Below are 72,089 nucleotides of genomic sequence, written 5' to 3' on the forward strand. Positions count from 1 at the left end.
CACGCCTTCACTGGATGATTGGGCTCTAATACTGAGGGAATACTGAGCTATGACTCTTCATTTACACTGTGTAGGACAGTCTGCATTCAGACTAATGTCCCCTCTGCAGCAGCTTATTGCAGTTTACTGACTTGGGTGACTGACGCCACACGTGTTGTCTCATTATTTGACCTCGGGATTGTCTTCTGCAGTTTGACTTCTATTCCTGGATGCCCAATGGACCAACATCTATGAAGAGCCCCCCGCCCTCAGCCAAAGGGGTTACCACACTGCAGACGATCCTGGACTCCCTGCCTGATATCAATACAACGGCTATTGGAATAGTTGCAGTGTGGCAGCTCAGTAAGGAGCCCCAAGACCGGGTGAGTAGGAGGCAACCTCCATGACAGTACCACAGGAGGGTGATGTCACCCTAATTAGGTTAATGACTCCTCTAACAGTTATTCCTGTCATCTATTGGGGGGGAGGGGGGTTACTTAGATGAAGTTGTGGCCACTGAGTATTATGATGACTTCCAGCAGAGGGTGGTGTGCTATGGTGGCTTGGTCAGAGGCTAGGCTCTATAAAGATCTCACTAACTTGTAGAGAAGAAAAGCTGACAGGAGAATCTGGAAAGTCCTCAGAGCTGCAACAGACATGATTAAACATGTATTCAGATAACACAACCACCATGCCCATCTGACACCTGAGGGGCACAAAACAGAAAAATGTTACGGTGAGCCCTGGGCAGAGACCATTGAGCTGAAAACTAAAGGGTGCTTTACACGCTGCGATATCTGTAACGATATATCGTCGGTCACGTCGTTAGTGACGCACATCCAGCGCCGTTACCGATATTGCTGCGTGTAACACAAATGAGCGACGATCAACGAGCGCAAAAACGTGAAATCGTTGCTTGTTGACACGTCGCTCATTTCCTTAATATCGCTGCTGCGACGGGTACGATGTTCGTCGTTCCTGCGGCACCACACATCGCTGTGTGATGCCAAAGGAGCTACAAACATCTCCTTACCTGCCTCCATCAATGCGGAAGGAAGGAGGTGGGCGGGAGGCTACGTCACGCTCATCTCCGCTTCTATTGGCCGGCCGCTCAGTGACGCCGAACGCACCTCCCCTTGAGGGAGGGATTGTTCAGCGGTCACAACGACGTCACTGACAAGGTATGTGCGTATGACTCTGCCGTAGAGATAATGTTTCGCTACAGCAGTGATCACCACATATCGTGCCACCGACGGGGGCGGGTGCTATCGGTCACGACATCGCTAGCGATGTCGCAATGTGTAAAGCACCCTAAGTCTTTCTGGAGACACCTCTGCCCCACCACTCACATGGTATCTGGGCCAGGCCTTCTCCAAATATTTGCAAATAATTCTCAACCATAGCTGAGGTGGTGCAATATGGCACGTCGCCTGTGGTGTTATGAAACTTTTTTTTTTTTTTTTTGTACTGCATGCCCCAGTAAATGGTAAACAATATACATGCAGACTTTACATGTCTATCCATGCAGTAAGTAAACTTGGGTATTGGAGACAGTCTGGTAATTTGGAAATTTGATGGGGACAAAGCAGTAAAATGGCTTCTCTCAATCTCTTGTGGGTGTGGCATCAACCTTCTAAAGAGGGTTTCCTAGAAAGCGCACAACTTACTGAGAATCTGTACTTTCCACCATTCTATAACTTTTATTTGGTCTTAATTCTCTTGTGTTTTAGAGAAATCTTGGCAGTTACCCCGACGAGCATTTTATTGAGGAGACTCCACTAAAATTCATTCAAGAATTCCAGGAGAAACTTGCAAAGATATCAAAGATCATTAATGAGCAGGACCTGACCCGGCGCGTGTCCTATCTGTACCTTGACCCCAAGAACATTGAGAACAGTGTCTCCATCTAAACATGGAGGCTTCATCCTTCTCCAGCCTGGACTCTGGCCTTGTCCTTGTTTCTTAAATTAGAAACGTGCAGTCAGAAAATAAAACAAATTGGATTCAACTAAATGTTTGTTTTGTTTTAAAATTGCACATTTCCACCACCTTTCCTTCCCTCGCCTTATAAAACAGAATCCATCTTGTCTTATAAGTGATGTCTTAGGGTTCAGCTAACACTAAAGGGAGGGGCTGGGGTTGAATTTCACATTTGTATACACACCCCCTGAAGCTCTTATTGGGGCCTAGTTTGGAAGAGTTACTACTGTGTTTGGGATACTGCATAAACTGGTCACATGCTGTAATAAAGCAGAATCGTCCAGTGCACCATGGATGGTGTGTTGTATTGATATCTCCAAGCGCTTGTAAAACAAATCTTTAGAGTTTCAGAGGCATAGTGTATTTCACTCACAAAATTTGGTGCCGAAACCCAGGACAGACGGACTGCATTATACATCTGATTGCAGGTGACTAACTTTAAAAACAGTAATGCTAAAAGCTGCAGCATCAGTTAAGCTTAATTCTTACACTTGCCTTAATCTTTCTAAATTATTTATTCCCATCCTGGTGAGCTATTTTGCATTAGTCTGGTCCAAGAACTGGAGAAAGTTAGCTATTAGTGTTGAGCGAGTATGCTTGTCACTACTCGGTACTCGCACGAGTATCACTGTACTCGGGCTACTTGGCGGGGACCGAGTAATTTCGCGATACTCGTGCTGTACTTGTGGTCTTCATCTTTGCATGTCGGCGCTCTTTTTAGAGCCAGCCCTTATGCAGGGATTGGCTGGCAGACCACTGCAATGCCACAGCCCGGTTATTTGTGGAATTGCAGTGATTGGCCGGCCCTCACAGCATGACCGTGCCTTTCGCCCGACACTTCCCCGCTCGGCTACGGCCCCTCCCGCACATATATATAATATATAATATATATATATATATATATATATATATATATATATTATATATATATATATATATATATATATATATATATAATTATATATAAACGTTTTTTTTATTTACATTGTTAGGGTTTCTACATGCTGCCGGGGGTCATTTCAGAATAATACTCGGGTCTCCCATAGGATAACATTGGGCTCGGTGCTCGGGCCGAATACACGAGTATCTTGGGATGCTCGGCCCGAGCCTCAAACTCCCGAGCTTTTTGGCACTCGCTCATCACTATTAGCTATGCCTTTTGAACTGTGTATGGGGAAATTGGTGTGCAACATAGTGGTACTCATAATTGGAGGGTTTCTAGAATTGCTTTGACTGTGGAGTCTGATCAACCAAACAGAGGGATCTTGTAGCCCATTTGCCAGTTGCACTGTAGGATTGTCTGACTGTGTACACTAAAATCCTATGTTTTGTATTTGATTGCCAGTAAATTGGGGGAAAATGTGTGCTAGCACTGATGCAAGCTGAGGAAGCTTGTGGGAGCCATTATTTAGATTGCAATAGTAAGGGGTGCTTCACACACAGCGAGCTTGCTGCCGAGATCGCTGCTGAGTCACGCTTTTTGTGACGCAGCAGTGACCTCATTAGCGATCTCGCTGTGTGTGACACTGAGCAGCGATCTGGCCCCTGCTGCGAGATCGCTGCTCGTTACACACAGCCCTGGTTCGTTTTCTTCAAAGGCGCTCTCCCACTGTGACACACAGATCGCTGTGTGTGTGACAGCGAGAGAGCGACAAATGAAGGGAGCAGGAGCCGGCATCTGGCAGCTGCGGTAAGCTGTAACCAAGATAAACATCGGGTAACCAAGGTGGAAACAAACAAGACAGTTCAGATAACGTGAAGGAATTGATTACAAAAATGTTAATGCTGAGATTCCCCTAGATGGGGGGTGGGGGGGAAGAGAGAATCTGCCTTGTATTCAGTAAATGGTGAACAGAGAATTTGAGAAAGCGAGGGAGGTGTGATGTAACATACAACATGTTGTATGAATGTTTGGTACACCTGGATATGTCAGTCTAGCCAGTCCATTGTCCATTCATTCTACCTATAATGGACCAGGACCGTGGACATGTATCGTATCCGAAGTACAGACTATTGACAGGAAATATTGCTTAACTTGCAATTTGACCAGATCTAAGGTTAGTCCCCCCCCCCCCCCCCCCCCCCACATGGTCCTACCATGCTCTAAAAGAACCACATGGTAACTAGAGGAGCCATCTCTTAATGTCTGTAGACCTGTGGGGAAGCTGAGAAACTGCCACAACTAAGACATGCACTATTAAGCCTCTAGTACTAAAAGTCCTGAATATTAAATGCTTAATTCTACTGACACGCTTTAGTAAAGATAAGAAGCAAGTTCTTATTCAGACAAATCAAATATGCCGGTCTGAGAGATGCAGGATGAAAACTGAGGAATTTGTATGTGAATGGTGACTGCACATATTAATAAGGCGAATACTGGGAGTCGGGATAGTCAAAGGATATATCTAAATGGTAGCCTGAGTATGTTCAGATGTGAGACTCGGATCAGTATCTTAAAGTCTTGCAGCATTGGATCTGACAATAGAAGGAGCAATCCTTAAATGACATACCTCAGAGAAAGATGTGGTGCAAATTATATATATTTTGCGATTTGTGGATTAATTAAATAGATCTGAAGATGTTTTTGAGGTGCCTTTGTGAAAGAGGGGGGGGAGGGACACTTATAGGGAGGCTTGGTAACTTGTCTGGAAGAGCGAAAATTTAGAGCTCTCTCTCGCTTTTATTTTAATGATCCTGCCCCAATAACTTTGGACAAGTTTACATTGCTTAATCGATACTGTAGTGGGAATTCTGTGTATTCAAATAGTTTTCTATGGGAAATCCTCACAGCATTTTATGGTGATTTACTTGAAAAATTTCATTTATTTCATTACTCTGCTCCTAGAGCTGTGTGTGTTCTCTATTGAAGGAGAACTCACAACCTCTCGTGGCCGCCTGTTCCACTCGATCACCCTCACTGTCAATTTTTTTTCTCTCTAATATCTAATCTGTCTCCTCCCCATCACTTTCATCCCATTGCTTCTAGTCTTTCCTTGTGAAAATGAGAATAAAACTGATTCCTCTACAGTGACGGCCTTTCCGATATTTGTAGACAGCTATTAAGTCTCCTCTCAGTCTTCTCTTTTGCAAGCTAAACAATCCTAAATCCTGTAACTGTTCCTCATTGGTGACTGGTCTGCAAACCATGTCCTTTCTGGTCACTCTTCTCTGAACTTGCTCCAGTTTGTTTGTTTATTTTTTTATAAAATGTGGTGCCAAGAACTGGACAAAATATTCCAGATGAGGTCTGACCAAAGAAGAGTAAGGGGGATAATGGCGTCACGTGACCTAGACTGTATGCTTCTGTTAATACATCCTAGAATGGTGTTTGCTGCTGCGTCACACTGTTGACTCATGTGCAGTCTGATCTATTAGTATAGCCTAGTCTTTTTCACACATGCTGTTTAATAGCGCTTTTCCTCCCATGCTGTATATGCTCTTTTCATTATTCTTGCCAAGATGTATGACTTTGGTTTTCAACATTGTTCCAGCTTGTTTAGATCTTATTGAATCCTCTTCTCTAGTATTAGCTATTCCTGAGCTTTGTGTCATTAGCAAATGTAATCAGTTTACTGTTAATTCCTTCATCTAAATCATTGATAAAAATGTTGACGAACACTGGGTCCAGGACAGAGCCCTGTGGTACCCCACTTGCGACAGTCTTCCAACTGGATGTGCAGTCATTTATGACCACTCTTTGACTCTGATCACTAAGCCAGTTACGAATCCATCTAACATGGTTTACAGCAGAGACCTGTGGTTTAATAGCCAGGTAGTCTGCACCGGTCACCAGGGCTGCATGTCTTGTATCAGCCATTTCTCTGGTTCAAGCCAAGATTGCGAAGGCAACAGAAATGGTTCTCCATTACAAAGTTATAGATAACATGAGATTTATGGTGTTCTCCGTTCACTCTAGACACAATGTGACAGTTTTGAATCGAGCTATGCTTTGGATATTGCATTGAAAAAGGGAAATATGTGGATAGGCACCTGTTTTTGAGATTTAATTGTTCATATGTTTTTGTTTGTCTACTGTATCCACAATTAGATTTACATCTCATGATTGCTCTGATGTAACAAGGAACGGCAGGGTTTAAACACGTCTCTGGTTGAATCTACACTGGATATGCTGAGGTTACACAACATGAGGTAAAAGTCTAACCACTGCCTCCTGACCTATCGGTAGAGTTGCACATGGTCTCAACCCAGGAGACTGATGCTAAAAAGACAAGTGAGGAAGTCATGATCCAAGATTAGATGGGCCAATCCAGCTTCTCCTAACCATAGAAACATCCATAGAGCTCGGGGGGAAAACCCATCTGGATAAACAGCCGCTATAAAGAGTCACATTACCAGCAGAATGAGGGTCACAACACACACAGTGCTGGACTATCTCACATAGGACCTTATGGGAAATCTCCAGATTGGGTCAGGTATAGCGGGAATAGCTAAAATACATGAGTGGTTACAGGAAAACGCGACCTAAAGTCAGATTCATGGTGGGAAAAACATTCTTTGACCTGAATCAGCCAATTAGTTCCAATTAGTTCAAAAGTTTGTGACTTTCAAGAATAACACACACCTGTATGTAACTGATAGTTTTATTTGTTGGTATTTGTAGCTGTAAGAGTGCTACTCTGTGTTACTGAAGGTAAGCAGATCCATGTGTAAGGGAAATCCTGTCAATAAAATCGCCTGGTGTTAGATTACAGGCTCGAGACAAGAAGAGATCCATTAGTGTTGTGATACAATTATGTGTATTCAGAAACTGCGGTGAAGCAGGTATGAAAGTCCCGAGGACGCGACTACTTCTATCCTATATACCGCCTGATCATTTTATTCTTATTGAAACCATCTTGTCTTATAGCTAATGATGTCATAGGATTCAACAAACACTAATGGGAGGGGAAGTTTCACATTTCCACACACCCCTGCTGCTGTTATTGGTCCATAGTTCTGAGGAGTTACTTCTTTGAGATACTATAGAAACTGATATAATGAAGAAACTTTTGTAACACCATACTAAACGTGTGCTGTATTGATTTCCCGAGCACTTGTAAAACAAATCTTAGCAATTTGCCGTTCCAAAGGCAGAGGAGTGTATTTTACGGTTTTTCATAGCAAATTAGTATTCAAGTGTCCTTAACCATATCGGGCTACAGGTAAATGGTGGTAAATAACAACCTTTGTCAACAAATGTAAGTCTCAGACTTCTTAGGCTGCTTAGCGTTAAAATGCTCCATGGGTTTTCCCTTAAGCTCCATCAAAGTTGCTGTGGTAAGGAGAAGCTGGATTGGCTCATGGCTTTCTCGCTTGTCTTTTTAGGATCACCCAGTCTCCTGCCTTAAGACAATGTCCTCCTGGACATAAGGAATACACCTGTTTATCTCACTATGTAGTCAGTTATCTAAGGATGTACATCCCTGGTCAGGTGAACATGCTGGATCTGTGAGACATATAATCATGTTTTAGGAGTAAAGTTAAAAAAAAGGAACAAGAAAAAGGAACAAAAGCAAACATTTGGTCCATGACTCGCCAGTATCCACCTTTACTTTCTGGATTTTTACCTTGAATGTCCCATTCAGCCTTTCCACCATGTCACAGCTCTGTGGAGGATGAGAAGTGTGGAAAGCTGCTAATTCCAGATACTGTAAAATCTCCCTTATAGCCTCTCCTTTATGATATGTACTTTTTTTTTTTTTTTTAACCTCTTCAGGAACCCTATTTTTACATCCACCTCCATGTGTTTTACAGAAGTATTATTATTATTATTTATTATTATAGCGCCATTTATTCCATGGCGCTTTACAAGTGAAAGAGGGTATACGTACAACAATCATTAACCGTACAAGACAGACTGGTATAGGAGGAGAGAGGACCCTGCCCGTGAGGGCTCACAGTCTACAGGGGATGGGTGAGGGTACAATAGGTGAGGACAGAGCTGGTTGCGCAGTGGTCTACTGGACTGAGGGCTATTGTAGGTTGTAGGCTTGTTGGAAGAGGTGGGTCTTGAGGTTCCTCTTGAAGCTTTCCACGGTAGTGGAGAGTCTGATGTGCTGAGGTAGAGCGTTCCAGAGTATGGGGGATGCACGGGAGAAATCTTGTACGCGATTGTGGGAAGAGGAGATAAGAGAGGAGCAGAGAAGGAGATCTTGTGAGGATCTGAGGTTGCGTGCAGGTAGGTACCGGGAGACTAGGTCACAGATGTAGGGAGGAGGCAGGTTGTGCATGGCTTTGTATGTCATGGTTAATGTTTTGAACTGGAGGCGATGGGAAGCCAGTGAAGGGATTGGCAGAGTGGCGAGGCTGGGGAGTAGCGAGGGGAGAGGTGGGTTAAGCAGGCCGCAGAGTTTAGGATAGATTGGAGAGGTGCAAGAGTGTTGGAAGGGAGGCGAGAGAGCAGGAGGTTGCAGTAGTCGAGGCGGGAGATGAGGGCATGCACTAATGTTTTTGCAGATTCTTGGTTAAGGAAAGCACGGATCCGGGAGATATTTTTGAGTTGTAATTGGCATGAGTTGAAGAGGGCTTGGATGTGTGGCTTGAAGGATAGAGCAGAGTCGAGGGTTACTCCAAGGCAACGAGCTTGTGAGACTGGGGTGAGTGAGCAACCATCAAGTTTGATGGAAAGGCTTGTTGGAGGAGATGAGTGAGGAGGAGGGAAGACAATAAACTCTGTTTTGTCCATGTTAAGTTTTAGGAATCGTGCAGAGAAGAAGGATGAAATAGCAGACAGACATTGTGGGATTCTGGTTAGTAGAGAGGTAATGTCAGGTCCAGAGAGGTAGATCTGTGTGTCATCGGCATAGAGATGATATTGGAAGCCGTGGGACTCTATGAGCTGTCCCAGGCCGAAGGTGTAGATGGAGAACAGCAGGGGTCCAAGAACTGAGCCTTCGTTTTCTGCACAAGATTTACATCAGAGCAATGCTGTAAAAAAATAAATATACACAACAAGCACAAACCCATAGAAACCTACTTGTGGTACATGTATAAAGTCAATCTGCAATCTCTGGAGCAATAGCGTGGATGAGCGGTATGCTTCTATAGGGTGGGGGTTTTTTTCCCTCTTCTACACTGTATTAGGCACACGTCTTACAAGAATGGGTGGGTTTGAGTACTGAACCCTGTTGCCACCCATAGCTTATCCACCAGAACACACACTTTATAACTGTCTCTGTCAGATGCTTGTGGCAGAGAAAGCTTACCGCCCTCTATCCACAGACCTTTCGCAGTCAGCTGGCTCCTTGCATTTTGCACTCCTTTTCCTGGGATTCTGCTTTTTCCTGTAGGAGTTTAATTAAGAACATCAGGTGTGACAGGTGCTGCTGAAGTGCTGGTCTGCACTGGTAAGACTCTCAACTCTAGGCTTGTTTGCGGCATCTGTGAGAGCATTCCTGATGAAGAAGTGGGGTGACACTTCGAAATGCGTTGAGTAAAACCACCTTCATTCAACTTTCCTGGATTTATGTCATATCTTCAGCAGCACAGTAACAGCTCAACATCTACTTTGTTCCTGATCTGCTTTGGCTTTTTTAGCCCTTGGACTCTGCTGCAGCTGACTACATGCTTTAATTCTGGTTATGTGACACACAATCCCATAAGGTGAGCACATTTCCTTATTACTCTATGTCCATTGGGTAAGACCCTATTGCACTTTTTCCCTTCAGCTTTTATCTAGCTTTTCCTCTGGCAGCATCAGTGTCACTTCAGGTGTGAGATTTATCTTCACTATGCCAGGCTCATTTGGTAACAGGGGAGCCTCCATCTGGGCTTGTATGCACTCTGCGGTTTTTATAGATTTCTCATGTTACATTAGGAAAGATCTGCCTGTATACACATTTTGGACATTTTACTCTTTACCACACAACACGCTCCAGTGAGTGCCTTCATCTCTGCCTCCTGTACGATAGAGGGATTGGTTTGACTTTTATTACCTCATGTTGTGTAACTGAAGCATATCCAGTATAAAATCAACCAACCAATATCTTTTTCCTTCTATAAAAAAAAGACTAAAAATCTTTTAGATAAATCTGACTTTAGCTCTAATACAGTAAGTGGTTGACTGTACTTTAACATGATTGAATTAACTAAACATTTAGGACAAGATTTTCCTATTTATCACTTTCTCATTCAGCGGACATGTTTCTTATTGATCCTGGAAATGACTTGCAGGGGAAGGGCTAGTTTCAAGGTCTCTAGTATGTAATGTCTGCCTGCCGGGCCGTCCACTGATAGGAGAATATAATGGGTGACACTTTTGCACCCCCCCCCCTTTTTTTTTATCAATCATTTCTGTGGCCTTTTCAACCATTACTTGAAGCACGGAAGTGGCTATGATACAAGAGATGTGCTGCTGGCAACAGTCTACTTGAATAGCAACAAAATTAAATAGTATAAAGCCTAAAATATTCAAATTTTATTTATATAATTTTAAATAATGAATAAATATGGTGATACAGCTATGGACACCCAACCGGAAAGTGCTGTTACAATATTTCTTATGTCGTAACCCAGAAGTAGAAGTCTCTTTCTTACATAGAAAATATGTGCATTATAAAAGTGCCATACACATGCAATTCATATAGCTATATTACATAAGGGACGACACAATTATATATCAATAATTGTGGACATAATTATCATATCTATAATTCACATACGCTCATTATATGCTGTTTATTTCTATTTAATCACCAATATATTAATATTAAATGTAGGTTAATTGATTTACAGTGATAGTTATACACATACATCCATCAGGACACCACCAGCAGCGCTGAAGACGTATTCTCAGAGAACGCTGGAGGCCGGGCATGACAAAACCTCCAAATCGTGACTGGCGAGCTCAGGCCACTCTTCCATTTTTGAAGCCCAAAATGCAAAAGGGTCCAATCTCCCCCTTTATGGCATCAATATTAAGCTCTAGATACTCGAGCACCATCCTCTCCAATCATTCACTATGTGTCAGACTTCAACTCTGGTGCATGCGATGGTCTAAATAATGTGTGCCAAACCTCACAGAAATTGCTTCTGGCTCTTAAACTGCTGCTGCTGTTTCTGCAATAATGACACAATGTTCCCGTGGTTGGAACTCTAGAACTGCGATGCACACTGTGTGCCTCACTGCTGTCTTGGGAAAACCACTCTTAATATGGTTGGGGGGAGGAGAATCTGGCAAAATTGACTCTTGTACCGTGGATCTAATAGAGTGGCAACCCAGTAGTCAGCACTATTTCTAATCCTAACAATACGGACATCATGTTGCAGATAGTGCAGCAAGATGGCGCTCATGCGTTGGACTCTTCCGTGAGGTCCAAGTCGATAGGGTATTGGTGGCAGGGTAACACTCAAGCTTCCTCTATTACCTCCCACCAACCAAGGACAACAGAGATGGGATCAATATCTTCTTCGTCTCCAGAGTTTTCTGCGTCCATCACCTCTTCCACCTCCATTTGTTCCTTAGCTCCTGCACTTTCACTAACAGTTTGTCTGGTACCATAAGCCCGCCTCAATTGATAGACTCCACCTTCCCATACCCTCTGCCTGTACGACGACTGTCTGGACCTTCCAGGAAATTATATCCCTTCCTCATCCTCCTCTGCTTCCTCCTCTTCCTCTGTGACCCCCACCTCCTCCTGCAGACTATTCAATGTGCATTCCAGCATGTAGATTAGCGGAATAGGGATGCTGATGACGACATTATCAGTGCTAACCATCTTTGTAGTCATTTAAAAACTGTGCAGGAGGGTGCAGAGGTCCTTCATCTGTGCGCACTCCTCAATCATGACTTGCCCCACGACCGGACTGTGTTGGCTCAGGGTATGAGACATGGCATAAAGCACCAGGGCTTGCTGTTGCTGCTGCCACAATTGCTGCAACCTGTGCGGAGGGAAATTCCACCATGTTGGCACATCGCAAATCAATGGGTTAACCGGTAGGCCAAAAGAACTTTGTAGTGATGCAAGTCTATGAGCCGTGGCGAGTGAACTGCAAAAGTGAGCACACAGCGACCGTACCTTCTGCATCAGCGCATCCAGCCTGGGACAGTGGGCTAGAAATTGCTGTACAACCAGGTTGAGGACATGAGACATGCAAGGCACGTGTGTGAGGTTGCCCTGGCGTAGAGCTGCCACCAAGTTTGCAACGTGAAGGAATTAGCAGAGTGGCGAGGCCAGGGAACAGCAATGGAAGAGGTGGATTAATCAGGTGGCAAAGTTTAGGATACACTGGAGGAGTGTAAGAGTGTTAAAAGGGAGGCCAGAGAGCAAGATGTTGCAGTAGTCGAGGTGGGAGATGATGAGAGCATGCACTAGGGTTTTTGCTGATTCTTGGTTAAGGAATGTGTGGCACCCCAGTGTCTGGCAGCCACAGTAGTGTTGCTCTCCTCACAGGGTGTGATGCTATTCCTGGAAGCAAGAGAGGGGGTTTCCCATGCGAGGTACACCAACACCCAACACTTTCCTAACTCCAGGCCAGAAGGGGGAGCTCAAGAACTGGTTTAAGGAGAGCTTCCCTGTGCATTCTGGCCGGGGGGAGGCGTTCGAACACAAAAGCTCACACAAAAAGTGAAACCAAACAGTTGGAGTTTGTAGAGCAGTGAAAACTGTCGCTGAGGAGGGCTGTATGAGATAGCCCTCTAATTATCTTCTGGACCAGACTCCCGGGCCTGTAATAACATCTGCCAATTAAAGGTAAAGGAAGCTACAGCCCCTGTGTTGTCCAGTTATTCTCAGTCTTGCACCCCAATGTTAAATCACCAAGACTACCACTCCTGTCATCCCTGGGGCTGGAGCTGTCCCTGTGGAGAGCTGCGCTACCATCTGCCCCAGAGGACACCTCATGCAGCGGCGGCTCCTATATTAGCCGCAGACCACAGGTGGCGTCACCAATACAAACTCTACTCCACTGTAAATATTCCCTTCATCCATCTTTATTGACACCGCCGGGGTCACGGAACCGGGTCTTGCCGCTGTGACATCCCCATCTCTACACCGGCCCGGTGACGAGTAACCCCCAGACCCCATGGGCCCGTCAAATGTACAAATCCGGTCTATATAAATATATTTTTAACCTTTCCAAAATTGGAGCCATAAAATCACAATTTATGAAAATATCAAAAACATCTTATTAAACATTTATGCAAAACAAACAAAATACAATTGGAGTGCGGGTGCAGGAAATCGGACTAATATGGAATATTCAATTACAGAAATTTCAATGGGAGGAGAAACATATCTCCGATGGGCAGAGTGTTAATTGTCTCAAAACCAGCCAAAAATTCAGTACATATGTATATATACTAAAGATAGAAGTTAATCAAAAAATAACACAAATTTCAGACATGAATTGCACTAAGTGGTACCATTAACTATCCATCGAAAGACATAAAACATATAGCATACACCCAGGCAAAAAAATCCAAGTGCACTGATGGGCAACACGTGTATATAAGGGTTTAGGAGCTTTCAATTCCAGACGGGGTGCATCATGGGTAAGTGCTATTCCTGGTAAGCTGGTTCCCTTACTGCAGTTATTCTACATGATTTACTTGGAGTTACTATAGTGGTGTTGCTAATTGCATATGTCGCGGGCGGAGGAGGGGACGCTGCGCTCTCCCACTACTCAGGTCCGGCTGCTGCTGTCGGTGGTGGCTTGAGCGGTGGGCCGGATCCCGGGGACTCGAGCGGCGTTCCTCGCCCGTGAGTGAAAAGGGGATTTGATTGTGGGGATTGGATATTGTCCGTGACGCCACCCACGGTTGTGGTGATATTGATGACACCACCGCTGCTCTGAACGGGGATCCCGGGAGCGATGACAGGGAGCAGCATGGATGTCAGTTCTCCCCTCCGTGGATAGGGGGTTGGTTGTCCCGGGGCCCGGTGATGGGGTAGGGATGGACGGCAGGCGGGTTACGGGGCCTGGCGAGGTGCAGGGTCGCGGGGGCAGCGCTGTGCCGCACGGCACGGTGGTACTCAGCCAATGATGAGGACACAGTTCTCGGTAAAACACACGGCTGGATGGACGGGTCCCACAGACGGCTGCGGTGTTGTTTCTCCCGGCAGGTTGATGGTGACTGCCTTTCCCTGCACCTGTGTACTGTAAACAGTCCCAATGGGTTCCCACCGGTAACCCGCTCCCCAGCTTGGATAGGAGCTGAAGGAGCCCCTTTTGCCCGCAGGCTCTGGCCCTGGGAACTTTAGCCTTGGCGGTGACTGTGTTTCCCTCTCTCGGTTGGACTGTTGCCTTCTGTCGGGACTTGGCTGCTGGGAAACCCAGGAGGTTCCCTTCACTAACGAATTTGGCAAATTTACGGCGACTCCTAGCCTTGCCGGGGTCCGAAAGCCCCTGCCAGATGGTGCTGACTTCTCTTTGCGTACCGGTCCGGTACCGCCGGGCCACCGCCCGTCCACGGTCCTTACGGTAGACTCCGATAGGCCACTCCTGCAGACGGTCACCACCGTCTGCCAACCTTGCTGATCCGTCCGGGCCACACACCCGGACCAACTTCAGACTTCTCCACTGCTACTTCCCTCCTTCCACTTTCACTTCCAAAACTCTATCTGCCTTACTTTTCCCGCCTCCAGGACTGTGAACTCCTCGGTGGGCGGGACCAACCGCCTGGCCCACCCCCTGGTGTGAACATCAGCCCCTGGAGGAAGGCAACAAGGGTTTTTGTCTGACTTCGGTGTGCCTGACCGGGAGTGTGGGGTGTGTAGGTGTTGTTCTCTGTGGCCCCTGGCTTGTCCAGGGCGCCACACATACATCCATCTACGCTGATCTAGGACTATAAGTATATAAAAAAATTTTTAGACCAGGTCCTTTATTTTTTCCAATACATATAAATGACATACATAATGGCATCCACCCATTTGTAATTCTATACTTAAGCGGGCTTTACACGCTACGATATATCAAATGATATATCGTCGGGGGTAACGTCGTAAGTGACGCACATCCGGCCTCGTTTGACACACCGTAGCGTGTGACAGCTACGAGCGAGTGTAAACGAGCAAACATACTCATCTTATCATTGCTCGTTGACACGTCGCTCATTTTCTATAAATCGAACGTCCGGTTGTTCATTGTTCCCGAGGCAGCACACATCGTTCCGTGTGACACCCCAGGAACGATGAACTGCCGCTTACCTGCGCCCGCCGGCAATGCGGAAGGCAGGAGGTGGGCGGGATATTCCGTCCCACTCATCTCCGCCCCTCCGTTTCTATTGGCTGGTCGCTGTGTGACGTCGAACGTCCCTGCCCCTTCAGGAAGAGGATGTTCGCCGCCCACAGCGAGGTCGCTCGGGAGGTAAGTACATGTGACGGGGGGGTTACCGACTTTGTGCGACACGGGCAACAAATTGCCCGTGCCGCACAAATGATGGGGGTGGGTGCGATCGCATGAGAAATTGCAGCGTGTAAAGCAGGCTTTAGGCACTGTCATCTAGCAGTCTGTACATAGTGGGCGGAATATACACATGTTGCCCATCAGTGCACTGGGACTTTTTTTGCCTGGGTGTATGTTATGTCTTTAGATGGATAGTTAATGGTACCACTTGGTGCAATTTATGTATGAAATTTGTGTTTTTTTTAATTAATTTCTATCTTTAGTATATACAGTATATATGTCCTGAAGTTTTGGCTGGTTTTGAGACATAATTAACACTCTGCCCATTGGAGATATGTTTCGCCTCCCACTGATAATTCTGTCATTGAATATTCCATATTAGTCTGATTTCCTGCACCCGCACTTTAATTGTATTTTGTTTTGCATTGGTGTTTAATAAAATGTTTTTTGATATTTTCCTAAATTATGAATCTATGGTTCCAATTTTGTATACAGTAGGTTAAAAATGTTCATGGGAGCTTTTCCAAAAAATTGTTTTGGGTCACAGTCTTAAGGGTGCTTTACACGCTGCGACATCACTAGCGATGTAACACGCCAGATCGCAGATAAGATTTGCCGAGATTGCACATAGGTCAATTTTTTTTATTTAATAGCGCCGGTCACATGTGCGATCTCGGCAAATCGTATGTGCGATCTGGCTTGTTACATCGCTAACGAGATTGCTAGCGATGTCGCAGCGTGTAAAGCACCCTTTAGTCCTTGGTTCACATTACAAAATTCAGGAATTGACTAGTGTCGATGTCGGATGTGTGTTCTATATAAATATATGTATGTACTAGTTGCAATACTCTGTTGTCCGGGATGGTAACGAAGTGTCGGTCTCTGACTTGTCTCTCCACCGACATCATATTACCTCACACAGAAACTTCTTATACTAACAATGTCCTTCGTTCCTATAGCAACCAATCACAGCTGCTATTAATGACCTGTAGCTCCCAGCTCCATTCACTTTAATGGAGACATTTTTATTTGGTGAAAAACTAAAGCGCGGGGTTTAATTTTCCCCCTCAAAACATTCTATGACGTTCCCTTGGTCACATGAGGCATCCGTGCAAAACTTTGATTGCATATGTGACAGTGCATATTCCTTTAGCAGACATGCGTCTTGAGGGGAATTTTAACCCCGCACTTTACAGTTATTCAACCAAAAAAAACGCTTCCTTACTGTTTGGCTGTTGTTACAGTTACCCTGATATTTATCAGAGGCCTATTGCAACCAAAATCACAGCTCTGCTTCTATTTTGCTACAGGTCAGTAATAGGAGCTGTGATTGGTTGCTATAGGCCACGAAGGCCATTGTTGTGTGAGGTAATATGATTTCAGGGGTGACACTTAGGAAATGTTGTAGAGGCTGATGTAAGTCACAGGACCTCATCTGTATACTAACTGTGTGGGGTTTTATATACTGTCATTTACAGACAATGTCCTGTACGAAAAGGAGTTTGATAATTGTTCATACAGCAAGAGACCAGCAGTGTTACGGCTCAATGACCACCCTGAAGTAATGGAAGCCAGGCTGAAAGGAGAACATGAGCCACCGACATCTCACCACAGAGAACGACTTCCCGACAAGAGCCACCGACATCTCACCACAAAGAACGACTTCCGGACAAGAGCCACCGACATCTCACCACAAAGAACGACTTCCAGACAAGAGCCACCGACATCTCACCACAGAGAATGACTTCCAGACAAGAGCCACCGACATCTCACCACAGAGAACAACTTCCAGACAAGAACCACCGACATCTCACCACAGAGAATGACTTACAGACAAGAGCCTCTTCCCCAAGAGCCACCGACATCTCACCACAGAGAACGACTTCCAGACAAGAGCCACCGACATCTCACCACAGAGAACGACTTCCAGACAAGAGCCACCGATATCTTGTAGGGGTGGGCAGACCCCTTACAAAGGAGCCCGGAATGTTGATGCTGTTTAATAAAAATGTTTTTATTGTATGTATGTATATTGGGTTAGGGTACCCCCTAGTGGCCGGGTGGGACAGCTGTCTCATAGATACAAGTAGTAGGAGGAGTCGGCAAGTTAAAGGGGAGGGAAGCAAAGTGTTGAAAAGAACAAGTGTGAGATCTAACAGGCAGTTGGTTGTGGGACAGGAGAGAAGAAGCAGAGCAGGGGCAGAGTGTGGGAGCTGGATAAAGGAGAAGCCGGAGAGTAAAGGAGCGGGCAGAATCTCAAGAGCGAAGCAGACCGGTGTGGGTCCGGTTTGTGGGTAGCCATAGTGGGAGCCGGGTGAAGCAGAGTAGCCGGGCACATCCCCACTGGAAAAGACGCCAAGGGCAGGTTTCCCCCAGCTAAAGAAGTGTACAGCCATCTATATCTGCATTTCTGCTGGTTGTGTGAAGAAGCGGTGAACAATAAAACATGCTTGCTGATTTCACTGAAACACGTCTGAAGGGTGTTTGTCCGTCGGACGACCGTTGCATCACCACACTCTGCCCCACCATGACATCTCCTGTCCCCAAAGTGACGGCGGAGCCAGGGGTAAGCCTGATAGCAAGGGCCACGACTACAACCCCAGAGGCACCCCCGGCACCCCGTTACATGTGGCGTAGTCGGCAGGATGCGAATTACATGCAAGGGGTCCCAACCCAAGAAGACGGAGACCAACTGGTGCTTAGGGCACAGGATCCAGATTATTGGAGAAGATTCCCGATCCCATGGTGGGAAGAAGAAGCAGTGCCTGCAGCGTTGGACCGGGCACAAGATGGCGGCAAGATGGCCGTCGTCTGCAAGGACGTAGAAAGCGCGCGAAAAGTTGGCGCCAAAAGAAGAGCCTGGGGCTGGCCGGTGCCGAAAAAGAAGTTCGGAGTGTGGAGACACGGGGCTCAGTGGGCGCTCTTGTCCACTAAAACCCGCCGCCTTTAGAAAGACAGCGTGGCTCAGGGCTCATCCCAACTGAACGCCGGCCTCCCTAACCGTGGGCGTAACACTACTCAGACAACACAGGGTGAGGGAACCACAATAATTAGACTTTATTGGATCCCCAAACAATTAAAAGCACATAACACATAACCAGCAAAACACACAAATGTAACAGGCAACAGAGTCTCACCCTTCCGCTGGCTCACCAGGGATTTAGAATGTCCATGCCTCACAGGTTCCAAGCTGTCTGAGGTCTGCAAAGTCTGTAACAGGTGACTGAACTGTCCCAACCTGCGTGTCCTCCTTAGGTAGTCCTGGTTTGATGTTACAATCCTGGCAGCCGGAGTCGAAATCCCTAGGCTGTGGATATGGTCTCCAACCGGATCCGGAGTCCCTAGATTGAAGCCATAAGATGTCCTGATCCTCCAGTCAGCACCAAAGAGCTTAGACTGAATCCATCAACCATCAACAACAACTGGTGGCTTAAAGAAGTCCTTTTTATAGCCACAACCTTCCCCTTGGATACACTGCGTCCTCATCGATTGGTTGGACAAGATTGCTTCTCCCATTGGAGGAATTTCAAGCTGCATGGACAATGTTCATTTAAATGATGTGCTTAGAAAGGCTGAGGGTGTACATGTAAACTGGGAGTCACCGACTAGACAATGGCTACTAAGGTAATTACATTATCAATACACAACTACAATACAATGGTTACTGGAAATGTCTGGAGAACTATACGTCTAGCTTTCAGTGGCCAACACAATTACATTGAGTCAACAAGAGTCTTGTAAAAACAATGAGGGACTTCTCCCCCATCTATAGACAATCTATCATGCTGTCTGGCTGGATTTTAAGAAACGTTAACCCATGAGAGTCCATGTCGTCACACGGAGTACTCCGCCCAAAGAGGGAAGGTGCCGGTCCCAGGGCACGAATGAAGATATGTGAAGTGGGCGGTGTTCCAGAGAAAAAGAAGAACCGCCGCGGAGGGGTCGACCTGATGTGTGAGACTGGGGGTGGAGTATACCCAAGAGCGGGAAAAATAGGCCCGCCTCCACTTCCTCCAGCATCTCCACTGACCCCGCCGCCATTATCAGAGTTGCCGACTGCTAACGAGATGGAGACCTCCAGACAGCAGCAAGATGTGGTGGCCGCGCTGGCAGCCACTAATCTGGGCCGAGGACGTCCTAAGCAGACTGCGGCTGCAGCTGCGGAAGCACTTCCTATCAACATACCGGCTGTACCAGGAGGACAAGAGCGCCCGACCAAAGTGACCTGGGTTACAACGTGGGACGCTGTGACCGGAGAGACCACGACTGAGGTCCGGGCGACGTACACCGCTCAGCTGCCGTCGGGGAATCGGCCCCTGGGAACCCCATACCCATACCTGGAGACACCCCCGCCAGTCGCGGTGGGACCGTCGACACCTGTTCCAGTTCAAGCTCCGGGGGGGAGGAACGACGACACAAGAGTATAAAGACATTACAGCCGGAGAAGGAGACCGTATATAGACAATTCAGCCATGACCACAGTTAATTCTTTATGTGAGGTAAAACATTTCCCTGTCTTTCTAATAATTTGTGATCCGGTGGTGTAACGTCTGTATACCATTTGTGTCCTCCCCGGCTAAGGAAATACCTAGTACTAAGGCCCAGCTGAGGCGCAGGTGTCACCAAGGAGGGGAGATACTCGGCCTCAGCACTGGCCTCAGCACTGGCGGAGCAGAGCTCAGTAAAACTTCAGACTTTTCCTCATTAAGTCATCCTACAAATTACCCAAAATGTCTTCATCCCTCAGAGTAAAGGGAGAACCAGAGACTACATAGGAGTCCAGAGGTCCCATCTGTAACATTATAGAGGACCTGGCCCTGGTTGATGAAGGGAGACTCCAAAAACAACATTTTATACAGTAAAGCACAAAAAGTAAAATATTTATTTTTTTCAGTTCATGACTGAACATTTTTACATGAGAGCCGGGCAGTCACAGTGGAAAAGGCATTGAGATTAGATGGAGACCCCATTCTCAATTTTCTTGGGGTCCAGGTACAGGTAGGACAAGCGCCTGGTCTTGTTCCGCTCATTAATTATCCTGGATACGTTGGCAAGTTTCTCCTGGAATTCCCGGATAAGTTTTTTTGGGATTTCTTCAATGAAATGCACATCACGGTAATTCCCAAGACGTTTCTGTAACATATGGAAAGCAAAATAACTAAAAAGACAAAAGTCCAAAACAGTAGTGGAAGACACTGGCAGATACCCACCCTGTCCAGGGGCTCGTTGCCGAGCTGCCACACAGTAACCAGTTCGGTAGCGGTGGTGTTCACATCAGGCAGTGAGTCCAGGATTGTCTGCAGTGTGGTGACCCCTTTGGCTGAGGGCGGGGGGCTCTTCATAGTTGGTGCTCCATTGGGCATCCAGGAATAGAAGTCAAACTGCAGAGGACACAAGAGAAATGATTGTGGCCTTTATCCCCTAAGACAACTCATGTCCCCCCCTACAAATAATGGGTGCAACAAGCTATTTTGGGTGTCTGTCCAATATGATGGAAGAGGCAGCAAGATCATCATCCCCACAAGGCCGAAGCCATACAAGATCATCCTGGTGCTCGATAACACTGAATGGGCAGATTTCAGGGGAGAGTTGCAGATGGTCTGTGCTTTGCTCCTATATTGTCTCCATACTCCTATATAGCCATCAGAAGGCATCTGGTAGGAGGAGACACTTGAGACGTCACAGGGGTAGAGGGGAACAAAGGGGGAGGCTCTTCAGGACACCAGGAACGAGACCTTCATAGTGGATTAGCATTGTGTGTGAATAATTCTCCATTGTCTGCCACTCACCTGACCACTATTGACCGCTGCATGCTGGACAGAACATCTGAACATCACCATGGTCAGGTATTTCACCAGCGAGGAAACAGTCTCCAGAGATGATGGGATTCCTGGTGGAGGAGCAGACAAGATAAGACAATGCTGAAGAACTGATCTGTAAGAGTGAGAAGAAAAGTCTGCAGGCATGCTCAGAGTCAGACTGGAGCACCGGGACACCGGAGAATCCTCTGGTGGGCCCCACACCCCGTCCAGCACTGCAGATCCAGCACATACATTAGTGCCTACCCTGCCCACTATTCTAATAGCATGCACCGAGGGGTGCACGCATTACTTTTTACCTGGAACCGGTGGGGATCCTGCAGCTCTACTGAAGAACAAGGTGATGTGAAGTCCATCACCTGCTGCTGCTTGCATTGATCTCATTGCATGCACCGCTGCTAAGATAGCGGTGTGCGCATGATCCCTTCAGCCAGCAGAGTCACCAGCGGGCTGGCAGCTGACAGTGAGGAGACATCAGCTGATCAGCCATGGTCACCTGCTCAGTCTCCTCTGCCATGAGTTTCAAATCTCTGGACAGCGGTGGCCTAACACCGATTGGTTGCAGTGCAGCCAGTGTTAAAATGTCTGTCCTCACAGCACCGCTGAAGCAAGATGTGTGGTGATTGGTCAGATGACTGCCAAAGAAGCAAACGTTTATGCAGAGGGACATTGCTGGCCTGGCTGCCGTGTGGGGTGAGGTAATAGACAATGCCTAGTTCTCCAGCCACTGCCATTAAGTGTCCTGAGGCAATTAGGGGAGAGGGCCCTCATGCAGTTTAAGGTGACACGGGTCCCACATTATATTCCTAATTTCCTGTGGGCTCTCTCCCAACAGTCATGTCACCTTCAACTTCCTGTGGGCCCCCTCCCCCACCATGCCGCCGCTAATTTCCTGTCAGCCCTCTTCCTCTGAGGTGGCCCAGAGGAAGTTAGAGGAGACAGTGGGTGAAGAGGCCTCAGATAATTAAGGATGACACTCCTATTCCAGTTTTAGGAGAGATATATTATATTATATTATATTATATATTTTTTTTTGGCATTATTGCATTCAAAAAAGCCAAATCATGTTTTAACCCCTTACCAACATCAGCTGTACATGTACGGCACAATACGGGCCCAGGCACTGGCAGCTGCGGATACTTGTGTCAAACTCTGGGAAGAGGGGTGATAAGAAGAAGTCAGGGGGAAGCAGCGTTCCGTTCCTTAACTATAGTGAGTGGCATCTGCAGCTGATCCGGTCCATAGCGCCGCACACTGCTCTGATGTTAACGCTGGGAGGGTAGTCGTGCTTCACTGTTGATAGGATCGTCAGCTACAGATGCTGCCCACTACCTGTAAGGAACAGAACGCTATTCCACCCAGATTCCTTCCCCCACGACTGACTGAGCCCCTCTCCCAGTATCACCCCAAACTGAGCACCTTATCCCCCTGTATCACTCCTGACGGACTGAGCCCTTCTCTCCATATCACCCCTGACTGAACGCCTTCTCCCCCTGCACCACCTGACTGAACGCCTTCTCCCCCTGCACCACCTGACTGAAAGCCTTCTCCCCCTGCACCACCTGACTGAACGCCTTCTCCCCCTGTACCACCTGACTGAACGCCTTCTCCCCCTGCACCACCTGACTGAAAGCCTTCTCCCCCTGCACCACCTGACTGAAAGCCTTCTCCCCCTGCACCACCTGACTGAACGCCTTCTCCCCCTGCACCACCTGACTGAACGCCTTCTCCCCCTGCACCACCTGACTGAAAGCCTTCTCCCCCTGCACCACCTGACTGAACGCCTTCTCCCCCTGTACCACCTGACTGAACCCCTTCTCCCCCTGCACCACCTGACTGAACCCCTTCTCCCCCTGCACCACCTGACTGAACCCCTTCTCCCCCTGCACCACCTGACTGAACCCCTTCTCCCCCTGCACCACCTGACTGAACGCCTTCTCCCCCTGCACCACCTGACTGACCGAGCCCCCTGTATCATCTTTAAACGACTGAGCACCTCTCCACTATCATTCCTGACTTACTGCATCCCATCATCTCCCCATATCACCCTGTGACTGTGTCCTATCCTCTTTTCACCTTTACTGAACCTTCTCCCTCAGTATCACCCATGACTGAGAGCCCCCTCCCCCTGTATCACCCCTGACTGAGCCCCTGTACCCATGGACTTTTCCTCAGGTTTACCGCAGCTAATCCCTGGAATCCGTAGCTATCCATTGCTGCAGGATTCGTGCATTTTTGTTGCGGTAAACCTGTGGGACAAAATGCGGAAACACCTGCGAAGTCCTGGCCTCTATCTACATAGTGTAAAGGCGGAACATCCGCAGATATTTCCGCATGAATAATTGACATGCAATTACGTGCGGCTGCAGGACATGCGCAGCATATTCCGCAGCCGCACATACCGCAGCATCGACACAGACACTCCCTATGTCCCATAGGATAACATGAGGAGTGTCCGTACCTGCTGAAACCTGCGGATTTATCTGGAAAATCCATATGATCCATTGGATTTCCACGGCAAAATCCACGGGTACATTGTCCTCCCGTGACCACTGCCTTAAGGCCGATTTACACGCTGCGACATCGCTCAAGCGATCTCAATGGGGTCATGGAATTTGTGACGCACATACAGTCGCTTTAGCGATGCCGTTGCGTGTGACACCTTTGAGCGATTTTGCATCGTTGCAAAAACGCTCATTGGTAACATGGGGGGGGGGGGTCCATTCTCGAATAACGTTGCTGCAGCAGTAACGATGTTCCTCGTTCCTGCGGCAGCACAAATCGGTACGTGCGACACCACAGGAACGAGGAACCTCTCCTTACCTGCCTCCCACCCATCTCCACCCCTTCGCTGCTATTGGGCGGCGGTTCAGTGACTCAGCTGTGACGCTGAACGAACCGCGCCCTTAGAAAGGAGGTGGTTCGCCGGTCACAGCGACGTCGCAGGGAAGGTAAGTAGTGTGACGGGTCTGGGCGATGTTGTGCGCCACAGGCAGCGATTTGCCCATGTCGCACAACCGATGGGGGCGGGTGCACACGCTAGCGAGATCGCTCACGATATCGCAGCGTGTAAAGCAGCCTTTAGGCTGCTCTGCCTTATTACTAGAGATGAGCGAGGTTCGAGGTTCGCCAATTTCCTGTTCGAGTGATTTGGGGAGGGGGGGGGGGGTGTTCGAGTCGTTCGACAAACTCGAACGATTTGCTAAAAGTTCGGCAGTTAGAGTTACGTTCGAGAATGGTTCGATCACCAAAAGCATGGCTTTTCACAGCTACGTGTGCAGGGAGCCATCGCTGGCAGCCTGCAGTAAGTTGGTAACCAGGGTAAATATTGGGTATCCAAGCAAAGCGCTTTGCTTAGTAACCCGATGTTTAGCCTGGCTACGTTTGCAAAAATCCCCGAAAGCCACACAGAAGCACTTCCGTGTGACTGCCGTTGGATGCCGCTGCAGTCTGTGTCCCGCTCCAGCCTCGCAGCTGCCCGCACTGCAGTGTCAGCGGCTGCCCGCACTGCAGTGTCAGCGGCCGCGGGGATGACAAGCACTGCCGTCGGGAGATTAGTAAAGTTTCTTACCTGCGGTGAAGTTCTTCCCTCCTGACGTCAGCGCTGTCACTGTCCTACATGGTCGCCGCTTGTCACATCTCCTCTCGCTGCTGATCCGAGACTGTCACAAGCGGTGACGTCACAGCTCGCGATACTTGGTTTGTGAAGGCGGCGGTCAATGAACTCAGTGACAGCGCTGCTGTCAGGAGTGCAGCGATCATCGCAGGTAATGTACCTCGCTAACCTCCTGACAGCAGCGCTTGTCATCCCCTGCATTGACCTGGGCTGACCTATTGATGTTAGCTCAGGTCACTGCACTGCTCTCCTAGCCAATATGGAACATTCTGTTCTTCATTGACTGGGACATTGACTATGGTATGGATCGTTGTGGGACCCCCTTGGATTACACCAGACCTGGATTTGTTTTTCTTTCTAATAAATTGGTGAAAGAGGGAATGTTTTGGGCAGTGTTTTTTCAAATAAAAATGTGTCTTTTTTTTTTTTTTAAATATATATTACTGACCGAGTTGGTGATGATGGGTATCTGATAGACGCCTGTCATCACGAACCCCAGGGCTTGATTCCAGGTGACATTACATATCTGGTATTTAGCCCATATATTACCCAGTTTGCCACCACACCAGGGCAACGAAATGAGCTGGAGCAAAGCACCAGGATTGGCACGTCTAATGGATGCGCCACTTCTGGGGCAGCTGCGGCCTGCTATTTTTAGGCTGGGGAGAGTCCAATAATCATGGACCTCCCTAGTCTGAGAATATCACACCCCAGATGTCAGCTTTACCTTGGCTGGTAATCCAATTTTGGGGGGGACCCCGACGTGTTTTTTTTTAATTATTTATTTAATTTGAAGTAACAGCGTGGGGTGCCCTCAGTTTTGGATTACCAGCTAAGGTGAAGCTGCCAGCTGTGGTCAGCAGGCTGCAGCCGTCTGCTTTACCCTAGCTGGCTATCAAAAATAGGGGGAACATTTTTTTAAATTTATTTTTTTGGTAAATACAAGGCTAAGCACCTCTTAGTGCCACATGAAAGGCACCAAAGGGTGCAAAATTACAAAATGCAGGAGAGTGGGACATTATGTGTCTTTCTGCCATTATGACAGAAAAGACTGATATGAAGTGCACAAGCACAGGAAAATCACCAGAGCGCTCTACGCTGTGACAAGCAGTAGAAAATGGCACTGGAGTGAACATGTGACCGCCTCATGTAGGATGAAGCTATGGATCCTGGGTAAATTTATGCATTTACCCTCCTTCAGTTTTTTTGCAGTACGCAAAAAAACCGGAAGGCACACGGATGACAAACAGATGACATACGGACCATATACGGAACGGAAACTGATGCCCCCGTGAAAAAAAAAAAAAAAAAAAAAAAAAAAGAGACTGTATTTTGTCGATCCGTTTTTGCGGTCTGTCGTGTTAATGTAGCCTTATTCTGATCTGCCGTTTATAAATAGCAGAAATAAGTGAATCGCGCCCCCCAGCGTCAGAAAAATCTCCGGGATTTCAGGGGGTAGCTGAGACCCTGGAGATGATTCAGGACGGTTTTTCCGGTCCCCGCTCACGTGATCACAGGTATACACCGTACACCGATGATCACGTTACAGTAAATAACAGCGCCAGTAAAAAAAAAAAAAAAAAATAAAAAAATTATTTATCTCCCATCTGGCATATGAACATGTCAGATGGGAGATAAATCACCTCCCCGGTCCCGCCAAAGTGCCCCCCACCCCCCCTTGACCTCCTCCCGGAAATCCAAGATGGCCGCACGCACAGCAGCGCCGGCCACATTCACCCTACTCCTCTGATTTTTGTTGCATGTGCCATGACACAAGCAACAGAAAACTCCTCCCCAGGCCCTGCCAGGTCACCCCCTATAACACCACCGGTGTTTCCCGATGTCCCACGGCACCTGTGCAGCGTTGATCCCTCGCGGCCCCCTCCTTCCCAATAGACGCTGCCGCATGCACAGAGCAGCTGGCAGCTCAGCTTCCTGTGTTCAGACACAGTGAGTGGTGGTTATGCATCTGTAAGCTACTGCAATGCCCTGCTCATGAGGTAAGGAACATAGTTGATCAGGAGAGCTATACTACTAGCTATACTACATTTACAAATGGAGGTATTTGATTTTATAGTTGCCCTGCTGAACGACTACCAAACATGAGAGTCCGTTATACGCCACAAGAAAACATGTCTAAATAGTGAGCTCTGTTGTGTAGTATTCATTCAGCTGGATAACTGGACTTAAAGGGGTATTCCATCTCCAAGATCCTATCCCCAATATATAGTAGGTGGAATAGCAATAATATCAGCAAATACCAATATTTGGAAATGTAGAATAGTTCTCCTGATTAGGCATGCCCTTACCTCATGAGCAGGGCATTGCAGCTTTGGTAGCAAAGTTACGACATGGACTCTGCTGCTGAGGACCCGGGGAGAGTGGGTGCAGATTCATTGCACCCACACTCCTCACATGGAGGGTCTGCACTCTTAAAAATAGTCTTGGTGAAATGGTGGAAGGGGATGAGGGTAAAGCCAACCTGCTGAATGACTTTTTCTACGGTTTTTATACAAGAGAATGCCATGGCAGATGACATGACCAGTGATGCCATAAATTCACCCTTGAATATTACCTGCTTAACCCAGCAGGAAGTACGCCGCCGCCTCGAAATCACTAAGGTTGACAAATCTCCGGGCCCGGATGGCTACACCCCAGAGTACTACAGGAATTGAGTTCTGTGATAGATAGACCATTATTTTTAATCTTCACAGATTCCTTAATAACAGGGTCGGTACCGCAGGACTGGCGCATAGCAAATGTGGTGCCAATATTCAAAAAGGGGACAAAAACTGAGCCGGGAAATTATAGGCCGGTAAGTGTAACCTCTACGGTTGGTAAAATCCTTGAGGGTTTCTTGAGAGATGCTATACTGGAGTATCTCAAGAAAAACAACCTTATGACAGAGTATCAGCATGGGTTTATGAGGGATCGATCCTGTCAAACTGATCAGCTTCTATGAAGAGGTAAGTTCAAGCCTGGAGCAGGGAAATGCAGTGGATGTTGTGTATATGGACTTTTCAAAAGCTTTTGATACGGTGTCACACAAAAGGTTGGTACATAAAATGAGAATAATGGGGATAGGGGAAAATATGTGTAACTGGGTTAAAAACTGGCTCAGTGATAGGAAACAAAGGGTGGTTATTAATGGTACGTACTCGGACTGGGTCTCAGTTCATAGTGGGGTACCACAGGGGTCAGTATTGGGCCCGCTTCTTTTCAACATATTTATAAATGACCTTGTTGGGGGCATGCGGAGTAGAATTTCAATATTTGCAGATGATACTAAACTCTGCAGGGTAATCAATACAGAGGAGGATAATTTTATATTACAGGGAGATTTATGTAAATTGGAGGATTGGGCTGAGAAGTGGCAATTGAAGTTTAATGTAGATAAATGTAAGGTCATGCACTTGGGTAGAGGAAATAACATTTATGATTATGTACTTAATTGTAGAACACTGGGTAAAACAGACACAGAAAAAGGACTTGGGTGTATGGGGGTGGATGGTAAACTTCACTTTAGTGGACAGTGTCAGGCAGCTGCTGCCAGGGCTAATAAAATAATGGGATGTATTAAAAGAGGTAGAAGTGTTCATGAAAAAAATATAGTTCTACCTCTGTACAAGTCACTAGTGCGACCGCACTTATATACTGTGTACAATTCTGGTCACCGATATATAAGAAGGACATAGCTGAACTGGAGAGGGTGCAGAGAAGAGCGACCAAGATTATTAGAGGAATGGGGGGGCTGCAATACCAAGACAGGAAAAACGAAGGCTTGGGGGGGGGGGATCTAATCACAATGTATAAATATATGAGGGGACAGTACAGAGACCTTTCCAAAGATCTTTTTACACCTAGGCCTGCGACTGGAACACGGGGGCATCCGCTACGTCTTGAGGAAAGAAGGTTTAATCATGATCACAGACGAGGATTCTTTACTGTACGAGCAGTGAGACTATGGAACTCTCTGCCGCATGATGTTGTAATGAGTGATTCACTACTAACATTTAAGCAGAGCCTGGACGCCTTTCTTGAAAAATGTAATATTACCAGTTATGTATATTAGATTTTATGACAGGGTATTGATGCAGGGAACTAGTCTGATTGCCGGATGTGGACGAAGGAAGGACATTTTTTCCCCATTGGAACTTGTTTGCCACATTGGGGGTTATTTTGCCTTCCTCTGGATCAACATGTTACAGGCTACGGGTTGAACTAGATGGACTTAGAGTCTCCCTTCAACCTTAAAAACTATGATACTATGATACTCCTAGAAAATGAGGGATACATTCCCTGAGCATGTACCCCCATTTTCTAGACTGTCCAGAGTCATCATGGGACCCCCTTATTTTTTTTTCCTTACAATAAATTGGTGAAAGAGGGAATGTTTTGGGGAGTGTCTTTTCAAATACATGTTTTTTTGTCTATTTTTTTTTTTGTTAGTACTGACAGTTTGTGATGTCGAGTATCTGATAGACGCCATGACATCAACTGCTGGGCTTGATGTTAGGTGACCTTACAGTTAGTATTAACCCCATTTATTACCACGTTTGCCACCGCACCAGGGCACGGGATGAGCTGGGGTGAAGCGCCAGGATTGGCGCATCTAGTGGATGCGCCACTTCTGGGGCGCCTGCGGCCTGCTATTTTTGGGCTGTGAAGGGCCAATAACTATGGACCTTCCCACCCTGAGAATACCAGACCACAGCTGTCCACTTTACCTTTGCTGGTGATCTAATTTGGGGTGGGGGGGGGTGGGGTGGAACCGTACTTTTTTTGTAATTATTATTTATAAAATAATTAAAAAAAAAAAAAAAGCCTGGGGTGACCTCCACATTGGATGACCAACCACGGAAAAGCTGACAGCTGTGGTTTTCAGGCTACAGCCGTCTGCTTTACCCTAGTTTGCTTTAAAAAAAAAAAAAAAAAAAAAAAAAATGAATGGGCTTCCCTGTATTTTGATTGGCAGCCAAGGTAACGCCAGGCAGATGGTGGTGGCAACCCGTAGCTGTCTGCTTTATCTGCGCTGAGAATAAAAAATACCGCGGAGCGCTACGTCATTTTTTTTAATGATTTATTTTTACAGTACTGTGATGACAGGCAATTAAAATACAGGGAAGCCAATTTTTTTTTTAGTCATTTAAATAAATTAAAAAAAAAATATATGGCCTCCCGCTGCATTTTTTTGTATTGCTAGCTAAGGGTAATCCAAGCAGCTACTGGCTGCTAACCCCCACTGCTTTGTGTTACCTTCACTGGCAATGGAAAATCTAGGGAAGCATTTTTTTTTATTTTGTTTGCCAAAAAAACAAAAAAAAAAACACAACACACACCCCCACAAAAACCGTGAGCATCACCATATTTTTGTATGCTGCCCCCAACCCCCAGCTGCCTATTTGTACCCGGCTGGTAACTAAAAATATAGGCAAGCTTTTTTTAATTATTTCATGAATTTCATGAAATTAAAAAAACGACTTGGCCTTCGCCCCATTTTTGTGTCCAGTCAGGTAAAAGTCAGGTCAGGTAAAAGTAGGCAGCTGGGGATTGGAATCCGCAGCACAGTTTGGCCCGAACTTTCTGGGCCCCTCTGCTGCGAATTGCAGTCCGCAGCTGCCCCAGAAAATGGCGCTTTCATAGAAGCGCCATCATCTGCCACTGTATCCAACTCTTCCTGCAGCTCTGAAGCCGGGTGGCTTGCTGGGTAATAATGAGTGAATACTATCTAGTAAAACAAAGCTAGTATTAAGCCAGAGATTCTTAATGTCAGGCAAGTTTGACCCGGCCATTAAGAATCTCCAATAAAGGGTTAGAGAAAAAAAAAAAAAATACTTTAATAGAAATGCACAACGGAGTCTTCAAACCTGCGGCCGATCAGTCGCTTGGCATCAAAAACTGTGTTGGTGGGGTTCATGGCGACTTGATTCTTGGCAGCATCACCGATCAGCCTCTCTGTGTCGGTGAAGGCCACGTAGCTGGGAGTGGTCCTATTGCCCTGGTCATTGGCAATGATTTCCACCTTGCCATGCTGGAAGACGCCCACGCAGGAGTAGGTGGTGCCAAGATCGATGCCGACTGCTGGTCCCTTAGACATGGTTTCTGCACTGCGGGCGGCACAGTGGCTCAGTGGTTAGCACTGCAGTCTTGCAGCGCTGGGGTCCTGGGTTCAAATCCCACCAAGGACACCATCTGCAAGGAGTTTGTATGTTCTCCCTGTGTTTGCGTGAGTTTCCTCCGGGTACTCCGGTTTCCTCCCACACTCCAAAGACATACAGATAGGGACTTTAGATTGTGCGCCCCAATGGGGACAGTGTTCCTGATGTATGTAAAGCGCTGCGGAATATGTTAGCGCTATATAAAAATAAAGATTTGATTTTTTTTGATAAATACACAGACACATTAGAGACTCCATGTTTATTATTCCCTCGCATCTCTCCACGATCCTGGTCTTCTGTCGTCTTTCTCCTTCAACACATGCAGCTCTGCTACATCAGACAGCACTGCATGGGAGGAAGACGCTTCTGCTCCCGTGCAGTCTAATCACTCAGTGAGTGAGCAGAGGCTGCGGGCTGTAAGTGGTGACATCACCGCTGACAGACGGGTTACTATAGCAATGGCAATCTCCGATCACGTGATTCCCGGTGCCGCCATTTACCCGCTGTGACAGCTAGTCCCTGCATGTGGGCTTACTCTAAAGAGCGCCCACATGAAGGAACAGGGAGTCGACCATGTGCCAGAGCATGTCGCCGGTAAAAGGACATGCTCAAATGAGCACTGTGTACCGGAGAGATGCACTGACAGGACCGCGCAATGACGTCTAACCATGTGACCAGTCTGTAGCCAATGAGATAATAGACACGTGACTGCTCACATGCTATTTTGACGTCACGATAGGTCCGATCATCAGTGCCGAGGGAGACCGAGTGCAGGACGCATCACAGGGATCTTTAAGTGTAATGGCAATGTTTATTAACTATGTGTACATGTATAAATGTTTGTTTGCCTCCCATTGTTTTCAATGGGGTTCGTCGAACGGAGCCTCCATTCGGCGAACCGAACTCGAACGCTAGGGGGGGTGGCTCATTTCTACTTATTACTCTGACCAAAATGGCCCATATGGTAGAAGAAAAACCCCTCATATGAGCAGCAATAGAATAGGAGCAAACCCTGTCCACGCTTGACCTGGTGACAGGTCCTCTGCAGATAACATCTACAATCACAATTCTGCGGTATCCAGTTAGTGCTCGGCCTGCAGAGAACGTGTCGCTGTCGTCATCAAGACTACACACAGTGGTGAGGATAAGACACACATGAGGTTACATCTGCTAGTTGTAAGGTCAGAATAATGAGTGCAGCTCTGAAGGACACTGCAGAAGTGAAGTAATCCATTACTTTTCTTGTGGCAGAGCCGCTTTATGGACAACGGTGACCTTACGATGGTCGTACCTGAGGATTCAAGTTTCAAGAAGCCCTTTTCGTAGATCTCAGCCACCCAGGCCTGCAGTTCTGGATCTGTCCGCACAAACTCGTCCCCCTTGTAATAATACCGCACCATGCTGGAGACATAGCTGTAAGGAGAAGGGAGGATTAGATCATGGCTTCCTATACAGTCAGACCTGAGGTCAGGCCTTCACTCTATCCTGATAAACTGCACATATATACTGCTATACGGTGCTGCCGGGTCTAGACAGAGCTTGGCACCAACTATAGGGACCAAGAATGACACCAGGTGGGCCCAGATTGGTAACAACCTGCACTTGTCATACTGGTGCTCCATACGGTCGCATCTAGCTGATTGATGCACTAATAAAATTATTCAATGGGGTGTCCCCGCACAGGTTCGAATCCTGTTCATGATGCCAAAATTGACTCGCGCACCCCAGGGCTATGGGACACCCAGTGCCGGGCCGGACTAGTCCGGGAGTAGTCAGTGGTGGCGGGGCCCGACTCCGTGGCCCTGGTGGGTGTCAGTTAAATATGGCTGGTGAATAAAGTTTATGGTTGTCGTGACCCCACCTGTGGTTTGCGGCTATTAAGCCGCCGCTGCTGTGTGAGGCCTCCGGGGTGATGATATGGCAGCAATGGTGGTACTGCTCCCCACAGGTGGAGCAGTGCCCCGGGGACACTGTTGGTGCTCTTGAAAGTCTATGGTGTTGTGTGGATAACACGGTGCAGGGCCGACAGGCAAAAGAAACAGGCACAAACAGTCTCTTTACCTTTTACTTCACAAACGGTTAGTCCTGGGAGACAGTTACAGGTGGTAGAGGGCTCCGGCCGGCCTGGAAGTAACAGATGTCGTTTTGGCCAGATGAGTATGAGGCCTACTCCTGTTCTTTTCCTTGCTGTGATAGGACCCTGCTCCCTGGATTTAGCAATGGCCCTCTTGCTGCTGGGACCGGTGGTACGTCCCTTTCCCTCTGTGGTAGGCTGCGCAGGCCCTCTCTGGTGCTTCTCTGCTGGAGTCCACACCGGGCCCTGATGATGCAGCTGTACCTTCGGGCTGTTTATGGGCCAGGTGCTTGCAGCTCTCCTGCCCTTCGGATTCAGCTACCAGGGAGTATTTTAGGCCCTGGTGGCCACAGACTCCGATGTCCGAGTCTCTTCTGTGCCTCTCTGCTCCTCCTGCTTCACTGGGCCAAGCTGCTCCAGCTCTAGGCCCCAGTTCCACAGGACAGCACTACTCTGCGTCTGCTTCTTATCACTTCTCTCTACAGACTGAACACTAACCCCTCCCTCAGGTCAGGCTTAAGGAATGCTCTGGAATTCCAGGTTCAGAGCTCCCCCTGCTGGCCTGAGGGAGGAACTGCGTTGGATGTTAAACTTACTGGCCAATAGACCTCCCAATTACCTCCAGGCTCAGCATTAACCCTTTGGAGGGGCAATGCTGTTGTGGCGACCAGGTCCTGGGGCGCCACATGGGTGATCAGTCTGCACTTTGGACATTTGTGAAGCTCGTCAGACAATGGTCTGGAAGGTCCAAAGAAGAATCAGATCACTTCAGTATTCCACAAGAAACTACAAATCAAGCTCAGAATTGCTGGACTAAAGTGTCCACTATGGATGGAAAGGAGTTTAGGTCATGGTCATTTACACGTCACCTCTCCATCACCTCCCACAGCATCTTCCCATCATCTCTGTAGTAGTAGTTAGGAATGGCCTCCAGTCCTCGGGCTGCGATGTCTTCAGGCAGACAGAGACCGCTGTACGTCAGCTCCTGCATCGCCTTCTCAGTAACACATGAATACCTCTTATACCAAGAACTGTATTCTGGAAAGGATAAGAGGGGGGGGGGGGAGGGAAGCCTTCACAACATGCCCCATCCAACTACTGCTGCACGAGGCCCAGGGTTTACAGAGACCACACGACCCAAATGTTTAAAGCAATTTGTTGGCTCTGGATAAGGCTTACACCCAAGGTTAAGATTGTGTTCTGGAATTCTAGGGAGACCCAACACTACAGCTGCACAGGAAGACCGCAAGATACAGAGCCATCGACAACAAGGAGGCAGTGCCACCAAAGAGGTACAGGAAAACCACAAACAGGCACAGGAAGACCGCAAGATATAAAGCCATCGCCAACAAAGAGGTACAGGAAGACCGCAAGATACAAAGCCATCACCAACAAAGAGGTGGCGCCAACAAAGAGGTACCGCCAAAGAGGTACAGGAAGAGCGCAAAGATACAGCGCCAAAGAAGTAGAGGAAGACTGCAAAGAGGCAGCGCCAACAAACAGGCAGCGCCAACAGAGGTACAGGAAAACCGCAAGATACAAAGCCATCACCAACAAAAAGGCAGCGCCAACAAAGAGGTACCGCCAAAGAGGTACAGGGAGAGCGCAAAGATACAGCACCAAAGAAGTAGAGGAAGACCGCAAAGAGGCAACGCCAACAAAGCGGTACAGTAAGTCCACAAACATACACAGGCAGCGCCAGCAAAACTCAACTCTTCCTTCAGTGGATTTCAGATGCAAGGGACAGGCATATGAACAGTACATTGTGGCCTCTACATGTAGGGAATTCCCAAGACCTAATACAGACCAAATTAGCTTTTAAGGAAAGCGACCATGACAGTACCATCTGCTGCCAGTGGAACTACATATCACAGCGGACACTGCTGCAACATCTGGCGCCTCTCCCGTGGGTATCTGCACTTCTATAGCAACAGCTATTATTTCTGACAACCAGCCTTTATCATATCTGACAGGTTGGCGCACTACTCTGCCCCCAACCCTCCCATCACGTTAGAGGGACTCACTATATCAAAAATGCCACCAGGAGCAATGAAGGCCGTTCTGGCGATTGTATTGATGTCCAGAGTATAGCGAAGATGAGCGATAACAAGCTGGAGAACGTAAGAGGATGGAAAAAAAATAAAAAGAAAAAAGGGGATCAGTTACTTGGTTGAGCAGAGATTGTAGTAAAATAGACAATAAAATAATGAATGAGGGACAGACAATTCCCACCATGAGACATACTCTACACCAGTGTCCCCCATCTCCAGTCCTCGAGCCACTAACAGTTCACGTTTTCCTTAGTATTGCCCTTAATCACCTGCACATGTGACGATTCCAACACTTTTGCAATGTAAGAAAATGCTGAAAACGTGGACTGATGGTGGCTCAAGGTTTGGAGATGGAGGAACTCTGCCATACACAGAGATCGTCAGTAATGGGCAATGGCAGTCTGCTGAATAGTCTATACCCAAAGGGAATGAAAATCAGATTTTATCTATGGATCGATCACATTGAGTCAGTCATTCACATACCAATGCTAGCTATGCTACATGTCCATGCCAGAATTCAGGCTCAGATCCAACCATGGATAGTTGCCACTCACCTTATACACTGGATGGTTACGAGGCAGCTGTCGGTGAGTGGCGACATTAAATACTTCTGCAAACAGGTGTGTGTGGAGCAGATGATAAACCATCTGATGGACCTGGAACTCTGCATTGCGCACCCAGATCTTGGCCAAGGTCCAGTCCCACTCATCGTCACTGGGCAAGAAGATCGGCGTCTGTTCTCCGGGAGTCTGACCTAACTGTAATAAATAGGGCTATTGGATCAAATAATTAACCTTGAGACATGGGGAGGTGGGGTGTGGGGGGGGGGGGAAATTGTGCGAAATTACAGATAGAACATTATTTCACCTTATATACGTTGTACAGATACATACACGTGCCACAGATCAAAGATGGCTGCCGCTTTCTGTCCTCTACACCCTGCCCTTGAATGCAAGGAATGTCCAGATGTAAGAAGACCACCATATAAGGAAAAGACCCACTAGCCAACCTAGAGGACCAACCCACTGGAAAACCCATGGACCCACCCACTGACTGCCTCATGTGCTCACTAGTGACAGGGACCAGGGAGAGTCAGGAGCCAACAGACCAGAAAGTTCTCCATCAGGAGAGGAAAGGAGCAGACAGATTTACCGGTGAGATACAGGAGTTCCTACAGTCGCCGAGGGGAGAGGTTTATTGCTCTCTCGGGACCGTCGCAGTGCAGGGTGCAAAATCCTAAAGGTGGATTATACTTCAAGTTGACCATCACAATTTGCAGGCTGGGGAGATTGCATGTCTCTCCAGCCCCCACAGTTCCCAGAGCAGAGTGCCAGAAAGTATCCGGGATAGTGTTCCACAGCAGGCCGCACAACGGACCCACAGCACCTGCATACGGGCAGGGAGTAAACACTTTTTCAAGAACCGGGATCCCCAAGAGCTTCAGACCATGGGGATCCAACATCAAGCGCAAGGAGGAATGGCCCAATGTCAATTGTACTGGTTCTGACCTCTAAGGATCCAGGTGCGATCGAGCTCATCACAGCGGGTGACCAGTACTTCCCGGGTGAACGGCAGAACTAAGTAAACGACCTGGAACCCACAGAGACTGTGTCCATCTGTCATTCCCGGCACCCGTGCTTTGGCGCCCACCATTACTACTCCCCTCATCATCTTCCCCGGGGCCCGATCCACCTGTGGGGAGCAGAAACCCCTCGACTGCTACCATCCACCCTGGAGAACAGCCACAGCTACTTCCTGGCCGCATACCGCAAGTGGTGTCACTAAATCAACCTCCATCCATCACCACCCCCTCCTTTATTGTGCACCTCAGGGCCACGAAACCGGACAAAAGGACCACCCCGTGACATCCCCAGACCAGACATCACCAGGCTCGGCAATGAGTAGTTTATCACTTTGCCCCGTGGGTGCTACACCATCACACAATACGAAGTATTACAGTTCTTATTGGAGTCAATGGCTTATTCCTCAGGTTTTTCAAGTGGGAGATGCCCAGTCTTATGTACAGTATAGTAGTTCCGAGTTGTGGGTGTCTGTTCAGCAGCTCAAGATTAGAAAATAGACCTTCAAAACCAGACGCTCCTATGAGGTTTGTGGTTATAAGGACAGTGGCTCCACGGCGGGAGGATGTAGAGTACGGCCAAGGACAGGAGGATAAAAAGGTAAGGTCTGTGTGTACAATACCTGGATAGCGATGGGGAGCAGCTGGTCCCGGGGGTCTTTCCACAGCAGACACATGGGGGCAGTCATGTATTGTGGCTTTCCATTAATAAAATCATTAGTAGGAACTCCCTGAAGAATCTTGTAATCAGCTAGGAAGACATTTCCTTTCTATGAGATCAGAGGACAGGATAGAGAAGGTCACACACTGGTGTAGATGTAATAAGATAACAGTGATCAGTCCCTCACCTGCAGCTCTTTATCCAGGTCTGTGGAGGTCCCCAACAATGAGGCCACCATGCTGCTGCTGACCGGGAAGTTCTCTGGTAATTTGATGCATTTCTTTATCAGCATTGGGTTAACTCCATTCAGAAACTGGTAACCAAAGAAAGAGTCCTCATTCCAGATCCGGGAGACCTCATCTGGAGAGGAGAAAAAGAACTAGTTGATGGGGGAGGACCATGAAGCATCTAAAAGCAGCAAGACTGGCTTCTCCTAGTGGAGTCATCACCCAAGATACAGGGATACAAAAATACATATTTTAACTACTTGTTAAATCAAACCCCCGATACAGTGCGACCAGTTAGTATTTGTCCCCAATCCATCAAGACTGGTATTTTCCATGTCAGCCTGGATGAAGGATCCATTGGACCAAGATAGACCAGTAGAAGAGGCAGGTCTCATATTTCTGTAATTAAGAAAGCAAGTCAGCCACAAAGGAAGGATGAGAGGAGGGATGGATGGAAGCACCTGAAATTTTGGTTCTGTTGAAGTAAAACACATGCTTCATGTCTTCTAGATTTCTCCAGGAGTCGGTGCATTTTGTGAATCCTTTTAGTTTTATTTCAAGGGCTCTACAAGAAAATCAGATATGGAGATGGTCAAGTGGCGTCCAGCATGGCGGACAAGGTGAAGATATGTGGTCAGAAGCATTTAAGTGTTAGACATCCTTCATAAGAGCTACTGTTTTAAATTCACACATTCTCCAAAGTGGATCCCCAGGGCCATAAGCAGCGCATCACTGGTTATCTATGGCCGGGAAATGGGTCCAGGCGCTGCAGGACTCAACATGGGAAAATATAAAAAAATAGTAAGGACATAATCCCTTTATATCAGCATCTAAAAAGGTTGAGTGGAGGCCTACCATGGATCATTAGGAGCAGGCACCGGCAGCACTGCGGTGACATACTCCGGCTGCAGGGTTAATCCTGGAACCTCCACCAATACCAGATTTAGATGAGGTCTGTAAAGCAGTGTCTGATTAATGACTATAAGAGTTATACATGTGTTTGACCAGTGATGGAAGCTCCAGACCACTTCATCGTACAGTACAATGCAGTGTTAATTCTTCTGGTATGATGGGGCTTCACTGAAAACCTACGCCAGGATCTTGGATAACTGGAAGCTGTATTCTTTCAGTGTGGAGAATTGTTCATTGATGGGTAGATCTTTTACATGTTCTGCATCAATGCAGTATGGGGATCCTGGAGCAAACAGCTTCCACCTGCAAATTAACCATCAGAATTAGAAAATAAGAGGCCATGTTCCCGTGCTACCCCATAATCCATATCCCGTGGTCATCCTACCATTTGGAGCATGTGAAGTCACTCACTTGTAAACTTCTCTGTTCTTCTCCAGCTCTTCTGTCCTCTGATCCATGCAGACATTGCTGGAGGATACTATACTGCCTGAAAGAAGAACAGGTCACTAGTGGACAGTCCCTAGTCCCTTCTGGGGCTGTATTTACATTTATTAGTCTGTAGCTCATCACCAAGAGGTCTCCACTACACAGAAGTATACGTCAGGAGCTTTTCAAGTGCACAATTGGATTACATTACTACCGTGGCGGAGTTAGGCTCCACCCCCCCACCCCGGATTACTGTTTACTGTGAGATGAGGGGTGATGGAACATCATACACCATTATGTTGTCTCTGGATGGGGCCACCTATTATAGAATACTATGTGCTGGAGTCTCCCACCCAACCAGGATTACTCACCTATTCCATGAGGGACCACCACACTGGTCTGACCCTCGATCCACTGGTACACAGGGAACTGGTAGAGCTTCCCACTGGGGGACATTACGTTGACATATTCACAGTACCAGGCATCGTCGACTAGGAAGACGTGAGTCTCTTTGTATAGTCGCATAGACAGCAGCTCCCCAATATTCTCCTCAATGTCCACATCAAAGTCACACACCTGGAAAAGGAGAAAACATGCACCCCACATTAGGATAAATGCCCCTATAGCTCCAGAGATGTGTATACAGTATACAGAGCCATCCAGTCCATCTGTGCATACGGCATGACTCTGATCACCAATATTGTGGACCTCAGTCTTGTAGACCATGGTCAGCGGAGATCCCAACAGTTCTTCATTCAGTTCCATCATGGCAGTCTATAACTTATTACATGCAGGATCACTTTGCCCCTGAAGTTATAAACTTCTGGTGACCAGATATAGCCATTTCTTTTCCCCATCTGATTGTAAAGAAGGTTGATGACCATATAAATTACCAAAGTTGATTTGGATAGTGACCACTTACTAACACAATTCAATTCAATGATTCTCTGTTATCAGTCTGGATCCAGAGTTTGGAGACTCCACTTTGAGCTGAGTGACAGTTTTCAATTGCAGATGCCACATTGGTTGTGAGTGGTGGGGCGGCTGACCCGGTGTTTTCACCCTCACATGCCCATTTTTCGTTACAGATATAAGAAGAGACTGGCTAGGCTTTTAAGATGAAGACATTGAGCCTTCTTCAAAACACATCAGTTGTGTCATCGACACTGGGAAGGATTTGACTCCAGATGGGAAGTGGAGCATCCAAACCTTGGACTAAGGTGCAGCACTGGAGATCAGGAACCTTTGGAAATAAGAGTATTCGTTAAGTTATTTGTTGTACAGTGTTCTGGAAGTGGCAGTCTCTAAGAGGACCACGTCCAAGAAAGGAAAATATCCAGAGCTGCAAGACACAAACACCACCTATGAGCTCAGAGGCAAATGGTGGCCCTTTTCCACCAACTGGTTTATGAAGGCTGCCATCAGAATAAACACCAAGAAGAAAACCTCTGATCCCAAGGACACTGGGGACTTGGTTACTAGTTACTCAAAGAACCGATGACCAAAGCTTCACATACACCCCAGCTGGGCTGTACGGAGACCACTCACCGATCCGTGGAGCCACAAGTGGGACAACTTCGTCTTAGCGCTCTCTCCTTTCTCTCCAATAAAGCTGATTGAAATGGAGTCAATGGTTCCACAAAAGAGGTCTTCTCCTGTGGCCACCGTCACCTTGTAGAACCCTAGCTCAACAATGGACACCCCGCTCACATTTAAGTCTGGAGGCTCACTGCTTGCAAATGGGTTAAAAGCCGATAATATTCGCTGTACATAATCCATGTCCGCCCGGATATCAGAGTATGAGGTGTTGCTGGGATGAAAGCGAAGACACCAATGGATTCACAGACAAGGCGGGAAGCTATGACGAGCTGCAAAGGAAGGACATTATGTCACACAACCATCACATCTGCTAGTCAACGAAGGTCAGAGCCGAAAGGAACTGACAGCAATGCACAATGCAATGGACGAGCCACAGAAGAGGCGGGAATATGTGACGAGCTGCAAAGGAAGGACATTGTCACAACCATCGCCATGAGGTCTGCTGCTCAATGAGGGTTGGACCCGAAAGGAACAGACACCAAAGCAATCGATTCACAGAAGAGAGCTGCAAAGGAAGGAGATTATGTTACACAACCATTGCCATCACATCTGCTGGTCAATGAAGGTCGGAGCCGAAAGACTCAGACAGTAATGGGGATTTACACCAGTTTTAGAAGCCCTTTTGTTTTCATCCACTTTTTTAGGCTACAGGGTGAGTTATGAACCCAGCTCACATTCTGCCAGGAGAGTTCACGACAAAAAAAAAAAAACAAACAAAAACCACACACCCCCCACACAAAGGGGGCGGGAGATATAGCACACATCCAATTTATACCATCGTCTGAACAAGCCCTTATGACCACATCAAGGTTCACCTGGCTTCCAGACTGCTACGGAGCAGTCCTGACAGTGAGCGCCCCAGCAAGGTCACTCATGATTTCTATTACAGCATTTTCTACATAGCAGCGATATGGGGGTGAATAAAGCGGAAAAAAAATGTGCAAAATGGTAAGTGAAATCTGATTGTAAAAAGACATTTTTTATAATAAGGAGGTGACAAAAATTAAAAAGTCCCCAAAAAACTTGTCCATGTTCTTTATGGCCGAGTTCCCATGTGCAGCAATCATCTGTGGGAATGGATCCAGCAGTGATCCACTATCAAAAACTTTCTACAAACTACTATCAGTTATGAAAAAAAATTGATTTTTGCAGGATCCAGTTGATGTTGGAGTCTAACAAGAGCGGATTGGTTACCTGATCGCTATTTATCTGCTATTTGAACCTGATCTGGTAAGAAAAAAAAAACCCCACACACCACAACAAAACCCAAATCCTTCACAAATGCAAGAAAACCAGATGGATAAATAGCAATTAGTGATGGATCCATTCTCCATAGATTCCAATGTTAAAAAAACAGATCCTACAGAAATCAAAATGTTTTTAGGGTTTGCAGAACAGATTCCTGCTGGATCCGATCTGACGGACAATTACTGGTCATGAGAACGCAGCCTAAGGCTACACTGGGACGGCTCCATCCAGACACAATGACACCATTTCAGATGGACGATGACAACCACATTTATAGAGCACCTCTCCATAAACCACAGACGACACATGGGAGACATTGCCGAGTGCACCAAACAGTGAAGATGCGGGTCACCGGTGAGACGACACGATGTGGGTTCTAGACATCGGCACAGTCTCCCATTACATGGCTGTGCAGGCCCCTGATCTGGAGACTCACCTCTGTACCTGGAGCTCAGGCCGGGGAGAAGCTGCTTTATAAGAGTTAATCTACCTACAGACGGGCGGGGGCTCTGGATAGATGGACACGACCTGCAGCAGGTTCTTCATTGTTAACCTCTTAACCACCAATCATTCCCACCCCCCCCCTCTTTCCTCCCATTCTAGGAATCAGACCTGCAGATGGATGAGGTTTGTTTGTTTTGTTTTTTTTTTAGGCTAGTTTCACACTTGCGTTGTTTTGACGCAAACGGAATCCGTCACTAATGTAGTACAGTTCATTTATTTACATTGGAAGCGCGTTACTATGGCACGTGTGTGTGTCATGCAGTACCCGCTTGTGTCCACATGATGTCGCGCTTCCACTGTAAATAAATGATCTGTACTGTATTTGTAACGGAGCCCGAATCCGTTAAAATAGCGCAAATGTGAAACGGCCATGAGAGGGAAGAGTTGGAGTTTCCAAGCATTAAATAGCAGCCGTTTGGGTAAATGTTTAATTCCCATGAATTTCATAGTCAGCCTCTTCACACTTTTTACATTTTGGCCCCAATTCATCATTTCTCTGCAGAATTTTGAGCCAATAAATTAAAAAATTACGGCACAAAAGTTTGAGTGGACGATGTTTTTTGTGCTGGATCAAGGCAGCAGCTGAAAGACGGACTAAATGCATTAGGAGGCGCAAGACTGTGACCGCAATTCTCAGACGAGTCGTACAATCACACACATTCGCGCCACATGATGTCGTCTGACTATTGTGAAGCTGCAATATAACAGAGCAAAAAACAACCAAAGTGTAGACAAGCTGCACACAAGCCACAGCTATGGAAAGTGAGTCCCTTGTAATAGAAAATTTGCATGCACCGTTCAACTTGAGCTACTCCTGCTGCGGGGACTACACCTAGCCCCAGCTCCACTACTCTCCACTTGAACTCTAGATCAGACTGTTTGCTTAGCCAACTGTTTTTCCCGCCCCGAGCTGTCTAGGTGGGCGTTCCCAACCACTTGGTCCTGCCCACTGGTGTGCCTATCTTTCCCTAAGGGGAAGTGACTAGGGTTTCAGGTCGGCTGTGTGTTAGGCCTGCGACACACATCCGTGCCGCCGGCACGTGTTTGTTATTTTTTACACGTACCGGCGGCACGGAGACACGTACAGCAATGCTACCCTATGGTAGCAGGCACACACACGTAAAACCACACGGAACGTGTGTCCGTGTGCGTTTGTACGTGTGTGCGTTTTTCAAAGCGCTGACATGTCAGTGTTTTCTCCGGCAGCACGGGTGTCACACGGCCCGCACCCGTACTACACGGGTGTAGTGTGGATGCGGTCCCGTGTGACACGCGCCGGAGAAAACACACGTGTCAGAGAAAAAAAAAAAACATTTACTCACCTTCTCCTGCCCTCCTGTCTCTGCCGCTGCTGCCTCTTTCTGCCGACCGCCACTCATTAATCTCATAGAATATTCACTTCACTGCCTGGCAGCAGCAGCAACGGGGAGACGGGAGGGCTGGAGACCGAGGATCAGCACCACGAACAGCAGCGCGGACAGGAGGAAGGACCAGGTGAGTATGATAATTACCGGTTCTACGTGTGCTATCGCGGATAGCACACATAGAACACACGTGTCCCGCACGTACCAGAGACACGTACTTACCTGCACGCAACACGCAGGGGAAATACGTGTCTCTCGGCACATGCGTGAATTACACGTGAGTGTGGCAGAGGCCTTACCTAGGTAAGGGAAGGTGTTATGCGGGGGCATATCTGTGGCTACCTGGTTTTGCCAGGGCGTCACATTCCCCCGTCCGCGGACTGTCCGACCATCAACATTTATTGAACAGGAACTGTAGAAGGAAGGTAAAAACACAATTACAAGTATAATAACATATGTACATCGAAGTATATTCTAACTCTTCCATTACGGGAGGCACTTTTCTTAAACGTTGCACATTTAAAACCGGGACGGAACGGACCGGGTCCTTCTCACCTCACCCACCCAAAACAACCTAGCCCTGATGCCACCTCTAAAACACAGGTTGGTATGTCGCGGGCGGAGGAGGGGACGCTGCGCTCTCCCACTGCTCGGGTCCGGCTGCTGCTCGGTGGTGGCTCGAGCGGTGGGCCGGATCCCAGGGACTCGAGCGGCGTTCCTCTCCCGTTAGTGAAAAGGGGAATGGTTTTGGGGATTGATTGTTCGTGACGCCATCCACGGTTGTGGTGATATTGGTGACACGACCGCTGCTCTGGATGGGGATCCCGGGAACGATGACAGGGAGCAGCTTGGATGTTGGTTCTTCCCTCCGTGGCTTGGGGGATTGGTTGTCCCGGGGCCCGGTGAGGGGTAGGGATATTTGGCAGGCGGGCTACGAAGCCTGGTGAGGTGCAGGGTCGCGGGGGTAGCACTGTGCCGCACGGCACGGTGGTACTCACTCAGCCAGTAATGAATACACAGTCTCCGGTAAAACAAACGGCTGGATGGACGAGTCTCACAGACGGCTGCGCTGTTTCTCCTCCCGGCAGGTTGATGGTGACTGCCTTTCCCTGCACCTGTGTAGTGTGTACGGTTCCAATGGGTTCCCACCGGTAACCCGCTCCCCAGCTTGAATGGGTGCTGAAGAAGCCCCTTTTTGCCTGCAGGCTCTGGCCCTGGGAACTGTAGCCTTGGTGGTGGCTGTGTTTCCCTTTCACGGTTTGAGCTGTCGCCTTCAATCGGGTCTTGGCTGCTGGGAAACCCCGGAGGTTCCCTTCGCTAACGGATTTGACAATTTCAACGGCGACTCCTAGCCTTGTCGGGGTCCGTAAGCCCTGCCGGATGGTGCTGGCTTCTCTTTGTTCACCGGTCCGGTACCGCCGGGCCACCGCCCGTCCACGGTCCTTACGGCTCACTCTAATCGGCCTCTCCTGCAGACGGTCACCACCGTCTGCCAACCTTGCTGTACTGTCCGGGCCACACACCCGGACCACCTTCAGTCTGCTCCTCTACCACTTTACTTCCTTTCACTTCCACTTCAAACTCTATCTCCTCTGCTTTTCCCGCCTCCAGGACTGTGAACTCCTCGGTGGGCGGGACCAACCACCTGGCCCACCCCCTGGTGTGGACATCAGCCCCTGGAGGAAGGCAACAAGGATTTTATGTTTGGCTTTGGTGTGCCTAACCGGGGTGTGGGGTGTGTTGGTGTAGTACCTGTGACGACCTGGCTTGTCCAGGGCGCCACATTCCCCCTTAGCAAAATGCAGACCGTCCGCGGGCTGCCCGTCCATCACCGGTTTTATTTTAACTGTAAAAAGATAAAAAAAACGGTAAAACATTTTAACAAGCATTTTGTATTCTTCCCACATCAGGAGGCACATTTCTTTAAACGTTACCAACATTCAATAACGGTTACGGCTTCCGCTCTCTTCCACCCAAGCAACCTGGCCCTGATGCTGCCCCTAAGCAAATGGGCAGCACCCCTTGACCCCAGTCCAGCACCAAGTTGCCCGAGCGGGTTCTGTCCCTTTCAGGGGACCCACGTCCATGGGGAACCCCTGAATCCCCCTGTGGATCGCCACCGGTTTCGGTAGTGGCGGGCCTGGGCCATCCCTTTCCTCCAGGCCCATCCTCCAAATCAGCCTCTCCGGAGGTGGTCATGGTTTCAAGCCTACATTTCTATTTACATACCACAAGTTCGTGGTTGCCCTGCTAGTTCTCAGGCTCTTCCGTAGCAGTTTCTACGCATCAGTTTGCAGACAGTCCCCACGGGGACAACAGTGCTTCGTAGCCAACGGGCTACCACACACAAAACTGTAGGGTCCCAACGGAGACTTGCCGTAGGGTCCCAACGGGGACTAGTAGCTGGGTCCCAGGGGCCACCCACAACACCTGGCTCCAGTACAGCTTCCTCCTGCAGCTTTCCCACAGTCCACCATCGAACAGCACGAGCCCCCAACGCCACCCTCACACAGGGGTGACACTGTCCCACAGGACTCCATTTTCAGCTGCCGATGATGCGGGTACGACTGCTCCTCCAACCGGACTCCTTAGCCTTGAGGGCCGTCTGGAATGTCAGCAGAGTCCCAATGGGGACCGACAGCAAGGTAGCCGGGAACCGCTACCATGCTCTAACTTTTTTTTCTCAATCAGCAATCCTGCGGCGCAGCCGCCTTTGCTGCCGCTCCCGGTGTGAAGCACTTTCTGCTTGCTCTGGTTCAGGCGGGGTGGGGGATGGGCCCAGCCGGAGTCCCCCCCCGTGCCGGCTACGACCGGTACCTTCGGTAATGAGGGATCCCGCTGTGACATGGCCTGCTCTGCCTCCTGGCAGCTGCATCCCCGCCGTGCCTCAGCCGAGGCCGGGTGTCTGGGAGCGGTCAGCGGGACTCGCGGTGCTGGCTTCTGGGCGAGGGTCGCCTCCGTTGCGGCCGGGCGGGCTGCCAGGGCCATCGTCCTCTCCGTCGCGGCTGGGATGGAAGCCGGGACTGGTGCCAGGGCGGTGGTAATGGTAGGGCCCGGGGGCCGCAGGTCTGGGCCCTCTCCCACAGACGCTGCGGGCTCCGCTACCGGTGGCAGGGGTAACGGGTCTGTCGGGGCGTCAGCCGCGGGCATGGGCAGTGAGGGAGGTAGCGTGGTGGACGGCAGCAGGCCGGGCCCCTCAACCGTATCGACCGATCCTTCGGGGACATAGGGGCGTGGGTCGCTTACCCGCTCCTCTGAGACCACCTCCACTTCGGATGCCCAAACGGTTGTGGCCAGGCCCTTCATCTCCAACGTCCACTTCACCAGCATGAAGTGGACTTGGGCCGGGAGCTCCTGGCACATCTTGCTGCTGGGTCCAGGAATGTGTTTCAGCAGAGTCCTGGCGTCCCTGCACGCTGCAGCACTAGTTACATGCGGCTGCGACCACCGCTCCTCCAGCGGCTCCGTCGGGCGCAGACATCTTGTTTCCGTCCCCCTTAGCCTTTTTTCCGGCTCCTCCTCTATCGGGGCGGGGTTTCGGCTTTGGCGCCTCCACTACTCGAGGAGATGCTCGAGCGGAGACCTTTCGCGCCCAAAATGGTGGCTTCTCAAAATTTTCGGCCGGACACCTCCGGCGGTCACAACGCGCACCTCTACTAAACGGCAGAGCGGTAAGATCCTGTTCGTGACGCCAAGTTGTCGCGGGCGGAGGAGGGGACGCTGCGCTCTCCCACTGCTCGGGTCCGGCTGCTGCTGCTGCTCGGTGGTGGCTCGAGCAGTGGGCCGGATCCCGGGGACTCGAGCGGCGTTCCTCGCCCGTGAGTGAAAAGGGGAATGGTTTTGGGGATTGATTGTCCGTGACGCCACCCACGGTTGTGGTGATATTGGTGACACCACCGCTGCTCTGGACGGGGATCCCGGGAGTGATGACAGGGAGCAGCTTGGATGTTGGTTCTTCCCTCCGTGGGTAGGGGGATTGGTTGTCCCGGGGCCCGGTGAGGAGTAGGGATGTTTGGCAGGTGGGCTACGAAGCCTGGTGAGGTGCGGGGTCACGGGGGCAGCGCTGTGCCGCACGGCACGGTGGTACTCACTCAGCCAGTAATGAATACACAGTCTCCGGTAAAACAAACGGTTGGATGGACGGGTCCCACAGACGGCTGCGGTGTTTCTCCTCCTGGCAGGTTGATGGTGACTGCCTTTCCCTGCACCTGTGTAGTGTGTACGGTTCCAATGGGTTCCCACCGGTAACCCGCTCCCCAGCTTGAATGGGTGCTGAAGGAGCCCCTTTTTGCCCGCAGGCTCTGGCCCTGGGAACTGTAGCCTTGGCGGTGGCTGTGTTTCCCTTTCACGGTTTGAGTTGTCGCCTTCAATCAGGTCTTGGCTGCTGGGAAACCCCGGAGGTTCCCTTCGCTAACGGATTTGACAATTTCAACGGCGACTCCTAGCCTTGTCGGGGTCCGTAAACCCTGCCGGATGGTGCTGGCTTCTCTTTGTTCACGGGTCCGGTACCGCCGGGCCACCGCCCGTCCACGGTCCTTACGGTTCACTCTAATCGGCCTCTCCTGCAGACGATCACCACCGTTTGCCAACCTTGCTGTACCGTCCGGGCCACACACCCGGACCGCCTTCAGTCTGCTCCTCTACCACTTTACTTCCTTTCACTTCCACTTCAAACTCTATCTCCTCTGCTTTTCCCGCCTCCAGGACTGTGAACTCCTCGGTGGGCAGGACCAACCGCCTGGCCCACCCCCTGGTGTGGACATCAGCCTCTGGAGGAAGGCAACAAGGATTTTATGTTTGGCTTTGGTGTGCCTAACTGGGGTGTGGGGTGTGTTGGTGTAGTACCTGTGACGACCTGGCTTGTCCAGGGCGCCACAGGTACCCCTTGCCCAAGTCCAGGTTAGGTCCTGGTGTTGCCCGTACGTGCCGCGTAAAAAGTTCCTTACCCGGCAGTCCTTTTTCAAGGGCTGGTTTCGGTGGTGACTGGGCCTCGGTCGACTCTACCGCAGGCCCTTCCTCCAATCAGCTCTCCAGATACTGCAGCAGGGTGAGAAGGTTGGTTAGGGACTATTTACGAACCTTTAAATACCGCTGCTGGAACAGCCTCCTCCTGCAGCTTTCCCCCGGACCACCACCGGACAGCACGAGTCCCCAATACCACCTTCGCTCACGGGCGGCACTGTCCAAAAGACTCCATCTTCAGCTGCCGACGGTGCGGGTATGACTGCTCCTCCGGACCGGGCTCCATCCTCCACCTGGGGCTCCGACCCCAGATGGCCTCTTCACTTGTAACTTGCAGAGGTGAAGACGTTCAACAAGAACTGAGCGCTGTATCAACTAACACAGTAACTTCCCTGCCACCCCCCACTTGCTGTGCAGATGGCCTCCTCCGGGGAACATGAGGACATTCAACAGGGGTGACAGGCACTTTAACTACAACTTGTAACTCCAAACTTTAAGACTTGTGGTGGGCTCCGACCCTTTCAAGGCCGGTCATTCCCGGGGCACGTACTAGCAAAGTGCCCAGGCAGCTCGCAGTGCCGGCAGATGGGCACTATCACACTCCCGACAGCAGACGGAACCTCATCCTCGGATGTGGACTCCGCCTCACCCTCGTACGCCTCCAGCGCACGGTACGTAGGGGTCGATAGGGCTATCCGGTATCCATTCCCACCGCTTCGCAGGATATACGCAGCTACTGAGGCGTCAACACCGGGGCTGCTCTCATCTGGCTCCTCTGACTCTGAGCTTGTGGCTAGGAGATCTTTTAGGCCGGGCGCCATTTCCATTGCAGCTGGGCGGACTACCAGAGCCGACCTCCTTCCTGTGGCAGGCGGGTCACCGCCAGCTGCTACACGGGGAGTCACTACAAGAGTCCAAGGGTCCACTGCTCCTGTGACCGGAGTGGGAGCTGCAGCTTCCTCACCAATTGCTTCCTTCACGGCACCGCCACTCCAGCAGTCGGCGGGGCCCCAGCATCAGGTTCAGGAGCAGACATCTTCTCGCTTCTCCACCTCGGTCTTTTGCAGGCACTCTCTCGAGCGGCTAGTTAGTTTCGTTTTACGACCTCGGGGTTTACCTTCCGGCCGTGTTCCCAGGGGGCGGGGCTTCAGCTTTGTGCCCTTTCTCGGGGAAGAAGACGCTGGGCTGCAGTTTTCGCGCCTAAAAATGGCGGCAAAAGTGGCGCCTTTTGGAAATTTCTCAACGGATCACCGCTGACTGTCCAATTCAAGGCGCACTTCTGTGTCGCCCTGGGCAAGCCAGGGGTCACAGGTCGCACACCACCACACCCCACACTCCAGGTAGGCACATCAATGCTAACCAGAAATCCTTGTTGCCTTCCTCCAGAGGCTGATGATTCACACCAGGGGGTGGGCCAGGCGGTTGGCTCCGCCCACCAAGGAGGTCACAGCTCTGGAGGCGGGAGAAACCAGGCAGATAGCTCAGGGAGGAGCAGGAGTGAGGAGCTAAAGTGAGAGTCAACAAGCAGTGAAAGTAGAAAAGTGGAAAAGGAGGAAAGCAAGTGAGGTGACAAGAAGGAAGGAAAGCCTGAAGGGTCCAGCTTTGTGTAGGGCCAGATCAGCAAGGTCAGCGACGGCGGTGACTGTCTGGAGGAGGACCGTTTGGAAGTTCCTGGAAGGACCCCGTTGGCTGTGTGCCCGGTGGTCTGGAGCAGTGTTCCGAAGGACAGTCAGCACCAGGGCAGGGGCCTCTCGGACCCCGGCAAGGCTAGGAGTCGCCAAATTTGCCGAATCCGTCAGTGAAGGGGACGTAGATCCCCCAACAACCAAGTCCCGATTGAAGGCAACAGCCCAACCTGAAGCAGAGAGACACCGCCACCGCCACGGCACCAGTTTCTCAGGGCCAGCGCCTGCGGGCAAAGTGTAGAGCTCCTCCGGCCCAGATTGCAGTCGGGGAGCGGGTAACCGGAGGGAATCCACCGCTACCACCAGTCAAACATAGGTGCAAGGAAGAGGGACATCACCGTCACCTACCGGGAGTGCAGGTGCAGCCGTCTGTGGGACCGTCCTACCAGCCGTTTGGTTTACCGTACAAACTGTGTCCATGTCTCAGGCTGAGTGAGTACCACAGTGCCGCAAGGCACAGCGCTGCCCCCGCGTCCCTGCGCCCACCAGGCCCCGCACCTCCTTCTCCACCACCGGGCCCCGGGATCACCAACCCCTACCCACGGAGGGGCAACACAACACCTGGCTGCTCCGCATCACCATCCCCGGGATCCCCGAATTGAGCAGCGGTGGTGAAATCACCACAACCGTGGATGGCGTCACGAACTATAACAATCCCCACACCCAACCACAAACCCCTTTCACTCACGGGCGAGGAGTGTCGCTCGAGAAACCCCGGGATCCGGCCCACAGCTCGAGCCACCACTGAGCAGCTGCCGGACCCGAGCAGAAGGGGTGAGCGTAGTGTGCCGACACCCTCCTCCCCGCCCGCGACACTTCCACCAGGTAGGTGGATGGGTTTGAATCCTATTCGTGACGCCAAGTTTCGGGGTGTGCCGCCCCGTGCCAGCAGCCGCCGCTGCTCGGGTCCGGACTCGCTGTGTGTCTGTGGCTCGCGGGATCCTGCGGACCCGGGGGTCACGCGCACACGCCGATTAAAAGGGGGGGACGTAGATGTACAGGCTAGGCCGTGTTAAGTTCATGACTCCAATCACGGTGTGTGGTGAAGTGGGACACCACCGCTGCTGTTGTGGGGCACCCGGGGGAGGTGTAGTGGCAGCTGGATGTTAACCCCTCTGTGGGTAGGGATGGTTGCCCCGGCACCCAGTGTCTTTGTGCAGGGGATAGCGATGGCAAGGGCCGGTGCGCCCGGATGTGCGAGGGGATGTTTGGTTACTCACAGTAAATGAATCACACGAGTCTTTTCAGTTAGCCATTAAAAGGTATCAACCACTGAGGACTCTCTGTTCTTTTAAACAATTTTTTTACGAGTCTTTTGGTAAACCAAGGTGCTGGTGGCCGGCCACCGCGGCCGGTTGTATTCAGATCCCCCACCCGGTCTGGTGGACTGTCTGGTGTGGAACTCAAGAGTCCGCTCCCGGCTGGCTGTGGCCTACGGAGCCGTGCCCCCAGACGCTGGCCCGTGGGATCTATGGGCCCTGGCGGTGGCCTTATCCCTATCGGTGTGCTGTTGTCTTCTTTAAATCTTTGTCTGGGCCTGGACCTATAATCCTGTCCTCAATTGGTTAATTAGCTAGGCCGCTGGTTTCGGTCCTGGCTTCAGGGTCCGCGTACCCCCTCTGTGCTACGGTTTCTGGGTCAGTTCTCCGTGTCGGTACCGGCGGGCTACAACCCTGTCCCGGTCTACCTCGGATCTGCCGAGCCATCTTCTCGTCTCCTGCTGACGAAGACCACGCATCTTTTTAGGGTGGCCCATCACACTCCCTAGCTGAACTAAATTCACATAGTCCCTCCAGAACTTATCAGAACATAATCCCATGTCAAACTCCATGGCACCCAAATGCATCTCAAGGTTCTGGTCAATTGGTCCAGGAAGCCATTATCTTTCCCCCATTTCCTTGAGATGGCTGGATTATCATTGTAAATAAGCACTCGTACCTTGAACCCACCCATATCTCATTGTAGATTGTAAGCTCTCACGAGCAGGGTTGTCTTTTTCCCTCTAAATATTGTATTTTCTATAACTGTTACTTGTTTGTATATGACCCCCCTGAATTGTAAAGCGCTGCAAAATATGTTGGCGCTATAGAAATAAAGATTATTATTATTTATTATTAAATGTATGCAGATGAGGCTTGTATAGGGCACCGGTCACACGGATGAGGCTTACATAGGGTGTCGGTCACACGGATGAGGCTTGTATAGGGCATCGGTCACACGGATGAGGCTTGTATAGGGCGCCGGTAACATAGATGAGGCTTGTATAGAGCGCCGGTAACATGGATGAGGCTTGTATAGGGAACCGGTCACATAGGTAAAGCTTATATAGGGAGCCGGTCACACAGGTAAGGCTTGTTTAGGGTGCCGGTCACATATATGAGGCTTGTATAGGGTGCCGGTCACACGGATGAGGCTTGCATATGTCGCGGGCGGAGGAGGGGACGCCGCGCTCTCCCACTGCTCGGGTCCGGCTGCCGCTGCTGCTGCGGCTGCTGCTGCTCGGTGGTGGCTCGAGCGGTGTGCCGGATCCCGGGGACTCGAGCGGCGCTCCTCGCCCGTGAGTGAAAGGGGGTGAATTGGTGGTGGGGATTTGGTTATTGTCCGTGACGCCACCCATGGTTGTGGTGATTTTTGGTAACACCACCTCTGCTCTGTATGGGGATCCCGGGAGCGGTGACAGGGAGCAGCTGAGTTGTTAGTTCTCCCCTCCGTGGGTAGGGGTTGGTTGTCCCGAGGCCCAGTGATGGGGTTGGGGATGGGTGCTGGCAGGCCGGTGCGGGGCCTGGTGAGGTGCAGGGTCGCGGGGGCAGCGCTGTGCCGCACGGCACGGTGGTACTCACTCAGCCTGAGACAATGACACAGTTCTCGGTAAAACACACGACTGGAAAGACGGTTCCCACGGACGGCTGCTGTTGCTTTTCCCCGGTAGTTAACGGTGACTGTCTCTTTTCCTGCACCTAGTACTTCTGTTGGTTCCGATGGGTTCCCACCGGTAACCCGCTCCCCGGCTTGGATATGGGCCGGAGGAGCCCCTCTTTGCCCGCAGGCGCTGGCCCTGAGAAACTGGTGCCTTGGCGGTGGCGGTGTCTCTCTCATATGGTTGGACTGTTGCCTTCAATCGGGACTTAGTTGTTTGGAAACCCGGAGGTTCCCTTCACTGACGGATTTGGCAAATTCACGGCGACTCCAAGCCTTGTCGGGATCCGAAAGGCCCCTGCCAATGGTGCTGGCTTCTCCTTGTGTACCGGTCCGGTACCGCCGGGCCATCGCCCGTCCACGGTCCTTACGGCAACTCCGATAGGCCACTCCTGCAGACGGTCACCGCCATCTGCTAACCTTGCTGTCTCTGTCCGGGGCACACACCCGGACGCTCTCAGATAGTTGCTCCACTACCACTTTACTCCTCACACTCTCACTCCAAAACTAATCTGCTCTCTTTTCCCGCCTCCAGGACTGTGATCTCCTCGGTGGGCGGGACCAACCGCCTGGCCCACCCCCTGGTGTGAACATCAGCCCCTGGAGGAAGGCAACAAGAATTTTTGGGTCTAGCTTTGATGTGCCTAACCGGGGTGTAGGGTGTGGTGGTGTCATTACCTGTGACCCCTGGCTTGTCCAGGGCGTCACACATAGGGCGCCGGTCACATATATGAGGCATGCATAGGGCACCGTTCACATATATGAGGCTTGTATAGGATGCCGGTCACACGGATGAGGCTTGTATAGGGCGCCGGTCACACGGATGAGGCTTCCATAGGGTGCCGGTCACAAGGATGAGGCTTGCATAGGACGCCGGTCACACGGATGAGGCTTGTACAGGGCCCCGGTCACACTGAGGAGGCTTGTATAGGGCCCCGGTCACACTGAGGAGGCTTGTATAGGGCGCCGGTCACACAGATGAGGCTTGTATAGGGTGCCGGTTACACGGATGAGGCTTGTATATGTCGGGGGCGGGGGCTGGCTTCCCCATCGCGGGGGCTGCTCGGGGAGATCGCGCCCGGATCCGGTGCCTTCTCCTCGGTGGCTCGATCGGGGCCGGACCCGGAGCTCGAGCAGCGCTCCTCGCCCATGAGTGAAAAGGGGATTTGGGATTGGTTTTTGGGATGGATAGAGTTCGTGACGCCACCCACGGGTTGTGGTGATGGTGGGCACCACCGCTGCTGGTGACGGGGTTCCCGGGAGCGATGGCAGTGAGCAGCTAGGTGTTGACCCCTCTGTGGGTAGGGGCTGTTGGTCCCGGGGCCCGGTGGCTGGTTGGATTCCCGTAGGATGGTGGCTTGCAGGGTGCAGGGTCACGGTGCAGCGCGGCATGGTGCCGAATGGCACTGGTGTACTCACTCAGACACAGATGGACAGAGTCTCTGGTAACCCAAATGGCTGGATGGACGGGGCCCGCAGCCGGCTGCAGTGTTTCCCTGGATGGGTTGATGGTGGCTGTCGGTTCCCTGCACCTGTGTTTGTATGTTGACTCCAATGCCTGGGCACCGGTAGTCCGCTCCCCAACGTATATGTGGCGCCCCTGAGGAGGCTTCCGTCGCCACAGAGACATTGCACCTAAGCCAGAGGTGTGATGTCCCATCCTGGGTAAGGACAAGGGTACATGCCAGTTCACAAGCAAATTCACACTATACCTATTGTTAGGCATATTTTGGGACCGGAGATAGTGGCAGCTACCCCCATGCTGTATGCTGGGGGGCTGTAAGACCCATCTCTTCTCCCATAGGGTGGGGCCTAGCAACAGGTAAAGTGGGAGGAGCCAACAGAAAGAGAGAGTAGGAACAGGAAGTTCAAGTTCAGTTGGTTGAAGTTAGTGAGAAGGAGAAGGAGAGGGAGGTCGTTACCTCAGGAAAGTGGAGAGAAAGCGACTAAGAGAGAAGTTTCCTGGTGGAGATCCTGGGGCCCGGCTAGGCCCAGGTGACACCACAGACAGAGAAGAAAGGATTCCAGGGTCACTGAAAGGCTTATTAGCTCGTGGCCTGTTCCACTAAGAAGATCGGGTGGAGGGATCTGGCTGCATTCAGGGACGGTCCCCAGACAGAGGGAAGAAAGACATTTCCTCAGAAAGTGACACCGAGGCCCAGGGTGGTTGCAAGCGCCCCGGGCCACAACCTGCTGTAGATCCCCTGCGAAGAGGGCAAGATTCCAGTCAGGCAAGCCCTCTTGACCAGATTCTATGGTGGAGGCCAAGACAAGTTCATCTATAAAAGTCAAGGCTGTGAAGTCAGTCGAGGAAAGAGACATAAAAGTGGTGCACCGGCATTAACCCTAAGAACTACCTGGGATTGGCGGAGGCCCCTGACAGTGAATTCCAGCACTCCAACGGCAACCAGTCTGCTGCAGCCCTGGCCACAGTGAGTAAAGACCTTGAAACTGCAACTCCTGGTGTCGCCTCCCTTTTGTTCTACACTGCACCACTACTGCATAGACTTTCATAAGCACCAACGGTTGCCCCAGGGTACCGCTCCACCTGTGGGGAGCAGAACCATCCCCGCTGCCATTGCATCAGCCCCAGAGGCCCTATCTAGCAGCGGCGGCTCCATAGCCGCAATCCACAGGTGGCGTCACAAATATATTTCCACAAACTTTATTATTAATCACCATCCCCAGCAGTCGTCATATTAGTTGACCCCGCCAGGGTCACGGAGCCGGGCCCTGCCACCGCTGACTACCCCTGGACTAGTCCGGCCCGACACCGAGTAACCTAGAGCCCTGGGGTGGGCGAGTCATATATGTGCCGAAGGAGCCCCTTTGCCCGCAGACGTTGGCCCTTTGGATCTCTGGTCCTTGGCGGTGGCACTTATCCGAAATGGTTGGGCTGTTGCATTCAATCGGGACTTGGTTGGGAATGAACCCCTGAGGTCCAGACCGCAACCAGAGAATTTGACTAGAGGTTGGCTTTAAGCCTAGTCGGGGTCTGAGTACCCTGCTTGGTGCTTGTCTCCAATCGGCTCCCCGGTTCGGTACCAGCGGGCCACCGCTCGACCCCGGTCCTACGGTTCCGCTGACCTTCGCCAACTCCTGCAGACAGCCACCACCGTCTGCCGACCTTGCTGGAAGTGCCCGGGCTCGGACCCAGACACACACAGTTCTTACTCCTCACTAGTGATGAGCGAGTACCAAAAAGCTCGGGTGCGCGAGGCTCGGGCCGAGCATCCCAAGATACTCGTGTACTCGGCCCGAGCACCGAGCCCAATGTTATCCTATGGGAGACCCGAGTATTATTCTGAAATGACCCCCGGCAGCATGTAGAAACCATAAAAATGTAAAGTAAAAAAAAAAACGTGCGTGTGTGTGTATGCGTGTATATATATATATATGCGGAGTGGAGTGCGGGAGGGGGCTTAGCCGAGCGGGGAAGTGTCGGGCTAAAGGCACGGTCATGCTGTGAGGGCCGGCCAATCACTGCAATTCCACAACTAACAGGGCTGTGGAATTGCAGTGGTCTGCCAGCCAATCCCTGCATGAGGGCTGGCTCTCAAAAGAGCGCCAACATGCAGGAATGAAGACCACGAGTACAGCACAAGTATCGCGAGATTACTCGGTACCCGCCGAGTAGCCCGAGTACAGTGATACTCGTGCGAGTACCGAGTAGTGACAAGCATACTCGCTCAACACTACTCCTCACTCCTGCCCAGGGCTGGACTCTTTCACCACCACTAGACTGACTGACTATGTTTTTCCGCCTCCAGGCTGTGAACTCCTCGGTGGGCGGGGACAACCACCTGGCTCCGCCCCACCTGGTGTGGACATCAACCCAGGAGGGTGGCAACAAGGATTTAATGCTTGACTGGTGTGACCTGTCCAGGGAAGGGGGTGTATGGTGTTGTGTAGTGACCTGTGACCCCTGCAGTCCAGGGCGTCACATATAGGGCGCCGGTCACACGGATGGGGCTTCCATAGGGTGCTGATCACACGGATGAGGCTTGTATAGGGTGCCGGTTACACGGATGATGCTTGTGTAGGACACCGGTCACACGGATGAGGCTTGTATAGGGCCCCGGTCACACAGGTAAGGCTTGTATAGGACCACGGTCACACGGATGAGGCTTGTATAGGGCGCCGGTTACACGAATGAGGCTTGCATCAGTCGCCGGTCACACGGATGAGGCTTGTATAGGACCACAGTCACATGGATGAGGCTTGTATAGGGTGCCGGTCACACGGATGAAGCTTGTATAGGGCGCCGGTCACACGGATGAGGTTTGTATAGGACCACGGTCACACGGATGAGGCTTGTATAGGGCGCCGGTCACACAGGTAAGGCTTGTATAGGACCACGGTCACATGGATGAGGCTTGTATAGGGCGCCAGTCACACGGATGAGGCTTGTATAGGGCGCCGGTCACACGGATGAGGCTTGTATAGGGCGCCGGTCACACGGATGAGGCTTGTATAGGGCGCCGGTCACACGGATGAGGCTTGTATAGGGCGCCGGTCACACAGATGAGGCTTGTATAGGACCACGGTCACACGGATGGGGCTTGTATAGGGCCCCGGTTACACGGATGAGGCTTGTATAGGGCACCGGTCACACAGATGAGGCTTGTATAGGGCCCCGGTCACACGGATGAGGCTTGTATAGGGCGCCGGTGACACGGATGAGGCTTGTATAGGGCGCCGGTCACACGGATGATGCTTGTATAGGACCACGGTCACATGGATGATGCTTGTATAGGGTGCCGGTCACACGGATGAGGCTTTTATAGGGCGCCGGTCACACAGATGAGCCTTGTATAGGGCCCCGGTTACATGGATGAGGCTTGTATAGGGCCCCGGTTACACAGAAGAGGCTTGTATAGGGCCCCGGTCACACTGAGGAGGCTTGTATAGGACCACGGTCACACGGATGTGGCTTGTATAGGGCGCCGGTCACACAGATAAGGCTTGTATAGGGCGCCGGTTACACGGATGAGGCTTGTATAGGGCCCCGGTCACACTGAGGAGGCTTGTATAGGACCACGGTCACACGGATGGGGCTTGTATAGGGCACCGGTCACACGGATGAGGCTTGTATAGGGCACCGGTCACACAGATGAGGCTTGTATAGGGCCCCGGTCACACAGATGAGGCTTGTATAGGGCGCCAGTCACACAGATAACGCTTGTATAGGGCGACGGTCACACGGATGAGGCTTGTATAGGGCGGTGGTCACACGGATGAGGCTTGTATAGGGCGGCGGTCACACGGATGAGGCTTGTATAGGGCCCCAGTCACACGGATGAGACTTGTATAGGGCCACAGTCACACGGATGAGGCTTGTATAGGGCCACAGTCACACGGATGAGACTTGTATAGGGCCACAGTCACACGGATGAGGCTTGTATAGGGCCACAGTCACACGGATGAGGTTTATATAGGGCCCCGGTCACACAGAGGAGGCTTGTGTAGGGCGCCGGTCAGACAGATGAGGCTTGCATAGGGCACCGGTCACATAGAGGAGGCTTGTATAGGGCCCCGTTTACACGGATGAGGCTTGTTTAGGGCACTGGTCAGACAGATGAGGCTTGTATAGGGCGCCAGTTACACAGATAACGCTTGTATAGGGCCCCGGTTACACGGATGAGGCTTGTATAGGGCCCCGGTTACACGGATGAGGCTTGTATAGGGCGCCGGTCACACAGATGAGGCTTGTATAGGGCGCCAGTTACACGGATGAGGCTTGTATAGGGCACCGGTCACATAGAGGAGGCTTGTATAGGGCCCCGTTTACACGGATGAGGCTTGTATAGGGCACTGGTCAGACAGATGAGGCTTGTATAGGGCACCAGTTACACAGATAACGCTTGTATAGGGCCCCGGTTACACGGATGAGGCTTGTATAGGGCACTGGTCAGACAGATGAGGCTTGTAGAGCACACTATGAAGAAAAAGACATGGATCGCACATCCCAAAAAATACAATGAACTAAAGCCGCTAGGCAAAAAATTAAATCGAACATGAGGTTCTTTTGTTACCATTCTGATCAGATTGTATTAAGCCCGCTGCCACGTCACGGCAAACCTCGAGTGGGTCCCTATACTAAACCTTTCAGCACGGCACTACCATGCAGTCTCCTGAATGGTAACAAAAGAACCTCATGTTCTATTTAATTTTTTGCCTAGCGGCTTTAGATCATTGTATTTTTTGGGATGTGCGATCCATGTCTTTTTCTTCATAGTGTGTTATACAACATTCTATCCCCCTCTTCTTTTTGCTTGGATCTGCACTCCCCCCGTTTGGCACAGGTGATTTTAATCAGCAGGAGACTGAAGAGGGGTCAGCCTTTTTTTGCTCCCAGTTCACATATGGGAGCCAGTGGGAGGTGAGTGCGCAGCTCCTCTCACTGAGTGCTGGTGCTGTGTGGTGGCTGCTGTTGTGGTGGTGACATGTCGGTGGGGCGGTCTGGCCTGGAGCCTTGGGGGCTCCGCCTTGCAGCATGGGCGCTGTGAGGCACCAGGTCGCCTGCCCTGCTGGTGCTTTGTCGCTGCAGCAGTGGTTGGTGCACGGTGCCGCACTAAAAGGTTTAGTATAGGGACCCACTCAAGAGGTTTGCCGTGACGTGGCAGTGGGCTTAATACAATCTGATCAGAATGGTAACAAAAAAACCTCATGTTCTATTTAATTTTTTGCCTAGCGGCTTTAGATCATTGTATTTTTTGGGTTTTGCGATCCATGTGTGATGCCCTGGACTAGCCAGGTAGTCACAGATAGCGCACCGCACAACACTAGTCCCACACAAGGTAACACTAGCCAAACCAAAAACCCTAGTCACCTCCCTCAGAGCTTGATGGACACACCAGTGAGGAGGAGCCAGGCGGTTGGACACGCCCACCGAGGAGTTCAGAGGCCTGAGGTAGGAAACAGACAGTTCAGTTCTGAGATCAGTTTGAGAGTGCAGTGGAGGAGGTCAGTGACAGGCCTGTGACAGACTGACAGGTGCCGGGGTCGGAGCCCTGGTACCTTGGCTAGGAGGCATACGGTGGCCTAGCCTGAAGGAGCCGGGAAGATGGCTCGGTGGAACCGTGGTGGACCGGGACAGGGTAGTGGCCCGGCGATACCCACCCGGGGTACCGATTCGGAAACCGGAGCACACAGGGGGGTACTCAGACCCTGAAACGAGGTCCAGAATCCACTAGACTGAGTTAATTCACTGATTGCGGTATGGACTATAGGTCCTTTCCCACCCAAGTCCCGACTGAAGACAACAGCCCACCAAGGTGGATACAAAGCCAACGCACAGGCAGAGAGATCCCACGGGCCAGCGTCTGCGGGCAAACGGGCTCCTCCGACATACACAAGCTGGGGAGCAGACTCTCGTCTCTGAAGCGCAGGCAGTCTACACATACACTACACATTGCAGGAGAAAGGCAAAGACCACCGAAACGGGTGGGGGACCAGACGCAGCTGGCTGCGGGCACCGACCACCATCAACTTTGTTCATCAGAGACTTGTGTGTGTCAATAACAGTGAGTACCACAGTGCCATCCGGCCGCACACCGCCCTGCACCGCCCAGCTACTTCTCCCCAACGGGTCCCGGGGCCATCATCCCTGCCCACGGAGGGGTTAACATCTTGATGTATCACCATCTCCCCCGGGTGCCCCGTAACCGCAGCGGTGGTGTCGACACCTTCACCACATCCCGTGGGTGGCGTTATGACCTCAAACACGGCTCCGGCTGTACACCTATCTACCAACCCCCTAAGTAGCGCCAGCATCCCCTTTCAGAGCGAAGTGACCCCGGGTCCGGAGGCGCTCGAGCCACCCACCAACGAGCCCAGATCCGAGCGGCTCGGCTGCAGCCGATTGCGGGGTGGTACACATCGACTCTTCTGGCGTCACGAACAGGATACTTACCTATTCACTTACCTAATGAAGTGCGCCTTGAAGTGAAGTCAGCGGTGATCCGTTGCGAAATTTGCAAAACCCGCCATCTTGCCGCCATCTTTTGGCGTGAAGATTCCCGCCAGAGTCTTCTTCCCCGCAGAAAGGGCGCGTAAAACTGAAGCCCTACCCCCTGGGAACACGGCCGTGCAGCAAAGCGCGCGGTCGGAAAGCGAAACTGCCCAGCAGAAAAAGGGAGTGCCACGAAAAGACCAAGGGGGAGAAGCGGGAAGATGTCTGCCCCCAACCTCGATGGCAGAAGGGTGCCGGCCGCTGGAGTGGCGGCGCCCGCAGACGCGCCCAGTGACGGGAATGCGGCGGCGCTCGCTCCGGTCGCAGGAGCGGGGGAGGCCGCGGCTCCGACGGTTGCCCAGGTAATGCCAATCTCCTTTCCCTACGTGCCCAATGCTGCCTGGCTACCACAGTACGATGGGAAGCCTGATGCCTTGCAGGTGTTCTGGAAAAAGATATGCACGATTCTCGATTTGTATGCCATGACCGGCAAGCAGCGTGCAGCGGTAGTGCTAGGGCAGCTGACTAGCGCGGCCGAGCAGGAGGTGGAGACTTGGGCAGACGCGGACCAGGCCTCAGTAACCGCCATTTTTGATAAACTCCAGGTCGCCTTTGAAGTACGGAAGCAGAGTTATGGATGCAATTTTACCATTGTCGGCAGCGACCATAGGAAAGTATAAGAGACTATGCCTTGCGGCTACAGACGGCCTTGCGTACACTAAAGCGGGTGGACCCCATCAATGAGACTGATAGCAACAAAATACTAGTGGAGCAGTTCCTGCAGGGGCTAGGGTCCGCCGAAGATCGCAAGCAACTGCGGCTGTGGTCCTTGGAACATGCCGACTTGGACTTTGCAGTACTGAAAGAGCGGGCCATCAAGGCCCTACAGGCCGGCAGCCCCGATCCGCCATCTTGGCCGGTTGACACTGCTCCTGTATCGGTAGTACCCCCCTTGCTGGCCCTATCGGCCCCTGCTGCAGCCACCGGAGCTCTGGAAGATCTGACATTGCAAGTCCGGCGCCTGAATGAGGATGTCACCCGGATCCTCGCCGCTATCCAGCTACCGACGAGAGTCAAGCCCGCGGAGAAGATCCAGCTCGCCGACAGCCCAGAGGACGTCCCTTGGATGCAGCGGAGGAGGAACAACGACCCACGGTATGGACCGCCCTTCTGCTACAAGTGTAACAAGACCAGTCATTACTCCCGACGGTATTAATGAGATAGACATGGCTCACTCCACGTGGGGGTGCTCTGGAATAATAAGTCCAATAATACAAAAATATATCCGGCACACCACAATGTAAGAGAGGAATCTTAGGTTTGGTTTGAAAAAAATGATGATTTATTGTGTATATACAAAAAAGTCCGTCCAACGTTTCGATCCAAAAGGATCTTTCACAGGGACAATGGGACTAGTGTAAAGAAAAGAAAAAACATACATAGAATTAAAAACAAAAACAGTAACAGTGAAACACTGTTGTAGTTACATGATCAGACAAATAGTAAATATAAAGAAAATGGCAGAAACTGCAGAGACAAAAAAACTTTTAAATCCATTAATTTCATAGGCACCAATGGAAGAAACACGAAAATCTCTTGAGCTCCTCTACTCCATACATTATTTTTGTACGAATGTCTCTCCCAACCTTCTCCTATGATCAAGATCAAGTGACCAATATCCTCTCCAAGGTAACAGTACCGGTTTCCTTCTTAACAGTACCATCAGAGGAACTGCGTAGTCGGGACTATGAAAAGGAGCTGAGAAAACAAACAGCCCTAGAGCTACATTGCGGAACCCTTGCAGAATACCACAAAGCCCAAAAAATTCCCAGAGGCCTAAGAGTTTCGTTACGCCCCACGATTTTCTCGGATAACCAAGAGTACTGCACAAAATACAAGAGTATTCTAAATAAGTGTTCTATGGACATTATTATTCTCACCATAGAATATCTCCAAAAAGAAATCTCTGAACTGACACCAAAAATTCACTCCATAGAAGATCAACTCTCCAACACCCTGTCTACCACCGAATGGGATAAGCTGAGATTGAAGACGAGGGAAACAATTGCAGGATTCCAGAAGACTGCAGGAAAGGAAAAGACTGAAGTGTATAAGAGATCAAGAAGACTACGCTAAATATCGGGTTTACCGCTGGCGCTTTATGGACTTTAACTTTTCGCGTCGTTCCAATTATAATAGATATTCAGCCTCATCCAGCTCCGATAGCGAGTCCTATTCTTCCAATTCTTCTCGTTTTTTAGATACACGACAACATCCAGGCGGAAGACAAGGAGGAGTAAGAGGAAGGCCAAATCCATCCTATCGCATACAAACGAGATCCCAGGTAGGACCAATTTAGTCTATAACATTTTTTCTCACAATTTGACACACTAAAGCCGGCTTTACACGTTGCAATTAGTTGTACAATCGCATTTGCGATGTGACGCGCCCAGGTTGCATACGGGATCTATGAGATTTCACGTAGGTCGGTCATTTGCTGTCACACGAGCGTTAGTAGTCTATGTTAAATTGATCAATTTTGTGTGCGATCCTTTAGATCATGTGTTCTGTGACGTATGCATTGGGCACCTTTTTTTTTTTTTATTATTTATTGACTTGCCAAGCGTGTGTAATGTGTAGGGATGCGTTTTTACTATGTCATCTGCCATTCAGCTCTGCTACATGGCCGCTGACAGCAGACACAGACAGCCATGTAGCAGAGCTGAATGGCCGCTAACAGCAGACACAGACAGCCATGTAGCAGAGCTGAATGGCCGCTGACAGCAGACACAGACAGCCGTGTAGCAGAGCTGAATGGCCGCTAACAGCAGACACAGACAGCCATGTAGCAGAGCTGAATGGCAGATGACAGCAGACACAGACAGTCATGTAGCAGAGCTGAATGGCCGCTAACAGCAGACACAGACAGTCATGCAGCAGAGCTGAATGGCAGATGGCAGCAGACACAGACAGCCATGTAGCAGCGGTGAATGGCAGATGACAGCAGACACAGACAGCCATGTAGCAGAGCTGAATGGCAGATGACAGCAGACACAGACAGTCATGTAGCAGAGCTGAATGGCAGATGACAGCAGACACAGACAGCCATGTAGCAGAGCTGAATGGCAGATGGCAGCAGACACAGACAGCCATGTAGCAGCGGTGAATGGCCGCTGACAGCAGACACAGACAGCCATGTAGCAGAGCTGAATGGCCGCTAACAGCAGACACAGACAGCCATGTAGCAGAGCTGAATGGCCGCTGACAGCAGACACAGACAGCCGTGTAGCAGAGCTGAATGGCCGCTAACAGCAGACACAGACAGCCATGTAGCAGAGCTGAATGGCAGATGACAGCAGACACAGACAGTCATGTAGCAGAGCTGAATGGCAGATGACAGCAGACACAGACAGCCATGTAGCAGAGCTGAATGGCAGATGACAGCAGACACAGACAGCCATGTAGCAGAGCTGAATGGCAGATGACAGCAGACACAGACAGCCATGTAGCAGCGGTGAATGGTAGTTGACAGCAGCCACAGACAGCCATGTAGCAGAGGTGAATGGCAGATGACAGCAGACACAGACAGAGCCGCACTGTCAGAATGAACTCAGGTGAACTTCACCCGACTTCATGGTCATGCTGTGGCTCTGTCTGTGTCGCGCCCTGATTAGCAGTCACCTGTGAAGGACTCACCGGTGACCGCTAAACTCCTGAGTGACTGAAGTTAGCAGCCCTCTCTCATACTCATCGATCCCCGATCCCCGGCGCTGCACGGCTTTCTCACTGCTCCGGCGGCTTTTACGGTTTTGAAAAATCCGGTCGCCCATTAAACAATCTCGTATTCCCTGCTTTCCCCGCCCACCGGCGCCTATGATTGCTTACAGTGAGACACGCCCCCCATGCTGAGTGACAGGTGTCACACTGCACCCAATCACAGCAGCCGGTGGGCGTGTTTATACTGTGTAGTGAAATAAATAATTAAATAATTTAAAAAAGCGGCGTGCGGTCCCCTCCAATTTTAAAACCAGCCAGATAAAGCCATACGGCTGAAGGCTGGTATTCTCAGGATGGGGAGCTCCACGTTATGGGGATCCCCCCAGCCTAACAATATCAGCCAACAGCCGCCCAGAATTGCCGCATACATTATATGCGACAGTTCTGGGACTGTACCCGGCTCTTCCCGATTTACCCTGATGCGTTGGCAAATCGGGGTAATAAGGAGTTATTGGCAGCCCATAGCTGCCAATAAATCCTAGATTAATCATGTCAGGCGTCTATGAGACACCTTCCATGATTAATCTGTAAATTACAGTATATAAACACACACACCCGAAAAAATCCTTTATTATAAATAAAAAACACAAACATATAGCCTGGTTAACCACTTTAATCAGCCCAAAAAAGCCCTCCATGTCCGGCGTAATCCAGGATGCTCCAGCGTCGCTTCCAGCTCTGCTGCATGGAGGTGACAGGAGCAGCAGAAGACACCGCCGCTCCGGTCACCTCCACACAGCAACTGAAGACAGCCGCGCGATCAGCTGAGCTGTCACTGAGGTTACCCGCTGTCACTGGATGCAGCGGTGGATGCAGCGGTGGCCGAGGGTAACCTCAGTGACACCTCAGCTGATCGCGCTACTCACCGCCGCTCCTCTCACCTCCACGCAGCAACTGAGGTGAGTAGCGCGATCAGCTGAGCAGTCACTGAGGTTACCCGTGGCCACCGCTGGATCCAGTGACAGCGGGTAACCTCACTGACAGCTCACCTGATCGCGCGGCTGTCTTCAGTTGCTGTGTGTAGGTGACAGGAGCGGCGGTGTCTGCTGCAGCTCCGGTCACCTGCATGCAGCACAGCTGGAAGCGACGCTGGAGCATCCTGGATTCCGCCGGACATGGAGGGCTTTTTGGGGCTGATTAAAGTGGTTAACCAGGGTATATGTTTGTGTTTTTTATTTCTAATAAATGATTTTTTCGGGTGTGTGTGTTTATTTACTGTAACTTACAGATTAATCATGGAAGGTATCTCGGGGAGACGCCTGACATGATTAATCTAGGACTTATTGGCAGCTATGGGCTGCCAATAACTCCTTATCACCCCGATTTGCCAACGCACCAGGGCAAATCGGGAAGAGCCGGATACAGTCCCAGAACTGTCGCATCTAATGTATGCGGCAATTCTGGGCGGCTGCTGGCTGATATTGTTAGGCTGGGGGGCTCCCCATAACGTGGAGCTCCCCATCCTGAGATTACCAGCCTTGAGCCGTATGGCTTTATCTAGCTGGTATTAAAATTGGGGGGGACCGCACGCCGTTTTTTTTAATTATTTAATTATTTATTTCACTACACAGCATAGACACGCCCACCAGCTGCTGTGATTGGGTGCAGTGTGACACCTGTCACTCAGCGTGGGGGCGTGTCTCACTGTAACCAATCATAGGCGCCGGTGGGCGGGGAAAGCAGGGAATACGAGATTGTTTAATGGGCGGCCGGCTTTTTCAAAACAGTAAAAGCCGCCGGAGCAGTGTGAACGCCGTGCAGCGCCGCGCCGGGGATCGGTGAGTATATGAGAGAGGGGGATAGACTGACATGGACAGAGAGTGAGGGACAGAGATAGTGACCGACTGACAGAGATTAGTGAATGACAGACATTGTGAGGCGCTTCAGAACGCAGCTTTTCAGCTGCGCTCTGAAGCGGACCTTTTTTAAGCTGCGGTGCAGAGCGCACACCTGCGCACATAGCCTCAGACATCACAATCGTATGAGGGATGTCACACGTTACAATTGACTAGGTTCGTGCAACAAAACGCTCAATTCTAGACAAAGATACGATGTGTTTGCGATCAACGGTTTTGCGTTCAATCCTGATCGCACGTAGATGTCACACGCAGATACCTCACAAACTATGCCGGATGTGCGTCACTTACAACTTGACCCCAACGACGGATTGTGAGATATATTGAAGCGTGTAAAGTGGGCTTTAGAATCTCAAATCGTACAGAAAAACTTGTCGTTCTGTCCTACTCCAGCATTTAACTCATTTCAGTTAGATCAAGAGATGAGATGTTTCTTCAGGACATTGAGACTCAAGGCCCATTTCTCGGCCCAGGATGACTCTAGTTCACGCATCAGAGAGGATGACAATTCTGGCACCCTATCCTTGCGTGACCTTAATTTAAGGCTATCTAGCACTTTCAATCCTCCCAAGACCTACCACCCGATTGAAACTTATATTTCACTGGTCACTCACGATATCAATAAAACACTTAGAAGTATCGAGAGTGGTGAATATAAAATCAAACATAACACGACAGCTGAAGAAAACAGGGCTATTCATGATCTCAAGAATAATAAAAAAATTGTAATCAAACCTGCCGACAAAGGAGGTTCCATTGTAGTACTTGACAAGACTTAGGGGTGCTTCACACACAGCGAGCTCGCTGCCGAGATCGCTGCTGAGTCACGCTTTTTGTGACGCAGCAGTGACCTCATTAGCGATCTCGCTGTGTGTGACACTGGATCTGGCCCCTGCTGCGAGATCGCTGCTCGTTACACACAGCCCTGGTTCGTTTTCTTCAAAGGCGCTCTCCCGCTGTGACACACAGATCGCTGTGTGTGACAGCGGGAGAGCGACAAATGAAGCGAGCAGGGAGCAGGAGCCGGCATCTGGCAGCTGCGGTAAGCTGTAACCAAGATAAACATCGGGTAACCAAGGTGGTTACCCGATATTTACCTTAGTTACCAGCCTCCGCAGCTCTCACGCTGCCTGTGCTGCCGGCTCCGGCTCTCTGCACATGTAGCTGCATTACACATCGGGTTAATTAACCCGATGTATACTGTAGCTAGGAGAGCAAGGAGCCAGCGCTAAGCAGTGTGCGCGGCTCCCTGCTCTCTGCACATGTAGCTGCATTACACATCGGGTTAATTAACCCGATGTGTACTGTAGCTAGGAGAGCAAAGCTAAGCGGTGTGCGCTGGTAACTAATGTAAACATCGGGTAACCATACCCGATGTTTACCTTAGTTACCAGTGTCCGCAGCTTCCAGACGCCGGCTCCGTGCAAGCGCAGCGTCGCTTGCACGTCGCTGCTGGCTGGGGGCTGGTCACTGGTCGCTGGTGAGAGCTGCCTGTTTGACAGCTCACCAGCGACCATGTAGCGATGCAGCAGCAATCCTGACCAGGTCAGATCGCTGGTCGGATCGCTGCTGCATCGCTAATGTGTGAAGGTACCCTTACTATCTAGCTGAGATACACAGACAATTGGGAGATAGATCCACATACTTGCCCATCTCCCCGGACCCCACGTCCCAGATCCAAAATTTGATTAAGGACAAAGTCGATTACCATTTACACCTTGACACTATCGACATTAAATTGGCAGAATTTCTCATAAAACTCAATCCTGTTACACCGGTCTTCTACATCCTACCAAAAATTCATAAGAATCTCCAGTCTTCCCCAGGGCGACCTATAGTGGCTTCCACAGAATCAATACTCTCACCGCTTGCAATCACCATCGATAAGATTCTCACGCCTCTTATACCCAGAATTCCATCATACCTAAAGGACACCTCCGACTTCTTGACACAAGTGACACAACTGGGTACTCTTCCACCTGATTGTCTACTTGTCACTTTCGATGTAAACAGTCTATATACGAGCATCGAGCACAGTGATGGTATTAGAGCTGTAGACTGGTTCCTCGATTTGCATAAAACACTAACACCGTCACAGCAGTCTTTCTGCATGGACTTATTACATCTGGTCCTAGGTCATAATTACTTTTTGTTTGAAGACCAATTCTACAAAGGGGTACAGCCATGGGATCAAACATGGCACCACCGTACGCTAATATCTACATGGCGCATTTCGAGGCAATATACATTTACGATCATCCTCGGTGGATACAGCACACTTTGATGTGGAAAAGATATATAGACGACATATTTGTCATTTGGCATGGCAACTTAAACTCCTTGAATGAATTCTACCAGGACATTAACTCCTATAGACCAGGGCTCACGTTCACGATCCACAGTGATTCAAAACAAATCAATTTCTTAGATACCATGGTTCTTTTATCTCCCAATGGTACAATCAGTACAGATCTTTTTGTTAAGCCGACAGATAGAAATAGTCTTCTGCATTTTTCAAGTTGCCACCCTTCCCACACAAAGAAAGCACTGCCATTCTCCCAATTTAAGAGAATCGAACGTATTGTCTCCGATCCCTTGCAGCGCCAAACTCGACTACAAGAGATGGGAGACAAGTTTGCATCCAGAGGCTACCTGAGTAAAATTGCCCACAATTTTATGCAAAAACCACGATCCAGTCAGAACAACAACCCACGTATCACCTGTGTCCAAACATACCATCCTTTCTCACCTCTTTTTAAAGGCATAATCTCCAAACAGCTTACCCTTCCATTACTGAATTTTCAGCCTTACCTTTATTCTGTCACAAAAGACCTAAGAATCTGAGAGATAACCTCGTTAGAGTTGACATAGGGTCTGCACACACCGAATCACGGCAGACTTTCCTTGGGACTCCAAAAGATGGAAATTTTCCATGTTTACATTGCCTTCAATGCAATAACCTCACTCGGGGTAATATGTTTACACATCCACATACAGGCAAAAATTATCCCATCAGAGGTTTTTTCACGTGTGACTCCTCATATGTCATCTACCTCATTAAATGTCCTTGCGGTCTCGGATATGTTGGGGAGACGACCCAACATATCTGAGACCGTATTAGTAAGCATAAGTCTACTATACGATGTAAACAAATCTTATTACCCGTTCCACAACATTTTGTGACACACAACCATACAGTGGCCCAACTCAGATTCCAAGTCATTGAACATGTTCCACCAATACGCAGAGGAGGCGATAGAATCAAGAAACTCAAGGAAAGGGAGTCTTTTGGATATACACTCTGGGCACATTAGAGCCAAAGGGCCTTAATCGAGAATACGAGGTACAGGCCTGATTCCTGTACTTCATTAGTGTACTGTATGTCTCTCCAGTATGCAGGGAGTCCTTGTGTTTACTTTTTATTCTATTTTTATTTATGTTTTTTTGACTCATTACATACATAATGTCTGATTACCTTGTCTAATTTTGTCTTCATTTACCCTCTAGGTTCCCTTAGCCACGTGAAATTCCTTGCTGCACTCTATTACGACTCACTTCCCACCACAGTAGTCACGTACCTCACTTTCATCTGTCACCACCATATAGGTTTGTATTAGGTATCCACTTATTTTTTTGTTCTCTTACATATGTCCCACTATAGTTACCCTCCCCCACGTGTAGCCACTATATACCACTACTGCACAGCTAATATCACATTAGTCTACACGAGCCACACACTCACATAAATTTTCCCTTGATATCTTAATGTAACTCACATTGCCTTTTTCCTTCTTTTTCTTCTTATTATTTTTTTTCTTACATTCACACTATCTTCTTACTATAACCCTACGTGGCCTGCCACTTCATGTGTCCCTACACAAACCTCACGTTTCACTCCAATTGCTCTATTCAAATTTACATGATCTATTTGATCACTATAATTATTTGCTATACACATACATGTTATGATGTCCAAACAGCCCCTGACGCTATTCGCCTATGTTTCCCATTCACCCCTCCTGGCAGCAAGCACCAACCACATCACTACAACGTCACACTTCCTTTCATTAAGAAACAAACGCAGCTCCCCACTCGCTCTGCGCATGCGCGGTGTATTAGACCAATGCGCATGCACGGGCGTGCGTTCCACCTACCTCACTGCGTTCCACTCCGATACAGGAAGTGGACGCAGCTATCATCATAGACGCATATATAAGAGCCCACAGCTATCCACACACCCTGCTGACGCCACCACAGGAGACCCACATCTTCATCTACGCAGGTACTACCTGAATGGTACCTCTATGGTCCATTCATACATTTTCGTTTTCTTGCAATTCCTTTACAATTTTTGTACCTTTAGTTGCAGGCTTCCCCGCACCTTACTTTAGCCGGCAGCGCTGCCAATTCTCCTTCCTGGAAGGTACAATATTCTATATCTTATTTCCCTTTTATGACTGACCTATATGCACCATGTGGGACAAGTGAATATATATTACAGGTCTTTTTCTTTAATATAGAAATCCTGTATTCTAGAAGGGAATCTCTCAGATAAACTGGACCTCTCACCTGCAGGGAACCACTATGCGTCTTTCCAACATACCCTAATGTACAGACCAGATATACACCCTGTGATACGTACAGATCAGGTACATATGGAATCACCTACCCCTAATAGTTCTTATCTATAAATGTCATTAACGTATATGATCATGTTTCATATCTTTCTAATTTTTTCATTAATCCCCTAACGATTACTGAGATTCCTCCTTCCCTGGTAGGTTCACCCTCTTACCTGGATTCCTTCTTCTTTCCTCCTTGTCCTCATTTGTATTACTTATATTCTACATTTCATTACTTATACAGATAACGTTGCATAAGAACTGCTTTGGTGTCACCTCTGTCACATGATCGGACCTCCCATCCGATACGGTGTTGCTAACATTAATTAGTACCACTGATCCGGTAGGTTGATACATACAGGTTCCTGATGCACTTTATAATATTGACATTTCGTCTCCTTTACAAATGAGGACCATAGCATTACCCCTCACCTCTTTTCTTCCTCGATTTATCCCTTTTAGGATACCCCCCTGTCGTGCACGACATCACAACACGTCCTTGGACACTCCCTCAGCACCATATCACAAAGTATAATTACTGAGGTATGTCCCCTCTCCCTTCTGACTTGTGTAATCAGACTTTTTTGTTCGATATATTTCATTTACAACTCGATCTTCTTGTTTACCTCCTTCATAGACCGCTTACGCATTCTTCCCATATACTTTGATGACCATCATTACTTGTACTGATGCGATTTGACAATCCTTTTATACATTTAGGTACGTGTCTTATTATCATGTATGGTCACTTCTCTAATGATCTTTTTCATGTCTCA

At 49.7% G+C, this 72,089-nt stretch overlaps 2 protein-coding genes across 2 annotated transcripts in view; one reads left to right on the plus strand and one right to left on the minus strand.

Annotated features, from left to right (window-relative positions):
- The window catches only part of LOC142290784 (polyunsaturated fatty acid lipoxygenase ALOX15B-like), a 16,930-nt gene extending 15,015 nt beyond the window's left edge, over positions 1–1,915 (plus strand). The window contains exons 13-14 of the mRNA XM_075334785.1: positions 192–362; positions 1,710–1,915. Of these exons, the coding sequence (XP_075190900.1) occupies positions 192–362; positions 1,710–1,889 (351 nt within the window). The 3' untranslated portion in view covers positions 1,890–1,915. The remainder of the gene's footprint in view (positions 1–191; positions 363–1,709) is intronic.
- An 18,341-nt stretch (positions 1,916–20,256) lies between these two features.
- LOC142290123 (polyunsaturated fatty acid lipoxygenase ALOX15B-like) lies at positions 20,257–40,605 on the minus strand. Its single transcript, XM_075334056.1, has 14 exons — positions 40,375–40,605; positions 39,198–39,402; positions 38,812–38,887; positions 38,581–38,703; positions 37,950–38,053; positions 37,449–37,621; positions 37,224–37,370; positions 35,576–35,779; positions 34,980–35,081; positions 33,840–33,988; positions 32,188–32,309; positions 21,093–21,193; positions 20,514–20,684; positions 20,257–20,436 (listed from the first exon to the last, which is right to left on the minus strand). The coding sequence occupies exons 1-14, from the start codon at positions 40,603–40,605 to the stop codon at positions 20,257–20,259; spliced, it is 2,088 nt and encodes a 695-aa protein (XP_075190171.1).
- Positions 40,606–72,089: the final 31,484 nt, after the last annotated feature.

Source organism: Anomaloglossus baeobatrachus, chromosome 2 (genome assembly GCF_048569485.1).
Source record: "Anomaloglossus baeobatrachus isolate aAnoBae1 chromosome 2, aAnoBae1.hap1, whole genome shotgun sequence".
Lineage (NCBI taxonomy): Eukaryota > Metazoa > Chordata > Amphibia > Anura > Aromobatidae > Anomaloglossus > Anomaloglossus baeobatrachus.

Excerpts from the sequence above, each read along its gene's own strand:
- LOC142290123 (XM_075334056.1), bottom strand. The coding sequence starts at position 40,605 with ATGGATTATGTACAGCGAATATTATCGGCTTTTAACCCATTTGCAAGC. Across the intron at positions 38,704-38,811 it reads AAGAACAGAGAAGTTTACAA|GTGGAAGCTGTTTGCTCCAG; the intron begins GTGAGTGACTTC and ends GTTAATTTGCAG. Across the intron at positions 21,194-32,187 it reads CTTGAAACTTGAATCCTCAG|GAATCCCATCATCTCTGGAG; the intron begins GTACGACCATCG and ends CTCCTCCACCAG.